Source organism: Rutidosis leptorrhynchoides, chromosome 3 (assembly GCF_046630445.1).
Source record: "Rutidosis leptorrhynchoides isolate AG116_Rl617_1_P2 chromosome 3, CSIRO_AGI_Rlap_v1, whole genome shotgun sequence".
In the NCBI taxonomy this organism is placed as follows: domain Eukaryota; kingdom Viridiplantae; phylum Streptophyta; class Magnoliopsida; order Asterales; family Asteraceae; genus Rutidosis; species Rutidosis leptorrhynchoides.
The window spans coordinates 353,716,531-353,788,619 of record NC_092335.1 but is presented as its reverse complement, the minus strand read 5'-3'; positions in this window follow the sequence as shown (position 1 = coordinate 353,788,619).

Here is a 72,089-nt window from a genome sequence, read left to right as displayed (position 1 = left end):
CTCGGTACAAATCACATGACCCAAAAACTGCACTTCACGTAACCAAAATTCACACTTTGAAAATTTTGCAAATAGTTGCTCACGTTTTAACAAGTTCAAAACCAACCTCAGATGTTCAGCATGTTCACTCTCTGTTTTCGAATACACCAATATGTCATCAATAAACACAATCACAAACTTATCTAAGAATGGACGACACACTCTATTCATTATATCCATGAAGACTGCTGGCGCATTCGTCAACCCAAAAGGCATGACAAGAAATTCATAATGACCATACCTAGTTCTAAACGCTGTTTTCGATATATCTGATTCAGCAACACGAACCTGATGATATCCGGATCGTAAGTATATCTTAGAAAAGAATGAAGCACCCTGTAACTGATCGAACAAATCATCTATTCGAGGTAACGGATATTTATTCTTCACAGTTCTTTTGTTCAATTCACGATAATCAATACACATACGCATTGACCCATCTTTCTTTTTAACAAACAATACCGGAGCACCCCACGGTGAAGAACTCGGCCGGATAAACCCACGATCTAATAGTTCTTGAATCTGTGACATCATTTCACGGATTTCAGACGGCGCTAATCGGTATGGAGCTTTTGCAACTGGAGTTGTTCCAGGAACCAATTCAATCTTATATTCAACTTCCCTTACCGGCGGCAGACCTGGTAACTCATCTGGGAACACATCGGGAAATTCTGATACTATCGGAATATCGGTCACTGTTTTCTTTTCTTTCTTCACATCAATCACATATGCAAGAAATGATTCTCAACACTTTGCCATCGACTTTTTCGCTTTCATCATGGTTATCAACAGAAAATTATACCCTCCCCGCTCCCCTCGGGCCACAACACGGGTTCCATCGGTCGAACGAAAGGTAATCATTTTCCTATTACACTTAATATTAGCCCTAAGCGAGCTCAACCAATCCATTCCTAGTACTACATCAAAGCTAGGAATAGGTAACACTAAACAAGTCACCGGGAACGACTTCCCTTCGATCTCTATACAAACCCCAGTCACATAGGTTGTGACGGGTGTGATCTTACCATCAGCTACTTCTACACTAACCGGCTTGGGTAACACAGTAGCTGGTAAATTCAACTTAGCACAGAAATCTAGGGACATAAAACACCTATTGGCACCACAATCAAACAATACGCGAGCAGGTATTGAGTTGATTAGAAACATACCGGTGATTACTTCGTCGGTTGCCACAGCATTTTCCACCGACATCTGAAAAGCTCTAGCCTCTGCTGTTGGAGGGTTCTTCCTCTTCTGCCCACTCAAGGCAGTTGACCCTCCAGCTGATGCTGAACGCGCCCCTGACCCTGACCCTGCCCCAGAACTACCACTCTTCGACGGACAACTAATTGCACGATGCCCTGGTTTGTAACAACTCCAACATACACTATTCAGATACGGACATGCTGAAGACTCATGCCCAACAACACCACACTTTAAGCATCTTCTTGTAGCCTCAGAACACTGACCACTGTGAGAAGATCGACACGTGTGACACCAATTCCCTTTACCTGATTCAGATCCAGAACTATTCTGACCACTTTTACCCTTCGATTTAAACCCACTAGACTTCTTGGATTTAGATCCTGATTGACCAGATACTTGCCCACCTTGTTGTAGCACATTACCAAACATTCTATTTCTGGCGGCCTGAACATCACTTTCTACCATCTTAGCCATCACAACCGCTTGAGACAACGACGTAGCCGTTCTAACAAAAGTTCGGTACTCTGGCAAAATGATATTAACAAAATGTTGTATACGAGACGCTTCGTCTGGAACCCACTGTTGTACAAACCTCAGTTTATCCATAAACTTCTCTACTACCTCATCGATCGTCATTTGAGGTGCCATCTTCATTTCAAGAAACTCAGTCTTGATTCGGTTCATATCAAATAGATTACAATATTGTTCACACACCTTCCCATGAAACTGCTCCCATGTGATCATACTCACTTGCTCTTTTGGTATACTAGAAATCAAAGAATCCCACCAAATCATAGCCCTACCTTTCAACAGTCTACTAGCATATGTTACCTTCAGCTCGGGTTCACACTGACACGCTTCAAATACCCTTTCAACTTCTCGCAACCAATTGAGAGTTACAGTCGGATCAGTACTTCCAGAGAACTCAGAGGGTTTGCAATCACGAAAGTTCTTATAAGTACACTTTTTGGGTGGTTGCATGTAAGGTTGTTGAAACATTTGCATTTGGTACGGGTTCATCATCATGGGATTTTGGTAAGTAAAAGTGTTTTGCGGTGGCATATAATATTGGTTAGGTACTTGATTCTGAAACTGGTTCTGGTGCACATTAGGTATCGTTTAGGATTGCGCGGTTGGGAATCCAGGTGGTGTATCATCATTTCCAGAATGCCTTGCCAATTCAAGCTCATTAATTTTGTCCTCAGCCTCTTTTAGCTTACTTTCTAATTGAAGGATGTAAGTACTCTGATCATCATCAGACTCAACACCCTCTTCTGGTGCTCTGAATGTTCCGGGGTTAGATGGGCCAGTTGCGTTTCTATCAGCCATACCTGTGCTACAAAACAGCTTACACAAAAGCTTAGTGGATAACAGTTAGTTCAATCACAACTAACACACGTATATCCTATTTTCACTTAGCCCCCACTCCCACAGACATGTTTGACTTGCCTCAGGGTTTGGGAACAAAATACACGCACGTATTTGCCGCCAAACCATGCTCTGATACCAACTTGTAACACCGGCCATTTTTTTTTTTATACACAGCGGAAGACTTTAATAATAAACACAATATAAGTCACGTCATTACGTTTAAGTTTACACAACGGTGTTACGTTATCACAAAACATTATTTATACAAAAGTCCACATCAGAGTTGGGTTGTCAAACATGTCTTCTGCAATAGCACCCATCCCGACTAGCAGTACCTAAACCTGCAAGGGGGAAAACATGTGGGGGATTAGCGCACTGCTAAGTGAATGGAATCTATCTAACAGATATAGCTTAAGTCACACACAAGCTATATACATCAACAATACCTGCTAACTACCAACTAGCATACAAAAGACAATACGAGGATCGGCGGCTTGTACTAGCACACGACTCCCAGCTGATCGGGCCTGAGTCTACCGATAGTCCCTGCTACTCAATTCACAGTATAGTTATCCAGATGCAGGGGATGCATCATTCACACTATACTCTACAATCAGTAGCCTATGGACCCAACCTCCCCTAGGCACGGTTGACCTCATACGGACTCTAACCTCTCCTAAGCACGGTTTCGAGTCCCCAGTCTCCCTAGGCCCGACTGGTGCCATTCACACAGTGTACACATAATTCACATACAACATCAGGCAAACGATATTATTCTATCATGGCAATTCCTACACTATGCATGGTAAAAGAGTCAACCACAGTAGCATGATATGCTACTTAAACTCTATCCGTAGATAGACCCACTCACCAATTACCAGCAACTGCTCAGTTATTATTTCTGAGCTTCCTCCTTGTCCTTATCTCCTGAGAATAGCAAAAACCAAGTTAGAATAGTGTTCCCATCAAGGTTAGACACACGGACAGCGAATTATAGCAAATTAGTAAAAATTTGCGTCCGCTAAAATTTTCATGTTTAACACTTATGCATTTTCAGAATTTACATCCTGAAAATCATAAAAACACACGGACAGCATAACGGCTAAAAATCAACACTTAGTAAAAATTTCACTGCCTAAGACCATCGGTCGATGGTCCCATCCATCGGCCGATCGTCAACACACCATCGGTCGATGGTCTCCCCCAATCGGTCGATCGTCAAAATTACATCAGTTGGTCAGAAGTCATACACCATCGGTCGATGGTCCTATCCACCGGCTGATCGTCCCTCACCATCGGTCGATGGTCAACGACCATCGGTCGAAGGTAGTTCATCAGCTGCAACAGCAGCAAAGTGACGGGTTTCAACCCAAAATCACCAAATCTCGACTTTAGACACGTTTTTGACCTCAAAACTGAACACAACTCGTACACTAAACTTTTTGGAACATAAACCCACAACATTCAAACACAAACAACATCAATTTCTACCAATTTGACACAAAACCCCATTTTCATAAAACTTGACTAAAACACCCATTTTGACACTGATTTGATCACGAAATTAAACAAACTTTACCTTGTTAGAATCACAACAACACAAGGAACGATTTGACACTAAAATCAAGCTTCAATTCGAGATCAAATGATTTAGGGTTGAGATGAAGATGGTGAAGTTTAGGTTAGGTGAATGTGTGAGTGAGAGGAAAGTTCAGGAAACCTCAAGAAAAGAGCTGGTCACTAGCTTATATTTGTGTTAAAACACAATACCCCATCACACACGGGTATTTACCAGTTATCTGATATCTTTCGCACAAGATTAGGTAACCCAAACGAGGTCCAATTAAAATAAACAAACATGTTCTGGGACTCTTGTCACAAACTGGTCACAACAAAATTATAATAAAACACTAATAAAATAATTAAAAAAAAGCACTTAAGACTAAGCACAAACCCTCAGGGCAAAATAGGCAACTTACAACTAGCCCGGGTTTCAGTCTGTTACAACATTTGTTCAGTTCTGTCGTATGCATATTTTTACTACAAAATATCGTATCGTGAGTTCATTTACTCCCTTTTACTCATTACATTTTTGGACTGTGAATTCATGCAAAGTTTTAATAACTGTTTTACAATATTTATATGCGTGAGCTTCATTTGATCCCTTTTTATTAAATGCTTTTGCAATATATATTTTTGGGACTGAGAATACATGAAATGCTTTTATAAATGTTTGACGAGATAGACACAAGCAAAACATTCCTCTAATGAATTATTATACAGACAGAAGTTCTGTTGAATTAGTTGGACGTTATAATTGCCACTAATTGATGTAAATATTTCCCCCTGATTATTATAGCTTGGTAACCTAAGAATTAGTTTGGACGTTATAATTGCCTACTAATTGACGCGAATCCTAAAGGTAGCTACCGGGTTTAACACCCCCACCCAGAATGTTCACTAGACAGTAGAGCTAGCGGGCGTGGTGTTTAGTACTTTGAGGTTTATATATTTAGACAGACGAGAGGTTCTGTTTTGGGGATATTATTTATGCACATTAAATGTTAAGGTCGGTTACCAAGCAAAGGTTATATATAGAGAGAATGATTTTATACACATGTTATGTGTATGATATTTTGTCCACCAGATATGTGTACGGTTATTAAGAATTGTTGAAAAATAGTTTCGTACACGAGATATGTGTACTGTATTTAAAAGAAATCGCATGTACATTACAGGTGGGTATAGGATTCGGGCCCATTTGTACCATGCACATTTAAATCTTGTGGTCTATCAAAATTATGAATTTTATTGTTTATGATAAACCTATGAATTCACCAACTTTTTGGTTGACACTTTTAAGCATGTTTATTCCTAGGTATGAAAGAAATCTTTCGCTGTTCATTTGCTCATTTAGAGATATTACTTGGAGTCATTCATGGCATATTTCAAAAGATGTTGCATTCGAGTCGTTGAGTTCAACAAGATTATTATTAAGTCATTTATAGTTTGGATATATTATGAAATGGTATGCATGCCTATTAACTTTCGTTGAAATGAAAGTTTGTCTTGTAAAACGAATGCAATGTTTGTAAAATGTATCATATAGAGTTTAAATACCTCGCAATGTAATCAATTATTATGTAACATTTATAATCGATATGAACGGGTCATTTCAGTTGGTATCAGAGCGGTGGTCTTAGCGAACCAGGTCTTGCATTAGTGTGTCTAACTGATAGTTGTTTAGATGCATTAGTGGGTCTGGACTTCGACCGTGTCTGCATGTCAAAAGTTTTAATTATCATTTCATGTCGAAAATTACTTGCTTATCATCTTTAAAGTCTAGACACGTCTTACTGCCTCTATTGCATAGATAGTGTATAGATAAATTCGTATCTTAGCGTATCTATTACTGTAAACTTTTCTTGACAGCTTTCGAAAATTCCTCCGTAATCTACGGGAACTCCTGTACTATGTATAGGTATTCTATATAATTAGAATATCATCCAATATCTGAAAATCATTTCATATCGAAAAACTCTTTATCTAACCGTAGAAGACGGAACTTGCAACTATTTAAAATTCCTTGAAAATTCTGACAGCTATTCTGATATGGATTTCCACTCAAACTCCGAAAGCAGTGTAACCGGAATGGATCAACCAATTAGCCATCATTAATTCTGGATGAATTGGGATGAGTTCGTAGTCAACTTAATCAATGGAGACGAGAAGAAGGTGATCAGTGGTGGATCCCGAAAATTTATTCACTGGGGGCGCAAATTTTCATCGTAAACATTGTCATATTATTATAGTGGTTCAAAGGAACGTCGATGAAAATAAAACCTGAAAATTTACTTAAAAATGAATTATTGAAATCATAAAATATTAGTAACGTTGTAAAATAATGTGAAAGTTATCTTTTTTTAAGTTATATATCAAAATATGCACAATTTGTCAAGAAATTTTAACACTAAAGCAAAACACAAAATAATACGTTTATTATGTAACACACCGAGTAATATTTTGTGTTTAAATTTATAACCGGAGGATCTTAACATTTAAGAGTCTACTGAAAATTAGGTATGTAACCTTGTCGTTCAAACATAAAATCTTAAAATGAAAATACAAATTATTAAATGAAGATACAAATTTAGGGACTTAAAATGGCAAAATGGATATTAACATGGACATTTTGGAAAAAAGGTACCGTACCTTTTTTTTTAACTTATTTTCTTTGTTGACTTTTATACTCCCTCCCTATACATACAGTGTCATCTTCTTCTATATTATCTTCTTCAGTATTGTCTTCTTCCTCTGTTCTCCATTAAAACTTTTACACTCCATTAAAAAGCACACTCACAACTCAACTGATTTTTTTATTATCTCTTAGTTCAAAATTTATACACATTTAAGGATTGTAGACAGAAACAAGTTTCTTAACCGGGGTCATACTCAAAAAGTGTAAAAATTTACCTGTAAGTTCTTGGTCACCGGGGTCATCTGACCCCCTTGCCCCATCATAAATCCGCCCCTGAAGGTGATCCCTTCCACCCATAAATTTGCTCACTTGACGAAGAACCTGAAGCACTCACCGGCGAACCTGTTCGAAATACCATTTTCACCCTCATTTCCCGAATATCTCGTCATGATTATATACTATCTCAAATTCAAAACCTTATTCATCCGCTCGTTCCAACCGCCAACCATCCCGGGGTAATAGAAGAAGTCAATGAACTTCGTGCTCGAGTAATGGCATTAGAGAATATGGTGCAAACTTTACAAGCACCAACAGCACCACCAACATCAGCACCAACAGTACCAGTACCACCAACAACAATATCCGCATCACACGTCTCGACATCACAATCTATACCTCGAGCATAATCTTCGTTCTACATATCGTTCTACATCGATTATCTTCGTTCAACATGGCGATTTTGTAATCTCTAATGTTTTAGAGATTATGTATCATAATTCTAATCGTAAACCAGATGAGTTTAATATCACATTGACTCATTAAATCCATGATTACATCTGAAGAAAATATATATGTAAGTATATTTTCTCAAAAATTGTAATTAAAAATTCTTTTGTACAAAGTGTTAATGGTGAAAATGTTTTAACGGGTAGGTAATACCTGAGGAATATTTAGATTTCACATTAATAAGTTACATTGTACATTCTTCAATTCAGATTCAATAGTCATTAATAATACTGTTCAAATCCACACATATACGTATCTGTTCACCGAAGAACAATTATTTTCATTCAAATTCAATTTCCTATTCGGATTTTGACCGATCAGAATCCAAGTCAAGATTTGACAAGTGGCATAATGAAGAAAATAATGGACAAAATAAAATTGATTAGTAACCAATTAATTAACTACGTAAAATGTTAAAACTATACAAACCAAATCCTAGCTAACTGTTCCTAGCTAACTGTTCCTATAACCGTTATGACTATTTCTTCATTACATTTTATTTATTGTCATTTTAATTATCGCAATTTATTTATCACAATTTTAATTATCGCAATTTAATTATCGCAATTTATTCATCGCAATTTTAATACTCGCAATTTTATTTATCGTCATTTAATTACTGTTATTTATTTTACGCACTTTAAATATAGTCGGATAAATCGGGACACGTATACAATGTTTTGACATATCATATTGACATCATCTATATATATTATTTTGAATAACCCATAAGACACTATATGCAGTAATGCTCGAGTTAGCATATAATGGGTCGAGGTTGATTCTAAAATATTATATATACCATGGGTTGTGATTGAGTCTGAGACATGTATACAATGGGTCACGATACGTCTTAATTAATTAAATTATATATTGAACTCTTGGACTCTTGGACTACTAACCTTGAACAATTAAAAAGTATTAAAAGAGTAGGAAATATTAATTACAACATTTTGACTTAAAATATCATTAATAAGTTACATCTTCTACAGTTAAATAATTCCTCAAGTTTGCCACTTGATTTCATCTTAAACATCCTTCGTATCTTGACGATTACAATCTCTGTTCAAACCCTTCGAAATTCTTGAAAACATCTCGGATTGATAACCAATGATTCAGTTATGGTAACATTGAATGCTGATGAAGCAGCAAACACTATACATGGTCATAATGGCCAAAAGTTGATGATAAAGAATGGAGTGTTGAAAACGCTCAATAGAAAACCTGGTACTGAAAAATGAATTAAGCAAACTATGAGGAAGGCTGTGGACAAATCACAAAGACTAAATCTGCCTTCAAATAATCCAAATGATTCAATATCTTCCAAAGTCATTAACGAATACCTTGCTCCCGACTCTACACTTTACGAACAAATCTTCATCATCATCTATCGATATTAGAAATTGTAAGATATCATCGTATCTTTCATTATAAATATCCTCGATATTTCTGAAGATATTTTCATAAATATTATTATATGAAATCATTTATCTCTTCGCACTATCAGCATAATATCATAAAGGGAACTGCTTTAGTTTCTAAATTTTGAAAAGTTCGAATATTAAAATATAAATGTTTTGAAGTAGTATTGGGAACTGAAGCATGAGTTAGTATAATATAATGACACTTGATCAACGTGATTATATTACAGTAAGTCATGCTGAGTTTCTAATGGAACATGATGATTCACAGACCATAACGTCATCATGTGCCATGCTACACGACTCTTACATCCTATCTAATCTATAAACATATCAAGAACATATTTTCTTGATAGACCTATCTTTTCTCTTCAATTCTGGTAATTTAACCAATCAAGATCGTGCTATTACAATCTCTCTCTTAGAACATTAATCATATTCATTCTAAACTTCATACCTACGAATTCTGGACCATTATTCGCTTGACTTAAAGTCGGAAAGAGAAAACAAAGGTATGGAACTCCAAAATATAAAGGAAAATATAAAGCCTGACTACAATTACAAACCGGGTATATCAATACGTATTGAAACGTAAAGACACGGGAGAATTAAAAACACTATAACCCCAAGGTAATAATAGAAGAAAATAAATTCCTCCGGTGGTAGATGAAAAAGAAGAATGACAGATACAAAGGTCAGGAATATATCTAGAATTAGAACCGGACGGAGCATATTGATGAATGTTTTAGATGTATGAATTGAGAAAGAAAGAATAAAAGGTGTGAGCTGTAGAAATAAGGAAATGAAGGGGGTGGATTTATAGTGAAATATCAGACAGAACAATCGTGACAGATTATTGCATTTAATCAAAGAGGACCCTAATTTCTTTAATTACCGAAGAACCAAATCTTATTACGAAGATTTCCTCTAAAATCCCTTAAATTCCGAAAATCAACTGTGACTACGTCACCGGTTAAGACGAACCTTCACTTACTCATTTCACCCTTTTGTGATAACTTCACTCGTACTCTTCACATAAATAAATTGTTTTATCCATATACTCATTAATGATAAAACTTTAATTTCCAACTTATATGAGTCATGAAAACATACTTATTGTCAGTCTTGACGATTCCAATCAAATTTTGAGACGAAATTTATTCAACGGGTAGGTACTGTGACGACCCGAAAATTTTCGACCAAATTTAAACTTAGTCTAAATATGATTACGACACGATAAGCAAAGTCTGTAATGTTGAGTCTCAAAATTTTTTAACTGTTTCAATATATTCATTTAACCTCAGACTATTCCCGACGATTCACGAACAATTGTTTGTAAATAAATACGTATATATATATATATATATATATATATATATATATATATATAAATGTAAGTATATATAATAATTTGAAATTATGAAATATAATTTAAATATTAGAATTAAAAATGTAAAATAATATACAGAATAATTAAGCTGCTATTTAAAATATATATATATATATATATATATATATATATATATATATATATATATATATATATATATATATATATATATATATGAATTCTATACATAAGTAATACTATAAATATTATAATATACATATATAATTATTAAATATTAAAGATTCAATATATTATGTAATAAGTAAATATGATACAATTAATAAATTTTAAAAGTAATTACAAGTTAAAATATAGTTATTAATATTTTTTTTTGAAAGGCAGTAAATAAGTATTATTATTAACTTGATTACTAAAATTATCATTTATTTAAAATTGTTATTATCATTATTCTTATTAGTATTGTTATGATATTAATATCATTAATATTATTATTATCTCTATTATTATTATTATTATTATTATTATTATTATTATTATTATTATTATTATTATTATTATTATTATTATTATTATTATTATTATTATTATTATTATTATTATTATTATTATTATTATTATAATAATTACAATTATTATTATTATTAATTATTATTACTAGTTTTATTATTATTATTAATATTAATGTTAAATATTAATGTTTGTATTATTAATGATATTATGTTTCCTTAATATGTAAAATACAGATATAATTAGATAAACAGATATACAGATATATTATACAGGTATATACAGATTACATATATACAGATATATATATAAATATATAAATACATTATATACATATATAAATACAAGAAAGGACATATTCTATTTCCAATCGTTTTCAAACTGTAAGTAATTTGTTTCATGTCTCAAAATCGTACAAATCAAATATTCAATCCCAGGAACACAACAAATTCAGTTAACAATCGATATCCTTTTTATATTTTTATTATTTTTCTTTTATGTCTGCTTTAAAAAAATTGTCGATCAATGGTACTATAAATCAATCACATTGTTCTGTGTTATTAGTAACTCACTCAGTTTTCTCTTTATCATTATCAATTATCAATTAAAACTCTTTGTAATGATTTAATTTTAAACAGAAAAAGGCAAGGACAGTCGTATGCCCCGTTCTTGATACATTTTCATAAAAGCTCAATTTCGAAATTTATTTCAAAATCTAGAATTGCAGTCTTGTTAGGAATCTTATATTCAATCTATCTTGAAAGTTTCAGTCTTCAATTCATCGAATTGAAATCGAATTTTTGAGTCAAAGTTTAAAATTAAAAAGTCAATCGATTTATTCATGAAGAAATTCGTAACTGTTTTGAGGTTTCTGGTAAAATTGATGATTCATAAAGTTTATAGAAACGATTTACAACCTATTTCATGTTGAAAACAATATCTAAAACGGTCCAGATTTTAAAATTAGTGTTTGAGTTCATCATCATCATCATCGTGTTCTCCTGTAACAGCTTTTATTTTTTTCTTCTTCTTTTCTTTTTCTATTTTGATAAACCAATCCACTCTCAATCAGGTCGTTTTCGTTTCAATTCTTAGCCTCAGTTCAAATCTGTAACTTATTGTTGTTATTGAATATTACTCGGTTGTTTGAATCTTGTGAAATTAAAGAAGAAGGAGAAACAGAAATAAAACGGGTTAAATAGAATTGGAGTGATAATAATTTTAGAAAAACAAGCTAGACCAGATGGTTAGGAGTGGTGTCGGGTGAACGGGAGGTCGCGGGTTCGAGCCCGGCTTGGGGCATTAATTTTTAGAAAGGCTTTTGGAAGGTAGTTTTCATTACAAAAATTATTATTATTATTGTTATTATTATTATTATTATAATTATTATCATTATTATTATCATTATTTTGATTATTATTATTAGTATTATAATTATTAGTATTATTAAGTAACACTTATTATTATGATTATAGAAAGTAAATTATTAATAATATTATTATTACTAATATTATTATCATTACAAAGTATTATTATTATTATTATTATTATTATTATTATTATTATTATTATTATTATTATTATTATTATTATTATTATTACTAAGATTAATATAAGTATTGCTATCATTATTATGATTATTATGATTATTATTATTATTATTATTATTATTATTATTATTATTATTATTATTATTATTATTATTAATGTTATTATAAAAATAATATAATTTATTATGGTTAATATTAGTATTATCATTTTATGAATTATTAGTATTAGTATTAGTATTAATAATAAAGTATTAATAATAAAGTATTAATAATAAAGTAAGTATTATTATTAATACAAGTATTATTATTAACATTATCATTATTATTATGAGTATCATTTAATGAACTATTACTAAAATTATTATCATTAGTAATAAAATGGTTATTTTCATAGTTATTATTAATATCAGTATTATTACTGTTATCATTAATACTAGAAGTATCATTAATTTTTTAATCTAACATTTTATTAAAACTATATTATTATTAAGAATATTATTAGTAGTATCATTATTATCACCATTATAAGTATTATTAAAATTATCATCTTATATAAAATTTTCATTATTATTATTATTATTATTATTATTATTATTATTATTATTATTATTATTATTATTATTATTATTATTATTATTATTATTATTAAATCTAATAGTATTATTATCCTTATCTTAATATTTTTATAACTAACTAATGATATTCATATAACAATATACTTAATACACATAAGTAAACTATATTAATATCTTATTTATTAAAATATATAAAATGAATATATTTAATAAAGTAATGAAATATATATAAAAACTATATCATTATATATATATATATATATATATATATATATATATATATATATATATATATATATATATATATATATATATATATATATATATATTTGCTCAATTAAAAGTATATGTTTTAATATATATATATATGAATGATATAGGTTCGTGAATCTGAGGTCAACCCTACATTTGTTCAGTTCTGTCGTATGCATATTTTTACTACAAAATATCGTATCGTGAGTTCATTTGCTCCCTTTTTACTCATTACATTTTTGGACTGTGAATTTATGCAAAGTTTTAATAACTGTTTTACAATATTTATATGCGTGAGTTTCATTTGATCTCTTTTTATTAAATGCTTTTGCAATATATATTTTTGGGACTGAGAATACATGAAATGCTTTTATAAATATTTGACGAGATAGACACAAGCAAAACATTTCTCTAATGAATTATTATACAGACAGAAGTTCTGTTGAATTAGTTGGACGTTATAATTGCCACTAATTGATGTGAATATTTCCCCCTGATTATTATAGCTTGGTAACCTAAGAATTAGTTTGGACGTTATAATTGCCTACTAATTGACGCGAATCCTAAAGGTAGCTACTGGGTTTAACACCCCCACCCAGAATGTTTACTAGACAGTAGAACTAGTGGGCGTGGTGTTTAGTACTTTGAGGTTTATATATTTATACAGACGAGAGGTTCTGTTTTTGGGATATTATTTATGCGCATTAAATGTTAAGGTCGGTTACCAAGCAAAGGTTATATATAGAGAGAATGATTTTATACACAGGTTATGTGTATGATATTTTGTACACGAGATATGTGTACGGTTATTAAGAATTGTTGAAAAATGGTTTCGTACACGAGATATGCGTACTGTATTTAAAAGAAATTGCATGTACATTACAGGTGGGTATAGGATTCGGGCCCATTTGTACCATGCACATTTAAATCTTGTGGTCAATTAAAATTATGAATTATATTATTTATGATAAACCTATGAACTCACCAACCTTTTGGTTGACACTTTTAAGCATGTTTATTCTCAGGTATGAAAGAAATCTTCCGCTGTGCATTTGCTCATTTAGAGATATTACTTGAAGTCATTCATGGCATATTTCAAAAGATGTTGCATTCGAGTCGTTGAGTTCAACAAGATTATTATTAAGTCATTTATAGTTTGGATATATTATGAAATGGTATGCATGCCTGTCAACTTTCGTTGAAATGAAAGTTTGTCTTGTAAAAACGAATGCAATATTTGTAAAATGTATCATATATAGGTCAAATACCTCGCAATGTAACCAATTATTATGTAACGTTTATAATCGATATGAACGGGGCATTTCACAAACCACAAAAAATGATATGTAATACAATTGCCCTAACTGTTGTTAATGTCTTATTATACATTCTGAATATGCAAACAACAAAATCATTAATAAAAGTAAAAATGTATTTGACACAGTAGTTGAATAAAGAATATTTAAGCAATGTGTGTAATTAGGTAAAAAAAATCCCTAATCTGTATTGCTAGTACATAATAGCAACGTATCTCTTGTTGGTTTCATTACGTAGCATTAGACAACGAATGATGTCTCTGCCTTTTAGAGTCACAATATTATATAAATTACTTAAACAAAATTAATTTCTTATGTATTTTCATGAAAACGAAATGGTAGTGGGTCGTCAGCCATATATTAAAATGATAATTATCTCAACCCACACAGTTTGTCACCTACATTAAGTGAATTAATCAAGAACAAAGGAAGTAATTACCTCAACTTGTTAATATGTGATAATTTAATATAGAAGATTCATTACTACGATTACCTTTGGGATCACTGTAGGCATCATTTGGTGGCTTAAGTTCTTGGTGACAACTTCTTAGATCCACAGTACGCCATACATGAAATCATAACAGATTAGGGCTGCACGAATAGAGATATAATGAGTATTAACAGTTTAGACTATTATAAATATAAATAAAAATCAATAAACATTAACAATCAATTTTTGAAAGAATTTTTGTAGATACATAACATATAAATGATTCTCAAACAATTTCACAATTCACAATTGAAGATGAATTTGACAAAGAATCGATATTGAGTAAATTGATTGAATGAAATTACAAACCTGGATGAGAAGTGGATTCGAATGCCCTAGTCTGGCTTCATCGAATTGGTGCTTTTGAATCCATACCAATAACGTTTATACCTGACAATTGTAATTATTTGATGACTAAATCGAAAGAGTTTTTTGTTTATGAAAGATATCAATTTGTATATATGAAGACAATTGTGTAATCAGAAAATATTGATGATCTGTAGAGGAATTAGAGGTTGTTTGTGGGTGGATTATAATGGAGTTTGGAACCTTAGAAAAATTGATGATCCGTGCTTAATTTCCCATCCTCCAATTTTGTGGAAGACTATAAAAGTGATTTGAAATGGCTTAGGTTTTCAATCGTAATTCTACAGGACAATGTATGATCGATGATGTAAAAAAAATTGTGAATCGATTTGATCATGAATTAGGTTTTTAGAAGCGAAAAGGAGCGTGGGAAGGGTTTTTAACAACCGCAATTAAAGAACGATTGAACTGATAACTGCTCCGTGATGGATGGATACTATAACATGGATGATAACTACTCCATGAAGTATTGGGGAGAATGAACCCGTCGATGTTGTTAACCCTAATTCCAGTCGCTAATTACGGATGATTGAGGGGACACATGTCATTTTGATAGAATTAATGAAAATAATTCGGATTAATTAGAAAAATGTATTTGGCAGGATGGATTTTGGAGCTGACACGTGTGATTTAATGTTGTGATTTCTGTATGTTGATGATATTTGATCACAAAACTGAGTCTTCCTTTTTTTCTCGCTCGTAGACTCCAAGGAATAGCCAAAAACTAGTGAAATGACTCGCGAAACCACCGGTTTGTTTAAACGAAACAGTTTAATGATATATTTTAGGTATTAAGTGAACGTAGATGCTAAAGTTATTTAATTTAATGACCCGTGGAACCACGGAGTCCGACTAAGAAACTCGTCAGCTGAACATTTCATCAAACACCTAAAATGCATATTAAACAATCCACATCCAATCATAAGAGATAATATTAGTTGTAATTTTATTTTAAATGTGTAAATTAAAAAATAAATTTAGAATTGGTTCCCTTCTGCCTAACTTTTATACCTTCTCGTACTCAATTCAAAATAATTAATTAAAATAATTCAAAATTTTTTAATTTTAATAATAAAATAATTATTAATAAGATTTAATAATAATAAATTAATTAATAAGATTTAATTTTAATTCAAAATTATTTAGATTAATGACATCACTCACCATGCTTAGATTTTTTTTTATTTTTTTATTTTTTTTTAACAAATGAGTTAGCCTAATAATAACATTATCATTATAAGATTTTAATATTAAATGTAGATAGATAAATAATAGGGAGTAAACTACCAACCTTATTTAATCAACTATTGAAAACTATATCATGAATAAGGTTGCTGGAGTTTTAACATCACGTGGGCCTAGAGTCTTCACAATATAAGCACCGACATTGCTTTATAATTTGGCCCAATCTTCATTCTTGACTGCTTTAATTTTGCAACCACCATATCAAATATCGCGACCACGAGTCATGTATTCCGAGCACGAAAATGATCAAAAACATCAGCTCAATTTGTTTCTTTGTTGCACGATTGGGAACTTTACTTTAACGATCTTTTGAGCTATATCCTTTCCAAATTCTTCATCAAAGTACCATTCACCATCTCTCGGACATAAACCTTAACTTTAATCATAAAAGAACTCAAGTCTTCATAATATATCAAGAATAATAAAAATGAGAACCAATAACGCTAATAAAAATATATATAAATGAGGCGTTATCATTGTGATTGCTAAAATTCGATGAAGAAAAAATTTGGAAACCACGTGTAAAGATTACGGTGGAGAGAGCTGAAACAACCGTGGACGATGGGCAACAACTAGTGCACATAAGATATTGCTACAATAATAAGTATTGGGAGGCCTTTCCAGACCAAACTACAGGACTAATTAGTGCATCTGGAGAAAAACCAGAGGAAGACCGATCAAAAGTCTCATGCACCTTGTTCGAGATTGAACCCGTCGTAGGAAACACAAGAGCTCTCCATTTAAGTTTCGTTCAGAACGGGAGGATGTATGCAGGCCGCTTATTGCCCTACAGTACTTCCAATGTGGCCATCCATGATGGTGTTACAGTATCCGCCTTTATGTCGGAGATCTACTGGTGGCCAAAGAGCTCTTCCCCACTTCTAATGGAAACTATCGTGTATATGACTTGCACTTTGGCAAGTTCTGGATACATACCGAAACTGACTAGGTAAGGGCTGATGCCAAAGAAGATGATGGCTCTAATAATGACACCTTTTTTGAAGTTGTGAAAATAATGACACTGTCATCAGTCTTCGCAATTTGGGAAACAAAAAATTCTCCGTAGTATTAAAAAATTGAAGAACATGACAAAAGTTATAAGCTTAGCCATGAAAGTTTAAGGGTTCAATGTGAAATGTTAACTTAACACAAGGGATATTTTATGTACAATGGATTAAATAACAAAACCTTTTTTTTACAATACGTAGGCCCCATCTCTTTTTATTGTCTTCTTCACGCCTCTACTTTTTTTTTTTCTTCTAAAAAATGTAAATTTATATAAATTAAAAGAAGAAGATGATTCATTAAAAAGATAAAAAAAATTCTTTGAAACAAACAAACCGAGTAACTAAGCAAACTAAACAAACATCAAATCTAAGCTCGCAAAGAAAGATAACTATAAAGAAAAAACGACAAATAAACAACTAAATAACACTAAAGATCATGAATGAAGAATTAAAACTTGCCTTTTCCGTATTTTAGCTTGAAAATTAGCCCAATATTTTTGTAAAGCATAATATATTCACTATAATAGGCGTTACTCGTTACGTCTCATATTAATAGTTCACAGACAAAAAAGACACAGTTTAAGAAATCTCATTATTACATAGTACTTTTTTATTACTTTAGAGTTTTACCCAATATTTTTTATCTAACATTTTGTTAAGTTAAGAGTATAAAGGAAATCTATCTTATTATTCTTATCTATTTATAAGTGGACTATTAGTTTAGAACAATTAAAAAAAATGGACTATTAAGATGTGACGGTGGAAGTATAAATTATCAGAAATTCAAAATATCTAATTTAAAATAGCATGAAGAAAATAAAAACAAATAAATGGGTGAGTGTGTGAGAGAGAAAGTGATGAGAGAGAGAGAGTTTGAGAGGTTCAATGGCGGAGCACCTAGGACGCGAGTTCAGCACAATGAACGACTTCAAGATCAGGTTACTAGACTATTCGGAATCCATTTGACATCGTTCATGTTTTTTAACTTCTCGGAAATCTGGACGGTGGAAGACTTATGGAAGATTTTCAAACAATACGGGGATTTAAGAGATGTGTATATTGCTCCAAGAAGACTACGGAATGGACAACGATTTGCATTTGCTCGATTTGCAAGTGTTAGATGTGCAGACCAACTGCTATCTTCGTTGGAGAAAATCAAATTCAAGGACCTACCCATTTGTATATTCAAGGCGAAGGTTAGGAAAGAAGATTAACCAAATGGCAGGAACAACACAACAATGTTTTCGAATATGAATCGACACTTCCCAGAATTAAGAAGAACTTTTGACAACACCTTCAGAGATGGACGAAGATTCAGCGAGGTCATTAATAACCAAGGCAAAGATCTCAGAGAGCAACTCAATAAAAAGAAACAGGGTGAAGATCTTCGAAACAAGATCAATAGGAAGAAAGATGAAGTCAATCCTAAGGAGGATATGTCGAAACAAAGATACAAGTCAGATAATATTTTCTTTATGGATGAGAGAAAGATAAAGGTGGATAAACATAACTGCTCTCTTTTCGATAGATCTATGGTTTGTGAACTTAAAAGCATCGACCTCTTCATGAAATTTGAGGATTTATGTAAGATGGAGGGTCTATGCAACTTCTCAATAAAATACATTGGTGGAATGGATATCCTACTTGTCCTTGATACTGCAGAGATTGCAAGAAATATCGCCGGAACAAAAGAACATGCAATTTTTAAATGGTGTAACACGGTTGAAATCTTCGGGAAGAAAAGATGTGTCTCGGGTAAGTTAGTGTGGGTGGACATCTCTGGAGTTCCGGTATATTGCTGGGAAGAGGAAACGTTCTTGAAAATAGCCAATTGGTGGGGAAAAGTCCTTGCCATGGAGAACTGCAGTATCGATAAAGGGAACCAGAACCTATGCTATGGTAGTGTGTTGGTGCATATACGGAACAACACTACTCACTTAAATGGTTGGGTGATGCTAGACGATGGAACTACAACACACTATGTCAGCGTCAAAGAAGATACTTCAAGACCTGTCCAATTCGAATTTGAAGAATGTGAAGTTGAAGATAACAAGGATTTAGAGTCCAGTAGTTCAGAATCGGATGATGAATGCGTTGATGATACTTTTGATATATCTGATGACGACGAGCCTATTATTGATTTGGATATGGCAGACGACAACATGGAGGATATGGATCTAGATGCACAAGTAAATCAAGTAAATCAGGAGGCTCAATTTTCCGGCAATGGAGATGACCGGAATTTTCACCGGCGTCAAGAGGAAGATGAGAAGTCGACTTTTGGTTCCCAAGGCAATAATGATGACAACAGCTGTAATCGTGATTTTGGTTCTCCTTTTCCCAATCCCCAAGAAACTAACCCCACACCTATAATCGTGACCCCACAAAGCCATAATTCCGTTAACCATAACCACATTAATAACAGTTCAATGAATTGCAAGCCCAAAAACCAAACCCAACAATCCTGTCCTGTTTTTCCTGTGAGCCCAACACCCATAGCCCAATTTAACCCTATTAAATCATTTGAACTTCCTATTGAACCCAATCCTATTGATGTATCACCCACTATGACAATTCGTTCCCCAGCAAAAATCATTACTCCAACCCCATCCTCACCCTGTAACCTCCAACCTGACCCGAACCCGATTAATTCAACCACCGACCCGATTCCCCCCTCACCTACCAATAGTAACAACCCTACCCCCACTGCGAAAAAGAAACAAAACCATAAAAATAAACTCCCAAACCAAATTCCAATTGGAAACCAGTGCAAACCTAGAAAGATTAAAACCGATTCAAAGAAAAAGTCTGAAACCAAGAAATATTGATGTTGGTCATCGATACACAAATGGAAGACCTCATCAAGGATGTTAAACATAAAGAATAGAGCTAGGAAAGGAAGCTCGAATTTACCTCCAATTAAATCTACTTGTACGGAGTGTAAGGAGAAAGAACATATTCTGAGCAAAAGATGTGACAACTCCAAATCCATTAATCCGAGATCGAGAAGTGTTAGTGTCAGAGAAGATGGATCAACCTCCTTCTGCTCTGTCAATAACATTGGAGTATACGAATACGGATGCAAATTAGGGTTGAAGTGGCAGAAGAAGCCACTCAATCTATAGAGGTATTTATGACTTCGTTTTGTTCTTGTATTATGAAGATTATTTCATATAATATCAGAGGTTTCGGGGTAGGTATTGACAGTAAATTGAGACCAATGAAACAATTAATTCGGGCGGAAAAACCTAACTTTTTGGCAATTCAAGAGACGAAACTACATGTAGTGGACCGTAATTGGATTGAAGAGTTATGAGGAAATGCTGAGTGTGATTTTATTCAAAGAGAGATGGTTGGAAAATCTGGTGGGCAATTATTAATTTGGGATTCGCAAGTTTTTGAGGCAACTGAGTGCATTACCTTCGATAGGGTCATAGGCGTAAGAGGCACTTGGAAATCAGATGGGTCGAATTTGAACATCCTCAATGTTTACGGACCTCATGAGGATGTTAAGAAGCAACTCCTTTGGGCCTCTCTTAGCAAAATCATTGTGAATCGAGATGAGGCTTGGGTAGTATGCGGTGATTGTAATGAAGTGAGAAACGCATCCGAAAGATTTAATTGTGAGTATAAGGAATTTCGAGCAAAGAGGTTTAACGAATTCATTAATGATTGTAACTTGTTGGATATTCCCTTGGGAGGCCGACTATTTACAAGAATTAGTGATGACGGTACCAAATATAGCAAAATTGATCGTTTCTTGGTTTCCGAAAAATTCTATAACTTGTGGGAAAACCTCTCGGCATTGGTTATGGAAAGAACAAAATCCGATCATTGTCCTATTGTTTTAAGAGACGAAGAAAAGAACTTTGGACCTAAACCGTTCAAGATCTTCGACGTTTGGCTCAAAGATACTATGGTATACAAATTGATAGAGGAAACATGGAAGAAGTGTGAATTCAAGGGTTCAAGAATTGATTACAAATTCATGTTTAAACTCAAGAAGGTAAAAGAAGCATTGAGAATTTGGAGTAAAGAGAAGTTTGGCAAGCTAGATGGAGATATAGAGATGCAAAAAAATATTGCACTCAGTCTTGAATTAAAAGGTGAAACTGTAGCATTAGATGATGCCGAATTGGGGAGATGGAAAGAAGCAAGAGTCAAATGGTTTGAAAAGGAAAGGATCAAGGCAAATATGTTAAGACAAAAGTCAAGGGTTAAGTGGGCTTTAGAAGGAGACGAAAACACGAGATTTTTTCATTCCATGATCCGGAACAAATACAACAAATCGAACATTCGTGGTCTCATTATTAATGAATCCTGGACCAAAAACCCTTCTGATATAAAAACTGCAGCCCATGATGTAGTGACCCGAACTTTTCCATGTTTATATATATTAATTGAGATTGATGTTTACATGATTAAATGTTTCCAACATGTTAAGCAATCAAACTTGTTAAGACTTGATTAATTGAAATAGGTTTCATATAGACAATTGACCACCCAAGTTGACCGGTGATTCACGAACGTTAAAACTTGTAAAAAAACTATATGATGACATATATATGGTTATATATATAGTTAACATGATATTATGATAAGTAAACATATCATTAATTATATTAACAATGAACTACATATGTAAAAACAAGACTACTAACTTAATGATTTTGAAACGAGACATATATGTAACGTTTATCGTTGTAACGACATTTAATGTATATATATCATATTAAGAGATATTCGTACATCATAATATCATGATAATATAATAATTTAAAATCTCTTTTGTTATTATAAACATTGGGTTAACAACATTTAACAAGATCGTTAACCTAAAGGTTTCAAAACAACACTTACATGTAACGACTAACGATGACTTAACGACTCAGTTAAAATGTATATACATGTAGTGTTTTAATATGTATTTATACACTTTTGAAAGACTTCAATACACTTATCAAAATACTTCTACTTAACAAAAATGCTTACAATTACATTCTCGTTCAGTTTCATCAACAATTCTACTCGTATACACCCGTATTCGTACTCGTACAATACACAGCTTTTAGATGTATGTACTATTGGTATATACACTCCAATGATCAGCTCTTAGCAGCCCATGTGAGTCACCTAACACATGTGGGAACCATCATTTGGCAACTAGCATGAAATATCTCATAAGATTACAAAAATATGAGTAATCATTCATGACTTATTTACATGAAAACAAAATTACATATCCTTTATATCTAATCCATACACCAACGACCAAAAACACCTACAAACACTTTCATTCTTCAATTTTCTTCATCTAATTGAACTCTCTCAAGTTCTATCTTCAAGTTCTAAGTGTTCTTCATAAATTCCAAAAGTTCTAGTTTCATAAAATCAAGAATACTTTCAAGTTTGCTAGCTCACTTCCAATCTTGTAAGGTGATCATCCAACCTCAAGAAATCTTTGTTTCTTACAGTAGGTTATCATTCTAATACAAGGTAATAATCATATTCAAACTTTGGTTCAATTTCTATAACTATAACAATCTTATTTCAAGTGATGATCTTACTTGAACTTGTTTTCGTGTCATGATTTTGCTTCAAGAACTTTGAGCCATCCAAGGATCCATTGAAGCTAGATCCATTTTTCTCTTTTCCAGTAGGTTCATCCAAGGAACTTAAGGTAGTAATGATGTTCATAACATCATTCGATTCATACATATAAAGCTATCTTATTCGAAGGTTTAAACTTGTAATCACTAGAACATAGTTTAGTTAATTCTAAACTTGTTCGCAAACAAAAGTTAATCCTTCTAACTTGACTTTTAAAATCAACTAAACACATGTTCTATATCTATATGATATGCTAACTTAATGATTTAAAACCTGGAAACATGAAAAACACCGTAAAACCGGATTTACGCCGTCGTAGTAACACCGCGGGCTGTTTTGGGTTAGTTAATTAAAAACTATGATAAACTTTGATTTAAAAGTTGTTATTCTGAGAAAATGATTTTTATTATGAACATGAAACTAAATCCAAAAATTATGATTAAACTCAAAGTGGAAGTATGTTTTCTAAAATGGTCATCTAGACGTCGTTCTTTCGACTGAAATGACTACCTTTACAAAAACGACTTGTAACTTATTTTTCCGACTAGAAACCTATACTTTTTTTGTTTAGATTCATAAAATAGAGTTCAATATGAAACCATAGCAATTTGATTCACTCAAAACGGATTTAAAATGAAGAAGTTATGGGTAAAACAAGATTGGATAATTTTTCTCATTTTAGCTACGTGAAAATTGGTAACAAATCTATTCCAACCATAACTTAATCAACTTGTATTATATATTATGTAATCTTGAGATACCATAGACACGTATACAATGTTTCGACCTATCATGTCGACACATCTATATATATTTCGGAACAACCATAGACACTCTATATGTGAATGTTGGAGTTAGCTATACAGGGTTGAGGTTGATTCCAAAATATATATAGTTTGAGTTGTGATCAATACTGAGATACGTATACACTGGGTCGTGGATTGATTCAAGATAATATTTATCGATTTATTTCTGTACATCTAACTGTGGACAACTAGTTGTAGGTTACTAACGAGGACAGCTGACTTAATAAACTTAAAACATCAAAATATATTAAAAGTGTTGTAAATATATTTTGAACATACTTTGATATATATGTATATATTGTTATAGGTTCGTGAATCAACCAGTGGCCAAGTCTTACTTCCCGACGAAGTAAAAATCTGTGAAAGTGAGTTATAGTCCCACTTTTAAAATCTAATATTTTTGGGATGAGAATACATGCAGGTTTTATAAATGATTTACAAAATAGACACAAGTACGTGAAACTACATTCTATGGTTGAATTATCGAAATCGAATATGCCCCTTTTTATTAAGTCTGGTAATCTAAGAATTAGGGAACAGACACCCTAATTGACGCGAATCCTAAAGATAGATCTATTGGGCCTAACAAACCCCATCCAAAGTACCGGATGCTTTAGTACTTCGAAATTTATATCATATCCGAAGGGTGTCCCGGAATGATGGGGATATTCTTATATATGCATCTTGTTATTGTCGGTTACCAGGTGTTCACCATATGAATGATTTTTATCTCTATGTATGGGATGTGTATTGAAATATGAAATCTTGTGGTCTATTGTTACGATTTGATATATATAGGTTAAACCTATAACTCACCAACATTTTTGTTGACGTTTTAAGCATGTTTATTCTCAGGTGATTATTAAGAGCTTCCGCTGTCGCATACTTAAATAAGGACAAGATTTGGAGTCCATGCTTGTATGATATTGTGTAAAAACTGCATTCAAGAAACTTATTTTGTTGTAACATATTTGTATTGTAAACCATTATGTAATGGTCGTGTGTAAACAGGATATTTTAGATTATCATTATTTGATAATCTACGTAAAGCTTTTTAAACCTTTATTGATGAAATAAAGGTTATGGTTTGTTTAAAAATGAATGCAGTCTTTGAAAAACGTCTCATATAGAGGTCAAAACCTCGCAACGAAATCAATTAATATGGAACGTTTTTAATCAATAAGAACGGGACATTTCAGTTGGTATCCGAGCGTTGGTCTTAGAGAACCAGACAATTTGCATTAGTGTGTCTTATCGAGTTTGTTAGGATGCATTAGTGAGTCTGGACTTCGACCGTGTTTTCTTTAAAAATGATTGCTTAACATTTTTGTTGGAAACTATATATTTTTAACATATGAATATTATGTGATATATTAATCTCTTAACGTGTTTGATATTATGTGATAGATGTCTACCTCTAGAACAAGTCCCATTGACTCACCTAATAATAATGAAGAGTCAAATGTAAATTGGAATGATTTGTGGACTGATTCACAAGTTCCCGAAGAGGAACCGGAAGAAGAGTCGGAACCGGAAGAAGAATCGGAACCGGAAGAAGAATCGGAACCGGATGAAGAAATAGAACCGGTGGGGGAAATAATAAAACGGTTAAGTAAAAGAAAATCCTCAACCAACCGACCAAAGTTAATTATGGTCAATGGTGTTTCCGCCAAGGAAGCAAAATATTGGGAGGATTACCAATTCTCCAATGAATCGGATTCCGACGAGAATTCCGATGATGTTATAGAAATTACCCCAACTGAATTTAAAAAGGCAAAAGAAAATAATAAGGGAAAGTGCATAAAAATAGAGAAATCTAATTCCAACCCCGATGAACTTTATATGTATCGTCAACCCCCGAAGTCCTTAAGTTGTAACAATGACCCGGGAACCTCTAAACCACCTGGTTTTTCTAAACCAATGTGGACAACGACGGCTCGTATTAGGGGAACATCATATATCCCTAGAAACTTGGCAAAACGAACCAAAACCGAAGAAGAAGAAACGAGCGAGTCGGAATAAGATAGTTGTATTCGTGTGGTGTAATATATGGAATATAGTGTTCTTATGCTTTATGATATATGTAAAAATTGCTTGTATTAATAAGTATTTTTTTTATGAATCTAACTCTTGTCTATTTTACAGTTTAAAAACACAAAATGGATAGACAACCCAATATTTTAAGAGACCTACCCGGAGACATGATTGATGAAATCTTGTCTAGAGTCGGCCAGAATTCTTCGGCACAACTATTTAAGGCGAGATCAGTTTGTAAGACATTCGAAGAACGTTCCAAGAATGTCTTGGTTTATAAGAGACTTTCGTTTGAAAGATGGGGGATATCACATTGGGAAACCCATAAGTTACGATGTGTTTACTTTGACGCATATATTGCGGGGAACCCAAATGCTATTTTACGCAACGGGTTAAGAAATTATTTTGACTCAATATATCCGAATATTGGACTTCGTGATTTAGAAAAAGCGGCTAACATGCAACATAAAGAAGCATGTTATGCTTACGGATTAGTAATGTTCGCTTCTCACCAAAGTGAGAACAAGAACATCGGGCTACAACTATTAAACAAAACGTTTCCACAAGTGACGGAGTCGGTAATTGGGGTAAGAAATGAGGTTTTTAGATTATTACGGGACTGTTGGACATTACGTAACCCTCGTCCCTTTGACGACGTTACAACACGCTGTCTTATCAACGGCCATAACGGTTATGTTGCACAAGATCAAGGATGGGAAGTAGTCCTAGTAAAACCAGAATGCATGACTTGTTTCTGGACGTATGAATTACGTGTCTTTATTGCCTTTGCTGAACGACTTGTGTACTAGCTAGAATTATCTTCACAACTATCTTGTATCAAAGTTATTGTGTGCTATATTTCATGCTTTATGTAAAATAAGCGGTATTGTAAGTTTGTAAAATATTGTATAAAAGTTCGAACGCGAAATATTATTATAATCAGTTTTTCATATAGAATTGTAGTAGTTGAATTGTATATTAGCTACTAAGTATGAACTTAACGGGTAGGTACTACCCGAATTTAAACTTATAAAACGCTAATATGAAGAAAAAGCTTTTATAAATGAGTTCATATTATGCTACGAAATACTATTAACTACTCTTAATATTCTGTATGATTAACTTATTCCATTTGACTATTTTGAAGGAAATGGCACCGACTACTCGACACACCGTGAATATGAATGAAGAGGAATTCCGTACTTTTCTAGCTTCAAACATAGCCGCAGTACAGGCTGCGCTACATACCAACAATAACCTTGGATCTACCAGTACAGGAAATCGTGTAGGATGCACCTACAAAGAATTCACTGCCTGCAAACCTTTGGAATTTGATGGAACCGAAGGACCGATCGGATTGAAACGGTGGACCGAGAAGGTCGAATCGGTGTTTGCCATAAGTAAGTGTACTAAAGAGGACAAAGTGAAGTACGCTACGCATACCTTCACAGGTTCTGCGTTAACATGGTGGAATACCTATCTAGAGCAAGTGGGACAAGACGATGCGTACGCACTACCGTGGTCAGTATTCAAGCACTTGATGAATGAGAAGTACCGTCCCAGAACCGAGGTCAATAAGCTCAAGACAGAACTTAGAGGGTTACGAACCCAAGGATTTGATATTACCACGTACGAAAGACGATTCACAGAATTGTGCCTATTGTGTCCGGGAGCATTCGAAGATGAGGAAGAGAAGATCGACGCGTTTGTGAAAGGATTACCGGAAAGAATCCAAGAAGATATAAGTTCACACGAGCCCGCCTCCATACAACAGGCATGTAGAATGGCTCACAAACTCGTGAACCAGATTGAAGAAAGAATTAAAGAACAGACTGCTGAAGAGGCCAATGTGAAGCAAGTCAAAAGAAAGTGGGAGGAAAACGGTGATAAGAATCACCAATACAACAACAACAGCAATTACAACAATAATCGTAACAATTATCCCAACAATCGCAACATCAATCGCAACTACAACAAACGGCCCAACAACAACAACAACAACAACAGCAACTACAACAATCATCCCAACAACAATAATAACCGCAACAACAACAACAATCAGAAGCAGCTATGCCAAAGGTGTGAAAAGAATCACTCGGGGTTCTGCACCAAATTTTGCAACAAGTGTAAAAGAAATGGTCATAGCGCGGCGAAGTGTGAGGTCTACGGACCAGGGTTTAATAGAACGAAAGGAACAAATGGTGTCGGAACGAGTAATGGCGGAGCAAGTAGTGTCGGAGCAAGTTATGCCAATGTAGTTTGTTATAAATGTGGAAAACCGGGCCACATTATTAGAAATTGCCCGAACCAGGAGAACACGAATGGACAAGGCCGTGGAAGAGTTTTCAATATTAATGCGGCAGAGGCACAGGAAGACCCGGAGCTTGTTACGGGTACGTTTCTTATTGACAATAAATCTGCTTACGTTTTATTTGATTCGGGTGCGGATAGAAGCTATATGAGTAGAGATTTTTGTGCTAAATTAAGTTGTCCATTGACGCCTTTGGATAGTAAATTTTTACTCGAATTAGCAAATGGTAAATTAATTTCAGCAGATAATATATGTCTGAATCGAGAAATTAAACTGGTTAGCGAAACATTTAAGATTGATTTGATACCAGTAGAGTTAGGGAGTTTTGATGTGATAATCGGTATGGACTGGTTGAAAGAAGTGAAAGCGGAGATCGTTTGTTACAAAAATGCAATTCGCATTATACGAGAAAAAGGAAAACCCTTAATGGTGTACGGAGAAAAGGGCAACACGAAGCTACATCTTATTAGTAATTTGAAGGCACAAAAACTAATAAGAAAAGGTTGCTATGCTGTTCTAGCACACGTCGAGAAAGTACAAACTGAAGAAAAGAGCATCAATGATGTTCCCATTGCAAAAGAATTTCCCGATGTATTTCCGAAAGAATTACCGGGATTACCCCAACATCGATCCGTTGAATTTCAAATAGATCTTGTACCAGGAGCTGCACCAATAGCTCGTGCTCCTTACAGACTCGCACCCAGCGAGATGAAAGAACTGCAAAGCCAATTACAAGAACTTTTAGAGCGTGGTTTCATTCGACCAAGCACATCACCGTGGGGAGCTCCTGTTTTGTTTGTCAAGAAGAAAGATGGTACATTCAGGTTATGTATCGACTACCGAGAGTTGAACAAACTTACCATCAAGAACCGCTACCCACTACCGAGAATCGACGACTTATTTGATCAACTACAAGGCTCGTCTGTTTATTCAAAGATTGACTTACGTTCCGGGTATCATCAAATGCGGGTGAAAGAAGATGATATTCCAAAGACTGCTTTCAGAACACGTTACGGTCATTACGAGTTTATGGTCATGCCGTTTGGTTTAACTAATGCACCAGCTGTGTTCATGGACCTTATGAACCGAGTGTGTGGACCATACCTTGACAAGTTTGTCATTGTTTTCATTGATGACATACTTATTTACTCAAAGAATGACCAAGAACACGGTGAACATTTGAGAAAGGTGTTAGAAGTATTGAGGAAGGAAGAATTGTACGCTAAGTTTTCAAAGTGTGCATTTTGGTTGGAAGAAGTTCAATTCCTCGGTCACATAGTGAACAAAGAAGGTATTAAGGTGGATCCGGCAAAGATAGAAACTGTTGAAAAGTGGGAAACCCCGAAAACTCCGAAACACATACGCCAGTTTTTAGGACTAGCTGGTTACTACAGAAGGTTCATCCAAGACTTTTCCAGAATAGCAAAACCCTTGACTGCATTAACGCATAAAGGGAAGAAATTTGAATGGAATGATGAACAAGAGAAAGCGTTTCAGTTATTGAAGAAAAAGCTAACTACGGCACCTATATTGTCATTGCCTGAAGGGAATGATGATTTTGTGATTTATTGTGACGCATCAAAGCAAGGTCTCGGTTGTGTATTAATGCAACGAACGAAGGTGATTGCTTATGCGTCTAGACAATTGAAGATTCACGAACAAAATTATACGACGCATGATTTGGAATTAGGCGCGGTTGTTTTTGCATTAAAGACTTGGAGGCACTACTTATATGGGGTCAAAAGTATTATATATACCGACCACAAAAGTCTTCAACACATATTTAATCAGAAACAACTGAATATGAGGCAGCGTAGGTGGATTGAATTATTGAATGATTACGATTTTGAGATTCGTTACCACCCGGGGAAGGCAAATGTGGTAGCCGATGCCTTGAGCAGGAAGGATAGAGAACCCATTCGAGTAAAATCTATGAATATAATGATTCATAATAACATTACTACTCAAATAAAGGAGGCGCAACAAGGAGTTTTAAAAGAGGGAAATTTAAAGGATGAAATACCCAAAGGATCGGAGAAGCATCTTAATATTCGGGAAGACGGAACCCGGTATAGGGCTGAAAGGATTTGGGTACCAAAATTTGGAGATATGAGAGAAATGGTACTTAGAGAAGCTCATAAAACCAGATACTCAATACATCCTGGAACGGGGAAGATGTACAAGGATCTCAAGAAACATTTTTGGTGGCCGGGTATGAAAGCCGATGTTGCTAAATACGTAGGAGAATGTTTGACGTGTTCTAAGGTCAAAGCTGAGCATCAGAAACCATCAGGTCTACTTCAACAACCCGAAATCCCGGAATGGAAATGGGAAAACATTACCATGGATTTCATCACTAAATTGCCAAGGACTGCAAGTGGTTTTGATACTATTTGGGTAATAGTTGATCGTCTCACCAAATCAGCACACTTCCTACCAATAAGAGAAGATGACAAGATGGAGAAGTTAGCACGACTGTATTTGAAAGAAGTCGTCTCCAGACATGGAATACCAATCTCTATTATCTCTGATAGGGATGGCAGATTTATTTCAAGATTCTGGCAGACATTACAGCAAGCATTAGGAACTCGTCTAGACATGAGTACTGCCTATCATCCACAAACTGATGGGCAGAGCGAAAGGACGATACAAACGCTTGAAGACATGCTACGAGCATGTGTTATTGATTTCGGAAACAGTTGGGATCGACATCTACCGTTAGCAGAATTTTCCTACAACAACAGCTACCATTCAAGCATTGAGATGGCGCCGTTTGAAGCACTTTATGGTAGAAAGTGCAGGTCTCCGATTTGTTGGAGTGAGGTGGGGGATAGACAGATTACGGGTCCGGAGATTATACAAGAAACTACCGAGAAGATCATCCAAATTCAACAACGGTTGAAAACCGCCCAAAGTCGACAAAAGAGCTACGCTGACATTAAAAGAAAAGATATAGAATTTGAAATTGGAGAGATGGTCATGCTTAAAGTTTCACCTTGGAAAGGCGTTGTTCGATTTGGTAAACGAGGGAAATTAAATCCAAGGTATATTGGACCATTCAAGATTATTGATCGTGTCGGACCAGTAGCTTACCGACTTGAGTTACCTCAACAACTCGCGGCTGTACATAACACTTTCCACGTCTCGAATTTGAAGAAATGTTTTGCTAAAGAAGATCTCACTCTTCCGTTAGATGAAATCCAAATCAACGAAAAACTCCAATTCATCGAAGAACCCGTCGAAATAATGGATCGTGAGGTTAAAAGACTTAAGCAAAACAAGATACCAATTGTTAATGTTCGATGGAATGCTCGTAGAGGACCCGAGTTCACCTGGGAGCGTGAAGATCAGATGAAGGAGAAATACCCGCATCTATTTCCAGAAGATTCGTCAACACCTTCAACAGCTTAAAATTTCGGGACGAAATTTATTTAACGGGTAGGTACTGTAGTGACCCGAACTTTTCCATGTTTATATATATTAATTGAGATTGATGTTTACATGATTAAATGTTTCCAACATGTTAAGCAATCAAACTTGTTAAGACTTGATTAATTGAAATAGGTTTCATATAGACAATTGACTACCCAAGTTGACCGGTGATTCACGAACGTTAAAACTTGTAAAAAAACTATATGATGACATATATATGGTTATATATATAGTTAACATGATATTATGATAAGTAAACATATCATTAATTATATTAACAATGAACTACATATGTAAAAACAAGACTACTAACTTAATGATTTTGAAACGAGACATATATGTAACGTTTATCGTTGTAACGACATTTAATGTATATATATCATATTAAGAGATATTCGTACATCATAATATCATGATAATATAATAATTTAAAATCTCTTTTGTTATTATAAACATTGGGTTAACAACATTTAACAAGATCGTTAACCTAAAGGTTTCAAAACAACACTTACATGTAACGACTAACGATGACTTAACGACTCAGTTAAAATGTATATACATGTAGTGTTTTAATATGTATTTATACACTTTTGAAAGACTTCAATACACTTATCAAAATACTTCTACTTAACAAAAATGCTTACAATTACATTCTCGTTCAGTTTCATCAACAATTCTACTCGTATACACCCGTATTCGTACTCGTACAATACACAGCTTTTAGATGTATGTACTATTGGTATATACACTCCAATGATCAGCTCTTAGCAGCCCATGTGAGTCACCTAACACATGTGGGAACCATCATTTGGCAACTAGCATGAAATATCTCATAAGATTACAAAAATATGAGTAATCATTCATGACTTATTTACATGAAAACAAAATTACATATCCTTTATATCTAATCCATACACCAACGACCAAAAACACCTACAAACACTTTCATTCTTCAATTTTCTTCATCTAATTGAACTCTCTCAAGTTCTATCTTCAAGTTCTAAGTGTTCTTCATAAATTCCAAAAGTTCTAGTTTCATAAAATCAAGAATACTTTCAAGTTTGCTAGCTCACTTCCAATCTTGTAAGGTGATCATCCAACCTCAAGAAATCTTTGTTTCTTACAGTAGGTTATCATTCTAATACAAGGTAATAATCATATTCAAACTTTGGTTCAATTTCTATAACTATAACAATCTTATTTCAAGTGATGATCTTACTTGAACTTGTTTTCGTGTCATGATTTTGCTTCAAGAACTTTGAGCCATCCAAGGATCCATTGAAGCTAGATCCATTTTTCTCTTTTCCAGTAGGTTCATCCAAGGAACTTAAGGTAGTAATGATGTTCATAACATCATTCGATTCATACATATAAAGCTATCTTATTCGAAGGTTTAAACTTGTAATCACTAGAACATAGTTTAGTTAATTCTAAACTTGTTCGCAAACAAAAGTTAATCCTTCTAACTTGACTTTTAAAATCAACTAAACACATGTTCTATATCTATATGATATGCTAACTTAATGATTTAAAACCTGGAAACATGAAAAACACCGTAAAACCGGATTTACGCCGTCGTAGTAACACCGCGGGCTGTTTTGGGTTAGTTAATTAAAAACTATGATAAACTTTGATTTAAAAGTTGTTATTCTGAGAAAATGATTTTTATTATGAACATGAAACTAAATCCAAAAATTATGATTAAACTCAAAGTGGAAGTATGTTTTCTAAAATGGTCATCTAGACGTCGTTCTTTCGACTGAAATGACTACCTTTACAAAAAAGACTTGTAACTTATTTTTCCGACTAGAAACCTATACTTTTTTTGTTTAGATTCATAAAATAGAGTTCAATATGAAACCATAGCAATTTGATTCACTCAAAACGGATTTAAAATGAAGAAGTTATGGGTAAAACAAGATTGGATAATTTTTCTCATTTTAGCTACGTGAAAATTGGTAACAAATCTATTCCAATCATAACTTAATCAACTTGTATTATATATTATGTAATCTTGAGATACCATAGACACGTATACAATGTTTCGACCTATCATGTCGACACATCTATATATATTTCGGAACAACCATAGACACTCTATATGTGAATGTTGGAGTTAGCTATACAGGGTTGAGGTTGATTCCAAAATATATATAGTTTGAGTTGTGATCAATACTGAGATACGTATACACTGGGTCGTGGATTGATTCAAGATAATATTTATCGATTTATTTCTGTACATCTAACTGTGGACAACTAGTTGTAGGTTACTAACGAGGACAGCTGACTTAATAAACTTAAAACATCAAAATATATTAAAAGTGTTGTAAATATATTTTGAACATACTTTGATATATATGTATATATTGTTATAGGTTCGTGAATCAACCAGTGGCCAAGTCTTACTTCCCGACGAAGTAAAAATCTGTGAAAGTGAGTTATAGTCCCACTTTTAAAATCTAATATTTTTGGGATGAGAATACATGCAGGTTTTATAAATGATTTACAAAATAGACACAAGTACGTGAAACTACATTCTATGGTTGAATTATCGAAATCGAATATGCCCCTTTTTATTAAGTCTGGTAATCTAAGAATTAGGGAACAGACACCCTAATTGACGCGAATCCTAAAGATAGATCTATTGGGCCTAACAAACCCCATCCAAAGTACCGGATGCTTTAGTACTTCGAAATTTATATCATATCCGAAGGGTGTCCCGGAATGATGGGGATATTCTTATATATGCATCTTGTTATTGTCGGTTACCAGGTGTTCACCATATGAATGATTTTTATCTCTATGTATGGGATGTGTATTGAAATATGAAATCTTGTGGTCTATTGTTACGATTTGATATATATAGGTTAAACCTATAACTCACCAACATTTTTGTTGACGTTTTAAGCATGTTTATTCTCAGGTGATTATTAAGAGCTTCCGCTGTCGCATACTTAAATAAGGACAAGATTTGGAGTCCATGCTTGTATGATATTGTGTAAAAACTGCATTCAAGAAACTTATTTTGTTGTAACATATTTGTATTGTAAACCATTATGTAATGGTCGTGTGTAAACAGGATATTTTAGATTATCATTATTTGATAATCTACGTAAAGCTTTTTAAACCTTTATTGATGAAATAAAGGTTATGGTTTGTTTAAAAATGAATGCAGTCTTTGAAAAACGTCTCATATAGAGGTCAAAACCTCGCAACGAAATCAATTAATATGGAACGTTTTTAATCAATAAGAACGGGACATTTCAGTTGGTATCCGAGCGTTGGTCTTAGAGAACCAGACAATTTGCATTAGTGTGTCTTATCGAGTTTGTTAGGATGCATTAGTGAGTCTGGACTTCGACCGTGTTTTCTTTAAAAATGATTGCTTAACATTTTTGTTGGAAACTATATATTTTTAACATATGAATATTATGTGATATATTAATCTCTTAACGTGTTTGATATTATGTGATAGATGTCTACCTCTAGAACAAGTCCCATTGACTCACCTAATAATAATGAAGAGTCAAATGTAAATTGGAATGATTTGTGGACTGATTCACAAGTTCCCGAAGAGGAACCGGAAGAAGAGTCGGAACCGGAAGAAGAATCGGAACCGGAAGAAGAATCGGAACCGGATGAAGAAATAGAACCGGTGGGGGAAATAATAAAACGGTTAAGTAAAAGAAAATCCTCAACCAACCGACCAAAGTTAATTATGGTCAATGGTGTTTCCGCCAAGGAAGCAAAATATTGGGAGGATTACCAATTCTCCGATGAATCGGATTCCGACGAGAATTCCGATGATGTTATAGAAATTACCCCAACTGAATTTAAAAAGGCAAAAGAAAATAATAAGGGAAAGTGCATAAAAATAGAGAAATCTAATTCCAACCCCGATGAACTTTATATGTATCGTCAACCCCCGAAGTCCTTAAGTTGTAACAATGACCCGGGAACCTCTAAACCACCTGGTTTTTCTAAACCAATGTGGACAACGACGGCTCGTATTAGGGGAACATCATATATCCCTAGAAACTTGGCAAAACGAACCAAAACCGAAGAAGAAGAAACGAGCGAGTCGGAATAAGATAGTTGTATTCGTGTGGTGTAATATATGGAATATAGTGTTCTTATGCTTTATGATATATGTAAAAATTGCTTGTATTAATAAGTATTTTTTTTATGAATCTAACTCTTGTCTATTTTACAGTTTAAAAACACAAAATGGATAGACAACCCAATATTTTAAGAGACCTACCCGGAGACATGATTGATGAAATCTTGTCTAGAGTCGGCCAGAATTCTTCGGCACAACTATTTAAGGCGAGATCAGTTTGTAAGACATTCGAAGAACGTTCCAAGAATGTCTTGGTTTATAAGAGACTTTCGTTTGAAAGATGGGGGATATCACATTGGGAAACCCATAAGTTACGATGTGTTTACTTTGACGCATATATTGCGGGGAACCCAAATGCTATTTTACGCAACGGGTTAAGAAATTATTTTGACTCAATATATCCGAATATTGGACTTCGTGATTTAGAAAAAGCGGCTAACATGCAACATAAAGAAGCATGTTATGCTTACGGATTAGTAATGTTCGCTTCTCACCAAAGTGAGAACAAGAACATCGGGCTACAACTATTAAACAAAACGTTTCCACAAGTGACGGAGTCGGTAATTGGGGTAAGAAATGAGGTTTTTAGATTATTACGGGACTGTTGGACATTACGTAACCCTCGTCCCTTTGACGACGTTACAACACGCTGTCTTATCAACGGCCATAACGGTTATGTTGCACAAGATCAAGGATGGGAAGTAGTCCTAGTAAAACCAGAATGCATGACTTGTTTCTGGACGTATGAATTACGTGTCTTTATTGCCTTTGCTGAACGACTTGTGTACTAGCTAGAATTATCTTCACAACTATCTTGTATCAAAGTTATTGTGTGCTATATTTCATGCTTTATGTAAAATAAGCGGTATTGTAAGTTTGTAAAATATTGTATAAAAGTTCGAACGCGAAATATTATTATAATCAGTTTTTCATATAGAATTGTAGTAGTTGAATTGTATATTAGCTACTAAGTATGAACTTAACGGGTAGGTACTACCCGAATTTAAACTTATAAAACGCTAATATGAAGAAAAAGCTTTTATAAATGAGTTCATATTATGCTACGAAATACTATTAACTACTCTTAATATTCTGTATGATTAACTTATTCCATTTGACTATTTTGAAGGAAATGGCACCGACTACTCGACACACCGTGAATATGAATGAAGAGGAATTCCGTACTTTTCTAGCTTCAAACATAGCCGCAGTACAGGCTGCGCTACATACCAACAATAACCTTGGATCTACCAGTACAGGAAATCGTGTAGGATGCACCTACAAAGAATTCACTGCCTGCAAACCTTTGGAATTTGATGGAACCGAAGGACCGATCGGATTGAAACGGTGGACCGAGAAGGTCGAATCGGTGTTTGCCATAAGTAAGTGTACTGAAGAGGACAAAGTGAAGTACGCTACGCATACCTTCACAGGTTCTGCGTTAACATGGTGGAATACCTATCTAGAGCAAGTGGGACAAGACGATGCGTACGCACTACCGTGGTCAGCATTCAAGCACTTGATGAATGAGAAGTACCGTCCCAGAACCGAGGTCAATAAGCTCAAGACAGAACTTAGAGGGTTACGAACCCAAGGATTTGATATTACCACGTACGAAAGACGATTCACAGAATTGTGCCTATTGTGTCCGGGAGCATTCGAAGATGAGGAAGAGAAGATCGACGCGTTTGTGAAAGGATTACCGGAAAGAATCCAAGAAGATATAAGTTCACACGAGCCCGCCTCCATACAACAGGCATGTAGAATGGCTCACAAACTCGTGAACCAGATTGAAGAAAGAATTAAAGAACAGACTGCTGAAGAGGCCAATGTGAAGCAAGTCAAAAGAAAGTGGGAGGAAAACGGTGATAAGAATCACCAATACAACAACAACAGCAATTACAACAATAATCGTAACAATTATCCCAACAATCGCAACATCAATCGCAACTACAACAAACGGCCCAACAACAACAACAACAACAACAGCAACTACAACAATCATCCCAACAACAATAATAACCGCAACAACAACAACAATCAGAAGCAGCTATGCCAAAGGTGTGAAAAGAATCACTCGGGGTTCTGCACCAAATTTTGCAACAAGTGTAAAAGAAATGGTCATAGCGCGGCGAAGTGTGAGGTCTACGGACCAGGGTTTAATAGAACGAAAGGAACAAATGGTGTCGGAACGAGTAATGGCGGAGCAAGTAGTGTCGGAGCAAGTTATGCCAATGTAGTTTGTTATAAATGTGGAAAACCGGGCCACATTATTAGAAATTGCCCGAACCAGGAGAACACGAATGGACAAGGCCGTGGAAGAGTTTTCAATATTAATGCGGCAGAGGCACAGGAAGACCCAGAGCTTGTTACGGGTACGTTTCTTATTGACAATAAATCTGCTTACGTTTTATTTGATTCGGGTGCGGATAGAAGCTATATGAGTAGAGATTTTTGTGCTAAATTAAGTTGTCCATTGACGCCTTTGGATAGTAAATTTTTACTCGAATTAGCAAATGGTAAATTAATTTCAGCAGATAATATATGTCTGAATCGAGAAATTAAACTGGTTAGCGAAACATTTAAGATTGATTTGATACCAGTAGAGTTAGGGAGTTTTGATGTGATAATCGGTATGGACTGGTTGAAAGAAGTGAAAGCGGAGATCGTTTGTTACAAAAATGCAATTCGCATTATACGAGAAAAAGGAAAACCCTTAATGGTGTACGGAGAAAAGGGCAACACGAAGCTACATCTTATTAGTAATTTGAAGGCACAAAAACTAATAAGAAAAGGTTGCTATGCTGTTCTAGCACACGTCGAGAAAGTACAAACTGAAGAAAAGAGCATCAATGATGTTCCCATTGCAAAAGAATTTCCCGATGTATTTCCGAAAGAATTACCGGGATTACCCCCACATCGATCCGTTGAATTTCAAATAGATCTTGTACCAGGAGCTGCACCAATAGCTCGTGCTCCTTACAGACTCGCACCCAGCGAGATGAAAGAACTGCAAAGCCAATTACAAGAACTTTTAGAGCGTGGTTTCATTCGACCAAGCACATCACCGTGGGGAGCTCCTGTTTTGTTTGTCAAGAAGAAAGATGGTACATTCAGGTTATGTATCGACTACCGAGAGTTGAACAAACTTACCATCAAGAACCGCTACCCACTACCGAGAATCGACGACTTATTTGATCAACTACAAGGCTCGTCTGTTTATTCAAAGATTGACTTACGTTCCGGGTATCATCAAATGCGGGTGAAAGAAGATGATATTCCAAAGACTGCTTTCAGAACACGTTACGGTCATTACGAGTTTATGGTCATGCCGTTTGGTTTAACTAATGCACCAGCTGTGTTCATGGACCTTATGAACCGAGTGTGTGGACCATACCTTGACAAGTTTGTCATTGTTTTCATTGATGACATACTTATTTACTCAAAGAATGACCAAGAACACGGTGAACATTTGAGAAAGGTGTTAGAAGTATTGAGGAAGGAAGAATTGTACGCTAAGTTTTCAAAGTGTGCATTTTGGTTGGAAGAAGTTCAATTCCTCGGTCACATAGTGAACAAAGAAGGTATTAAGGTGGATCCGGCAAAGATAGAAACTGTTGAAAAGTGGGAAACCCCGAAAACTCCGAAACACATACGCCAGTTTTTAGGACTAGCTGGTTACTACAGAAGGTTCATCCAAGACTTTTCCAGAATAGCAAAACCCTTGACTGCATTAACGCATAAAGGGAAGAAATTTGAATGGAATGATGAACAAGAGAAAGCGTTTCAGTTATTGAAGAAAAAGCTAACTACGGCACCTATATTGTCATTGCCTGAAGGGAATGATGATTTTGTGATTTATTGTGACGCATCAAAGCAAGGTCTCGGTTGTGTATTAATGCAACGAACGAAGGTGATTGCTTATGCGTCTAGACAATTGAAGATTCACGAACAAAATTATACGACGCATGATTTGGAATTAGGCGCGGTTGTTTTTGCATTAAAGACTTGGAGGCACTACTTATATGGGGTCAAAAGTATTATATATACCGACCACAAAAGTCTTCAACACATATTTAATCAGAAACAACTGAATATGAGGCAGCGTAGGTGGATTGAATTATTGAATGATTACGATTTTGAGATTCGTTACCACCCGGGGAAGGCAAATGTGGTAGCCGATGCCTTGAGCAGGAAGGATAGAGAACCCATTCGAGTAAAATCTATGAATATAATGATTCATAATAACATTACTACTCAAATAAAGGAGGCGCAACAAGGAGTTTTAAAAGAGGGAAATTTAAAGGATGAAATACCCAAAGGATCGGAGAAGCATCTTAATATTCGGGAAGACGGAACCCGGTATAGGGCTGAAAGGATTTGGGTACCAAAATTTGGAGATATGAGAGAAATGGTACTTAGAGAAGCTCATAAAACCAGATACTCAATACATCCTGGAACGGGGAAGATGTACAAGGATCTCAAGAAACATTTTTGGTGGCCGGGTATGAAAGCCGATGTTGCTAAATACGTAGGAGAATGTTTGACGTGTTCTAAGGTCAAAGCTGAGCATCAGAAACCATCAGGTCTACTTCAACAACCCGAAATCCCGGAATGGAAATGGGAAAACATTACCATGGATTTCATCACTAAATTGCCAAGGACTGCAAGTGGTTTTGATACTATTTGGGTAATAGTTGATCGTCTCACCAAATCAGCACACTTCCTACCAATAAGAGAAGATGACAAGATGGAGAAGTTAGCACGACTGTATTTGAAAGAAGGAGTCTCCAGACATGGAATACCAATCTCTATTATCTCTGATAGGGATGGCAGATTTATTTCAAGATTCTGGCAGACATTACAGCAAGCATTAGGAACTCGTCTAGACATGAGTACTGCCTATCATCCACAAACTGATGGGCAGAGCGAAAGGACGATACAAACGCTTGAAGACATGCTACGAGCATGTGTTATTGATTTCGGAAACAGTTGGGATCGACATCTACCGTTAGCAGAATTTTCCTACAACAACAGCTACCATTCAAGCATTGAGATGGCGCCGTTTGAAGCACTTTATGGTAGAAAGTGCAGGTCTCCGATTTGTTGGAGTGAGGTGGGGGATAGACAGATTACGGGTCCGGAGATTATACAAGAAACTACCGAGAAGATCATCCAAATTCAACAACGGTTGAAAACCGCCCAAAGTCGACAAAAGAGCTACGCTGACATTAAAAGAAAAGATATAGAATTTGAAATTGGAGAGATGGTCATGCTTAAAGTTTCACCTTGGAAAGGCGTTGTTCGATTTGGTAAACGAGGGAAATTAAATCCAAGGTATATTGGACCATTCAAGATTATTGATCGTGTCGGACCAGTAGCTTACCGACTTGAGTTACCTCAACAACTCGCGGCTGTACATAACACTTTCCACGTCTCGAATTTGAAGAAATGTTTTGCTAAAGAAGATCTCACTCTTCCGTTAGATGAAATCCAAATCAACGAAAAACTCCAATTCATCGAAGAACCCGTCGAAATAATGGATCGTGAGGTTAAAAGACTTAAGCAAAACAAGATACCAATTGTTAAGGTTCGATGGAATGCTCGTAGAGGACCCGAGTTCACCTGGGAGCGTGAAGATCAGATGAAGGAGAAATACCCGCATCTATTTCCAGAAGATTCGTCAACACCTTCAACAGCTTAAAATTTCGGGACGAAATTTATTTAACGGGTAGGTACTGTAGTGACCCGAACTTTTCCATGTTTATATATATTAATTGAGATTGATGTTTACATGATTAAATGTTTCCAACATGTTAAGCAATCAAACTTGTTAAGACTTGATTAATTGAAATAGGTTTCATATAGACAATTGACTACCCAAGTTGACCGGTGATTCACGAACGTTAAAACTTGTAAAAAAACTATATGATGACATATATATGGTTATATATATAGTTAACATGATATTATGATAAGTAAACATATCATTAATTATATTAACAATGAACTACATATGTAAAAACAAGACTACTAACTTAATGATTTTGAAACGAGACATATATGTAACGTTTATCGTTGTAACGACATTTAATGTATATATATCATATTAAGAGATATTCGTACATCATAATATCATGATAATATAATAATTTAAAATCTCTTTTGTTATTATAAACATTGGGTTAACAACATTTAACAAGATCGTTAACCTAAAGGTTTCAAAACAACACTTACATGTAACGACTAACGATGACTTAACGACTCAGTTAAAATGTATATACATGTAGTGTTTTAATATGTATTTATACACTTTTGAAAGACTTCAATACACTTATCAAAATACTTCTACTTAACAAAAATGCTTACAATTACATTCTCGTTCAGTTTCATCAACAATTCTACTCGTATACACCCGTATTCGTACTCGTACAATACACAGCTTTTAGATGTATGTACTATTGGTATATACACTCCAATGATCAGCTCTTAGCAGCCCATGTGAGTCACCTAACACATGTGGGAACCATCATTTGGCAACTAGCATGAAATATCTCATAAGATTACAAAAATATGAGTAATCATTCATGACTTATTTACATGAAAACAAAATTACATATCCTTTATATCTAATCCATACACCAACGACCAAAAACACCTACAAACACTTTCATTCTTCAATTTTCTTCATCTAATTGAACTCTCTCAAGTTCTATCTTCAAGTTCTAAGTGTTCTTCATAAATTCCAAAAGTTCTAGTTTCATAAAATCAAGAATACTTTCAAGTTTGCTAGCTCACTTCCAATCTTGTAAGGTGATCATCCAACCTCAAGAAATCTTTGTTTCTTACAGTAGGTTATCATTCTAATACAAGGTAATAATCATATTCAAACTTTGGTTCAATTTCTATAACTATAACAATCTTATTTCAAGTGATGATCTTACTTGAACTTGTTTTCGTGTCATGATTTTGCTTCAAGAACTTTGAGCCATCCAAGGATCCATTGAAGCTAGATCCATTTTTCTCTTTTCCAGTAGGTTCATCCAAGGAACTTAAGGTAGTAATGATGTTCATAACATCATTCGATTCATACATATAAAGCTATCTTATTCGAAGGTTTAAACTTGTAATCACTAGAACATAGTTTAGTTAATTCTAAACTTGTTCGCAAACAAAAGTTAATCCTTCTAACTTGACTTTTAAAATCAACTAAACACATGTTCTATATCTATATGATATGCTAACTTAATGATTTAAAACCTGGAAACATGAAAAACACCGTAAAACCGGATTTACGCCGTCGTAGTAACACCGCGGGCTGTTTTGGGTTAGTTAATTAAAAACTATGATAAACTTTGATTTAAAAGTTGTTATTCTGAGAAAATGATTTTTATTATGAACATGAAACTAAATCCAAAAATTATGATTAAACTCAAAGTGGAAGTATGTTTTCTAAAATGGTCATCTAGACGTCGTTCTTTCGACTGAAATGACTACCTTTACAAAAACGACTTGTAACTTATTTTTCCGACTAGAAACCTATACTTTTTTTGTTTAGATTCATAAAATAGAGTTCAATATGAAACCATAGCAATTTGATTCACTCAAAACGGATTTAAAATGAAGAAGTTATGGGTAAAACAAGATTGGATAATTTTTCTCATTTTAGCTACGTGAAAATTGGTAACAAATCTATTCCAACCATAACTTAATCAACTTGTATTATATATTATGTAATCTTGAGATACCATAGACACGTATACAATGTTTCGACCTATCATGTCGACACATCTATATATATTTCGGAACAACCATAGACACTCTATATGTGAATGTTGGAGTTAGCTATACAGGGTTGAGGTTGATTCCAAAATATATATAGTTTGAGTTGTGATCAATACTGAGATACGTATACACTGGGTCGTGGATTGATTCAAGATAATATTTATCGATTTATTTCTGTACATCTAACTGTGGACAACTAGTTGTAGGTTACTAACGAGGACAGCTGACTTAATAAACTTAAAACATCAAAATATATTAAAAGTGTTGTAAATATATTTTGAACATACTTTGATATATATGTATATATTGTTATAGGTTCGTGAATCAACCAGTGGCCAAGTCTTACTTTCCGACGAAGTAAAAATCTGTGAAAGTGAGTTATAGTCCCACTTTTAAAATCTAATATTTTTGGGATGAGAATACATGCAGGTTTTATAAATGATTTACAAAATAGACACAAGTACGTGAAACTACATTCTATGGTTGAATTATCGAAATCGAATATGCCCCTTTTTATTAAGTCTGGTAATCTAAGAATTAGGGAACAGACACCCTAATTGACGCGAATCCTAAAGATAGATCTATTGGGCCTAACAAACCCCATCCAAAGTACCGGATGCTTTAGTACTTCGAAATTTATATCATATCCGAAGGGTGTCCCGGAATGATGGGGATATTCTTATATATGCATCTTGTTATTGTCGGTTACCAGGTGTTCACCATATGAATGATTTTTATCTCTATGTATGGGATGTGTATTGAAATATGAAATCTTGTGGTCTATTGTTACGATTTGATATATATAGGTTAAACCTATAACTCACCAACATTTTTGTTGACGTTTTAAGCATGTTTATTCTCAGGTGATTATTAAGAGCTTCCGCTGTCGCATACTTAAATAAGGACAAGATTTGGAGTCCATGCTTGTATGATATTGTGTAAAAACTGCATTCAAGAAACTTATTTTGTTGTAACATATTTGTATTGTAAACCATTATGTAATGGTCGTGTGTAAACAGGATATTTTAGATTATCATTATTTGATAATCTACGTAAAGCTTTTTAAACCTTTATTGATGAAATAAAGGTTATGGTTTGTTTAAAAATGAATGCAGTCTTTGAAAAACGTCTCATATAGAGGTCAAAACCTCGCAACGAAATCAATTAATATGGAACGTTTTTAATCAATAAGAACGGGACATTTCAGTTGGTATCCGAGCGTTGGTCTTAGAGAACCAGACAATTTGCATTAGTGTGTCTTATCGAGTTTGTTAGGATGCATTAGTGAGTCTGGACTTCGACCGTGTTTTCTTTAAAAATGATTGCTTAACATTTTTGTTGGAAACTATATATTTTTAACATATGAATATTATGTGATATATTAATCTCTTAACGTGTTTGATATTATGTGATAGATGTCTACCTCTAGAACAAGTCCCATTGACTCACCTAATAATAATGAAGAGTCAAATGTAAATTGGAATGATTTGTGGACTGATTCACAAGTTCCCGAAGAGGAACCGGAAGAAGAGTCGGAACCGGAAGAAGAATCGGAACCGGAAGAAGAATCGGAACCGGATGAAGAAATAGAACCGGTGGGGGAAATAATAAAACGGTTAAGTAAAAGAAAATCCTCAACCAACCGACCAAAGTTAATTATGGTCAATGGTGTTTCCGCCAAGGAAGCAAAATATTGGGAGGATTACCAATTCTCCGATGAATCGGATTCCGACGAGAATTCCGATGATGTTATAGAAATTACCCCAACTGAATTTAAAAAGGCAAAAGAAAATAATAAGGGAAAGTGCATAAAAATAGAGAAATCTAATTCCAACCCCGATGAACTTTATATGTATCGTCAACCCCCGAAGTCCTTAAGTTGTAACAATGACCCGGGAACCTCTAAACCACCTGGTTTTTCTAAACCAATGTGGACAACGACGGCTCGTATTAGGGGAACATCATATATCCCTAGAAACTTGGCAAAACGAACCAAAACCGAAGAAGAAGAAACGAGCGAGTCGGAATAAGATAGTTGTATTCGTGTGGTGTAATATATGGAATATAGTGTTCTTATGCTTTATGATATATGTAAAAATTGCTTGTATTAATAAGTATTTTTTTTATGAATCTAACTCTTGTCTATTTTACAGTTTAAAAACACAAAATGGATAGACAACCCAATATTTTAAGAGACCTACCCGGAGACATGATTGATGAAATCTTGTCTAGAGTCGGCCAGAATTCTTCGGCACAACTATTTAAGGCGAGATCAGTTTGTAAGACATTCGAAGAACGTTCCAAGAATGTCTTGGTTTATAAGAGACTTTCGTTTGAAAGATGGGGGATATCACATTGGGAAACCCATAAGTTACGATGTGTTTACTTTGACGCATATATTGCGGGGAACCCAAATGCTATTTTACGCAACGGGTTAAGAAATTATTTTGACTCAATATATCCGAATATTGGACTTCGTGATTTAGAAAAAGCGGCTAACATGCAACATAAAGAAGCATGTTATGCTTACGGATTAGTAATGTTCGCTTCTCACCAAAGTGAGAACAAGAACATCGGGCTACAACTATTAAACAAAACGTTTCCACAAGTGACGGAGTCGGTAATTGGGGTAAGAAATGAGGTTTTTAGATTATTACGGGACTGTTGGACATTACGTAACCCTCGTCCCTTTGACGACGTTACAACACGCTGTCTTATCAACGGCCATAACGGTTATGTTGCACAAGATCAAGGATGGGAAGTAGTCCTAGTAAAACCAGAATGCATGACTTGTTTCTGGACGTATGAATTACGTGTCTTTATTGCCTTTGCTGAACGACTTGTGTACTAGCTAGAATTATCTTCACAACTATCTTGTATCAAAGTTATTGTGTGCTATATTTCATGCTTTATGTAAAATAAGCGGTATTGTAAGTTTGTAAAATATTGTATAAAAGTTCGAACGCGAAATATTATTATAATCAGTTTTTCATATAGAATTGTAGTAGTTGAATTGTATATTAGCTACTAAGTATGAACTTAACGGGTAGGTACTACCCGAATTTAAACTTATAAAACGCTAATATGAAGAAAAAGCTTTTATAAATGAGTTCATATTATGCTACGAAATACTATTAACTACTCTTAATATTCTGTATGATTAACTTATTCCATTTGACTATTTTGAAGGAAATGGCACCGACTACTCGACACACCGTGAATATGAATGAAGAGGAATTCCGTACTTTTCTAGCTTCAAACATAGCCGCAGTACAGGCTGCGCTACATACCAACAATAACCTTGGATCTACCAGTACAGGAAATCGTGTAGGATGCACCTACAAAGAATTCACTGCCTGCAAACCTTTGGAATTTGATGGAACCGAAGGACCGATCGGATTGAAACGGTGGACCGAGAAGGTCGAATCGGTGTTTGCCATAAGTAAGTGTACTGAAGAGGACAAAGTGAAGTACGCTACGCATACCTTCACAGGTTCTGCGTTAACATGGTGGAATACCTATCTAGAGCAAGTGGGACAAGACGATGCGTACGCACTACCGTGGTCAGCATTCAAGCACTTGATGAATGAGAAGTACCGTCCCAGAACCGAGGTCAATAAGCTCAAGACAGAACTTAGAGGGTTACGAACCCAAGGATTTGATATTACCACGTACGAAAGACGATTCACAGAATTGTGCCTATTGTGTCCGGGAGCATTCGAAGATGAGGAAGAGAAGATCGACGCGTTTGTGAAAGGATTACCGGAAAGAATCCAAGAAGATATAAGTTCACACGAGCCCGCCTCCATACAACAGGCATGTAGAATGGCTCACAAACTCGTGAACCAGATTGAAGAAAGAATTAAAGAACAGACTGCTGAAGAGGCCAATGTGAAGCAAGTCAAAAGAAAGTGGGAGGAAAACGGTGATAAGAATCACCAATACAACAACAACAGCAATTACAACAATAATCGTAACAATTATCCCAACAATCGCAACATCAATCGCAACTACAACAAACGGCCCAACAACAACAACAACAACAACAGCAACTACAACAATCATCCCAACAACAATAATAACCGCAACAACAACAACAATCAGAAGCAGCTATGCCAAAGGTGTGAAAAGAATCACTCGGGGTTCTGCACCAAATTTTGCAACAAGTGTAAAAGAAATGGTCATAGCGCGGCGAAGTGTGAGGTCTACGGACCAGGGTTTAATAGAACGAAAGGAACAAATGGTGTCGGAACGAGTAATGGCGGAGCAAGTAGTGTCGGAGCAAGTTATGCCAATGTAGTTTGTTATAAATGTGGAAAACCGGGCCACATTATTAGAAATTGCCCGAACCAGGAGAACACGAATGGACAAGGCCGTGGAAGAGTTTTCAATATTAATGCGGCAGAGGCACAGGAAGACCCGGAGCTTGTTACGGGTACGTTTCTTATTGACAATAAATCTGCTTACGTTTTATTTGATTCGGGTGCGGATAGAAGCTATATGAGTAGAGATTTTTGTGCTAAATTAAGTTGTCCATTGACGCCTTTGGATAGTAAATTTTTACTCGAATTAGCAAATGGTAAATTAATTTCAGCAGATAATATATGTCTGAATCGAGAAATTAAACTGGTTAGCGAAACATTTAAGATTGATTTGATACCAGTAGAGTTAGGGAGTTTTGATGTGATAATCGGTATGGACTGGTTGAAAGAAGTGAAAGCGGAGATCGTTTGTTACAAAAATGCAATTCGCATTATACGAGAAAAAGGAAAACCCTTAATGGTGTACGGAGAAAAGGGCAACACGAAGCTACATCTTATTAGTAATTTGAAGGCACAAAAACTAATAAGAAAAGGTTGCTATGCTGTTCTAGCACACGTCGAGAAAGTACAAACTGAAGAAAAGAGCATCAATGATGTTCCCATTGCAAAAGAATTTCCCGATGTATTTCCGAAAGAATTACCGGGATTACCCCCACATCGATCCGTTGAATTTCAAATAGATCTTGTACCAGGAGCTGCACCAATAGCTCGTGCTCCTTACAGACTCGCACCCAGCGAGATGAAAGAACTGCAAAGCCAATTACAAGAACTTTTAGAGCGTGGTTTCATTCGACCAAGCACATCACCGTGGGGAGCTCCTGTTTTGTTTGTCAAGAAGAAAGATGGTACATTCAGGTTATGTATCGACTACCGAGAGTTGAACAAACTTACCATCAAGAACCGCTACCCACTACCGAGAATCGACGACTTATTTGATCAACTACAAGGCTCGTCTGTTTATTCAAAGATTGACTTACGTTCCGGGTATCATCAAATGCGGGTGAAAGAAGATGATATTCCAAAGACTGCTTTCAGAACACGTTACGGTCATTACGAGTTTATGGTCATGCCGTTTGGTTTAACTAATGCACCAGCTGTGTTCATGGACCTTATGAACCGAGTGTGTGGACCATACCTTGACAAGTTTGTCATTGTTTTCATTGATGACATACTTATTTACTCAAAGAATGACCAAGAACACGGTGAACATTTGAGAAAGGTGTTAGAAGTATTGAGGAAGGAAGAATTGTACGCTAAGTTTTCAAAGTGTGCATTTTGGTTGGAAGAAGTTCAATTCCTCGGTCACATAGTGAACAAAGAAGGTATTAAGGTGGATCCGGCAAAGATAGAAACTGTTGAAAAGTGGGAAACCCCGAAAACTCCGAAACACATACGCCAGTTTTTAGGACTAGCTGGTTACTACAGAAGGTTCATCCAAGACTTTTCCAGAATAGCAAAACCCTTGACTGCATTAACGCATAAAGGGAAGAAATTTGAATGGAATGATGAACAAGAGAAAGCGTTTCAGTTATTGAAGAAAAAGCTAACTACGGCACCTATATTGTCATTGCCTGAAGGGAATGATGATTTTGTGATTTATTGTGACGCATCAAAGCAAGGTCTCGGTTGTGTATTAATGCAACGAACGAAGGTGATTGCTTATGCGTCTAGACAATTGAAGATTCACGAACAAAATTATACGACGCATGATTTGGAATTAGGCGCGGTTGTTTTTGCATTAAAGACTTGGAGGCACTACTTATATGGGGTCAAAAGTATTATATATACCGACCACAAAAGTCTTCAACACATATTTAATCAGAAACAACTGAATATGAGGCAGCGTAGGTGGATTGAATTATTGAATGATTACGATTTTGAGATTCGTTACCACCCGGGGAAGGCAAATGTGGTAGCCGATGCCTTGAGCAGGAAGGATAGAGAACCCATTCGAGTAAAATCTATGAATATAATGATTCATAATAACATTACTACTCAAATAAAGGAGGCGCAACAAGGAGTTTTAAAAGAGGGAAATTTAAAGGATGAAATACCCAAAGGATCGGAGAAGCATCTTAATATTCGGGAAGACGGAACCCGGTATAGGGCTGAAAGGATTTGGGTACCAAAATTTGGAGATATGAGAGAAATGGTACTTAGAGAAGCTCATAAAACCAGATACTCAATACATCCTGGAACGGGGAAGATGTACAAGGATCTCAAGAAACATTTTTGGTGGCCGGGTATGAAAGCCGATGTTGCTAAATACGTAGGAGAATGTTTGACGTGTTCTAAGGTCAAAGCTGAGCATCAGAAACCATCAGGTCTACTTCAACAACCCGAAATCCCGGAATGGAAATGGGAAAACATTACCATGGATTTCATCACTAAATTGCCAAGGACTGCAAGTGGTTTTGATACTATTTGGGTAATAGTTGATCGTCTCACCAAATCAGCACACTTCCTACCAATAAGAGAAGATGACAAGATGGAGAAGTTAGCACGACTGTATTTGAAAGAAGTCGTCTCCAGACATGGAATACCAATCTCTATTATCTCTGATAGGGATGGCAGATTTATTTCAAGATTCTGGCAGACATTACAGCAAGCATTAGGAACTCGTCTAGACATGAGTACTGCCTATCATCCACAAACTGATGGGCAGAGCGAAAGGACGATACAAACGCTTGAAGACATGCTACGAGCATGTGTTATTGATTTCGGAAACAGTTGGGATCGACATCTACCGTTAGCAGAATTTTCCTACAACAACAGCTACCATTCAAGCATTGAGATGGCGCCGTTTGAAGCACTTTATGGTAGAAAGTGCAGGTCTCCGATTTGTTGGAGTGAGGTGGGGGATAGACAGATTACGGGTCCGGAGATTATACAAGAAACTACCGAGAAGATCATCCAAATTCAACAACGGTTGAAAACCGCCCAAAGTCGACAAAAGAGCTACGCTGACATTAAAAGAAAAGATATAGAATTTGAAATTGGAGAGATGGTCATGCTTAAAGTTTCACCTTGGAAAGGCGTTGTTCGATTTGGTAAACGAGGGAAATTAAATCCAAGGTATATTGGACCATTCAAGATTATTGATCGTGTCGGACCAGTAGCTTACCGACTTGAGTTACCTCAACAACTCGCGGCTGTACATAACACTTTCCACGTCTCGAATTTGAAGAAATGTTTTGCTAAAGAAGATCTCACTCTTCCGTTAGATGAAATCCAAATCAACGAAAAACTCCAATTCATCGAAGAACCCGTCGAAATAATGGATCGTGAGGTTAAAAGACTTAAGCAAAACAAGATACCAATTGTTAAGGTTCGATGGAATGCTCGTAGAGGACCCGAGTTCACCTGGGAGCGTGAAGATCAGATGAAGGAGAAATACCCGCATCTATTTCCAGAAGATTCGTCAACACCTTCAACAGCTTAAAATTTCGGGACGAAATTTATTTAACGGGTAGGTACTGTAGTGACCCGAACTTTTCCATGTTTATATATATTAATTGAGATTGATGTTTACATGATTAAATGTTTCCAACATGTTAAGCAATCAAACTTGTTAAGACTTGATTAATTGAAATAGGTTTCATATAGACAATTGACTACCCAAGTTGACCGGTGATTCACGAACGTTAAAACTTGTAAAAAAACTATATGATGACATATATATGGTTATATATATAGTTAACATGATATTATGATAAGTAAACATATCATTAATTATATTAACAATGAACTACATATGTAAAAACAAGACTACTAACTTAATGATTTTGAAACGAGACATATATGTAACGTTTATCGTTGTAACGACATTTAATGTATATATATCATATTAAGAGATATTCGTACATCATAATATCATGATAATATAATAATTTAAAATCTCTTTTGTTATTATAAACATTGGGTTAACAACATTTAACAAGATCGTTAACCTAAAGGTTTCAAAACAACACTTACATGTAACGACTAACGATGACTTAACGACTCAGTTAAAATGTATATACATGTAGTGTTTTAATATGTATTTATACACTTTTGAAAGACTTCAATACACTTATCAAAATACTTCTACTTAACAAAAATGCTTACAATTACATTCTCGTTCAGTTTCATCAACAATTCTACTCGTATACACCCGTATTCGTACTCGTACAATACACAGCTTTTAGATGTATGTACTATTGGTATATACACTCCAATGATCAGCTCTTAGCAGCCCATGTGAGTCACCTAACACATGTGGGAACCATCATTTGGCAACTAGCATGAAATATCTCATAAGATTACAAAAATATGAGTAATCATTCATGACTTATTTACATGAAAACAAAATTACATATCCTTTATATCTAATCCATACACCAACGACCAAAAACACCTACAAACACTTTCATTCTTCAATTTTCTTCATCTAATTGAACTCTCTCAAGTTCTATCTTCAAGTTCTAAGTGTTCTTCATAAATTCCAAAAGTTCTAGTTTCATAAAATCAAGAATACTTTCAAGTTTGCTAGCTCACTTCCAATCTTGTAAGGTGATCATCCAACCTCAAGAAATCTTTGTTTCTTACAGTAGGTTATCATTCTAATACAAGGTAATAATCATATTCAAACTTTGGTTCAATTTCTATAACTATAACAATCTTATTTCAAGTGATGATCTTACTTGAACTTGTTTTCGTGTCATGATTTTGCTTCAAGAACTTTGAGCCATCCAAGGATCCATTGAAGCTAGATCCATTTTTCTCTTTTCCAGTAGGTTCATCCAAGGAACTTAAGGTAGTAATGATGTTCATAACATCATTCGATTCATACATATAAAGCTATCTTATTCGAAGGTTTAAACTTGTAATCACTAGAACATAGTTTAGTTAATTCTAAACTTGTTCGCAAACAAAAGTTAATCCTTCTAACTTGACTTTTAAAATCAACTAAACACATGTTCTATATCTATATGATATGCTAACTTAATGATTTAAAACCTGGAAACATGAAAAACACCGTAAAACCGGATTTACGCCGTCGTAGTAACACCGCGGGCTGTTTTGGGTTAGTTAATTAAAAACTATGATAAACTTTGATTTAAAAGTTGTTATTCTGAGAAAATGATTTTTATTATGAACATGAAACTATATCCAAAAATTATGATTAAACTCAAAGTGGAAGTATGTTTTCTAAAATGGTCATCTAGACGTCGTTCTTTCGACTGAAATGACTACCTTTACAAAAATGACTTGTAACTTATTTTTCCGACTAGAAACCTATACTTTTTTTGTTTAGATTCATAAAATAGAGTTCAATATGAAACCATAGCAATTTGATTCACTCAAAACGGATTTAAAATGAAGAAGTTATGGGTAAAACAAGATTGGATAATTTTTCTCATTTTAGCTACGTGAAAATTGGTAACAAATCTATTCCAACCATAACTTAATCAACTTGTATTATATATTATGTAATCTTGAGATACCATAGACACGTATACAATGTTTCGACCTATCATGTCGACACATCTATATATATTTCGGAACAACCATAGACACTCTATATGTGAATGTTGGAGTTAGCTATACAGGGTTGAGGTTGATTCCAAAATATATATAGTTTGAGTTGTGATCAATACTGAGATACGTATACACTGGGTCGTGGATTGATTCAAGATAATATTTATCGATTTATTTCTGTACATCTAACTGTGGACAACTAGTTGTAGGTTACTAACGAGGACAGCTGACTTAATAAACTTAAAACATCAAAATATATTAAAAGTGTTGTAAATATATTTTGAACATACTTTGATATATATGTATATATTGTTATAGGTTCGTGAATCAACCAGTGGCCAAGTCTTACTTCCCGACGAAGTAAAAATCTGTGAAAGTGAGTTATAGTCCCACTTTTAAAATCTAATATTTTTGGGATGAGAATACATGCAGGTTTTATAAATGATTTACAAAATAGACACAAGTACGTGAAACTACATTCTATGGTTGAATTATCGAAATCGAATATGCCCCTTTTTATTAAGTCTGGTAATCTAAGAATTAGGGAACAGACACCCTAATTGACGCGAATCCTAAAGATAGATCTATTGGGCCTAACAAACCCCATCCAAAGTACCGGATGCTTTAGTACTTCGAAATTTATATCATATCCGAAGGGTGTCCCGGAATGATGGGGATATTCTTATATATGCATCTTGTTATTGTCGGTTACCAGGTGTTCACCATATGAATGATTTTTATCTCTATGTATGGGATGTGTATTGAAATATGAAATCTTGTGGTCTATTGTTACGATTTGATATATATAGGTTAAACCTATAACTCACCAACATTTTTGTTGACGTTTTAAGCATGTTTATTCTCAGGTGATTATTAAGAGCTTCCGCTGTCGCATACTTAAATAAGGACAAGATTTGGAGTCCATGCTTGTATGATATTGTGTAAAAACTGCATTCAAGAAACTTATTTTGTTGTAACATATTTGTATTGTAAACCATTATGTAATGGTCGTGTGTAAACAGGATATTTTAGATTATCATTATTTGATAATCTACGTAAAGCTTTTTAAACCTTTATTGATGAAATAAAGGTTATGGTTTGTTTAAAAATGAATGCAGTCTTTGAAAAACGTCTCATATAGAGGTCAAAACCTCGCAACGAAATCAATTAATATGGAACGTTTTTAATCAATAAGAACGGGACATTTCACATGATCATTTTCAGGCCCAATTTGTTGAACCTGATGACAACAGACCCTCGTTGAATGATCTGAAATACCCCTCGATTTCTACAGCAGAGGCTACGGCACTTGAAGCTTACTTCCTGGAAGATGAAATACGAGACGCATTACATGATTGTTGTAGTTCTAAGGCACCAGGGCCGGATGGATTTAACTTCCATTTTTATAAAAAGTATTGGGTCTTAATCAAACAGGATTTAATGGAAGCCTTGAGTTGGTTTTGGGATCGAGGGGAAATCTCAAAAGGTTGTAATGCATCATTTGTGACCTTAGTGCCGAAAAAGAAAGACCCATTGAGGCTTAGCGATTATCGACCTATTAGTTTAATCGGTGGGTACTACAAAATAATTGCCAAAGTTCTCTCTAATCGTTTGAGGAAAATTCTCCCATCATTAGTTGGTCCGAAACAAAGCGCGTTTCTTAAAGGTCGCTATATCCTAGATGGGGCATTAATCACCAATGAAACTATTGAGTTCCTTAAATCTACAAATAAAAAAGGAATAATCTTCAAGGTAGATTTTGAGAAGGCGTTCGATAGTCTAAATTGGAATTTCTTATTCGAGGTGATGCGAAGTATGGGGTTCGGGGAAAAATGGATCAAATGGATCAATTCATGTTTATCTTCAGCTTCTATCTCTGTTTTAATCAATGGTTCCCCTACAAATGAATTTAATCTAGGTAGAGGCGTGAGGCAAGGTGACCCTCTTTCACCGTTTCTCTTCATAATAGCGGCGGAAGGTCTAAATATCTTAGCAAAAGCGGCTATAGATCGAAACTTATTTAAAGGGGTTGAAATTGGATCCGTTAAGGTATTAATCTCGCTCCTTCAATATGCAGACGATACCATCTTTTTTGGTGAGTGGAGTAGATCGAATGCTTTGAGTTTGAGTAATCTTCTAAAATGTTTTGAGCTCGCATCGGGCCTAAGAATAAATTTCAAGAAGAGTTGCTTATACGGATTAAATGTGGAAACCTCGGAAATCAATCTTATTGCACACCACATCGGGTGTTGTGCTGGTAAATTCCCTTTCACCTATTTGGGGTTACCTATAGGAGCAAAAAATGTCTAAGGTTAAAGATTGGGCTCCGGTGATAGAGAAATTCAAATCGATACTTTCCGGTTGGAAAATGCGTTCCTTGTCTTTTGGAGGAAGAGTTGTTCTAGTAAAATCGGTTCTAAATAGTCTACCATTGTACTATTTCTCGCTATTTCGTGCTCCGTCGAGTGTTTTAAAAATCCTTGAGAGTGTGAGAAGAAATTTCTGTTGGGGCGGGTCGGGTTCGGGTTCAAAAATTGCATGGGTAAAATGGGAGAATGTCATGAATTCTTATGATCGGAGTGGATTAAACTTTGGTTCGTTGAAATGCAAAAATTTAGCTTTACTTGAAAAGTGGTGGTGGAGGTTCAAAACCGAAACCGATTCACTTTGGGTAAAACTAATAAAAAGCATATATGGTAACTGTGGTGGTTTGGTGCCGAGGAGTGAGTCTAATTGCTCCTTGTCATCAACCACTTGGTCTAAAATTATAAGTGCAGGTAACGCCATGGAAGATTTGCAAGTTTCCTTCAAGCATTCCTTCGTCAAGTCAATTGGTAGAGGTGACTCGACTTCCTTTTGGACGGAGCATTGGATTGGGATGGACAAATTGTGCAATATGTTTCCAAGAATTTTCCGGCTAGAAGCAGCAAAGACGGCAAAAATCACGGACCGAGTAAAAGTTAGTGATAATGGAGTAATGTTCGAGTGGTGTTGGACTAGAGAACCAAATGGCAGAACTAAAAGTGAACTGCAGGTGTTGTCCGATCTTGTTGATGGCTTCCCTTTTGGCAATTGCACATCGGACAGATGGACGTGGAGCTTGGCCTCAAATGGTTCGTTCACGGTTAAAAAGCTATCCTCTCTTCTTGATTCGAATATGTTGTCGCAATTTTCTGCTCAAGAGTGTACGCTGAAAAATTCATTTGTTCCCAAAAAAGTGGAAATTTTTATTTGGTGAGTTCGAAAAGGAAGAATACCGGTACGACTTGAACTTGACAAACGAGGTATAGAACTCCATAGCGTGAGATGTCCCTTGTGTAATGACGATTTAGAATCTGTTGAACATTGTTTGCTCACTTGTAAATGGGTCCGAGAGCTCTGGAGTCGAATTTCTAAGTGGTGGGGGATTAATAATTTTAACTCTTCCAACCTTAAAGAGCTTGTAGAAGAGGAGAATTCAAATTCGATGACATTTCGAGGCAAAAAGGTATGGCAGGCGATTATTTGGATCGGACTTTATCACATTTGGAGTCTAAGGAACGAAATCGTCTTCCAAAACAAAGCTTGGAACATTCCGATGGCCTTTAGTGTCTTCCAATCCAAAGCCTTCGAGTGGATATCTTCTCGCGATAGTAAGCATTCAAATGATTGGTTAGAGTGGATTTCGAACCCGAATGTATTTTTAGTCTCCTTGTAATGGTTTGGTGTTTGTAGTTGTTTCGTTTGTTAGTTGTACATGTTTTAGCTTGTTTCTGGTTGCCCTCTCGCAACCTTAAGACTTTGTATCTTGTAATCGTTTCCTGTTCTATATATTTGTTGCTTTTTAAAAAAAAAAAATAGCATGAAGAAATTTTGATGCCTCAAATCTTTTGATGCCTACTACGGTTGCACACTTCACCCACCACGAGGTCCGGGGCAAACCTACCTTTATAGCCGTGGGGTCACATGATAACATTAGTTATGGAATTTTTTTTTTTTTTTTTTTTTTTTTTTTTTTTTTTTCAAATGATCATTACATTTTTTACAAGACACCGGTAAATATAATTGTAAAACCTCATATATTTATAAGTTTATAATTTTAAAGTATATACCACTAAAACTATTAATATTAGTTCATCTATAGTTTTGTAGTGTGGATCACTAATATATAAATAATTATATCTTAATAATAAGAATATATTTTTTACAGCAGTTTGGGATCACCATGGGGGACTAAACCACTCACCATTCATCTCCTGCAGTTGCATAACCCGCTCTCAATTGCTGCCCAGGAGGAAATCCGACTCAATCCGAGAGCATGGGCGGTAAAACCCCTCCCCCACTTCTTTGTAACGCGATGTGCGGAAGCCAGCTTTTATCAATACATGTCATCAAATCGTCGGCTAAACATTCACAATTATGATCCAAGTTTGACTTTAGCCTTCTCCGTCTTTATATGACTAATATTTTAAGGAATACCTTTATCCATATTTTATGTTCGTATTATATACTCCGTTTTATATGATAGAAATAGAATTGATTCATCTTTCTAGGTGTGTACTTCAACATTTTTACACCAAATCCTCAACACTTTTGTATTATTAATAGGTTATCCTGTGTTTACACAATACTTTTATTTTATTAAAATTACTAAGATTATTTTATTATAGTTTGATGATATTAAATATTGTTTGGAGTATAGTATAAAGTAGGAAGATGTATTTTATTTATGTTATTATTATTTCAATCTTAGATAAAAATCTAAGTTGGAGCAGACAAACAAAGTTGATGGTTGAAACAAACAAAAGTATAATATACCTAAAGGTATATCTTCTTTTAAAACTTGCCTTGATTTTCCTCCGTTGTAACATTTATGGTGGAGACATGCCTTTTTAGCTATAAATTTGATAAAAAATGATTTGCTAAACAAATTGGGAGATCGGTTTATGAATGATTGTCTAATTTTGTATACTGAGAAAATATGTTAATGGTATTTGTAATGATACAATTGTAGACGAATTTTATCGTATAAAATCACGTAGACAAAAGAAAATAGTGCATTTTGTAGATTAAATATATATTATTTTTGAATTAATAATATGTGGGATTTATGAAGTACTTAGCAAAAAAGGTTTGGGCCTTTTGAAATTAGATTAGGAAACTAATTTGGTAACCACAATATGGTTAGATTTTGTTCATTCATTATAAATAAACCGCTAGCGTCACTGTAACCGTGTGCTCGAAATTAATAGTGAAAAATCTCTGGTTTGCGCCCGTAGATCAAATTTTTCTCCATGTATGGAGTTGTGATATAATCACGTTAAATCCTTGTGTCGTTTATGTTTAAGTTTATCGTTTAATTTATGCTTTAATTATTCGTTTGTTGCTGTGGGTTTGCGATTTGTTTAGTCACATCTCTTATTTATTTTGGGGTACGTATTCAAATTCCTATCACGTACAATATGCTTTTGTTTGATGTTGTTTGTAATGATCTGATCCGACCCGACACATTTAATTTTCCGTTTAAGTAAGTTAAGGGATAAACTTTTTAATACCCCTGTGGAAGTCACCTCTTGACAAGTGTTGTGACTAGGGCATGATGATCAATTTTGTGAAAGCCAGTTTTGAATATACCATCAAAACCAGCATTTGCTATGCGATGGAAAACTGGATAAGGGATATTATGATGATAAATTATATGATACTAATGTTGGTTTATGTGCACGTCATAAGACAAATCTATACTACCGCTTATATACAGGCCTATGGGGTCATACACTTTAGCATTTAGACACCAATTAATTATATATTGTTGATATATAATTATAACCTATAGTTCGAAAAAAATATAATTCAATTAAATATGATTTAATTAAATATAAAAGTCTCAATGGACCGTTGGATTACAAATTATTAGATGGCCTTATTTTAGTTAGGGCTAAAATTAAATATTACAATCGGGCCTCTTTTATTTTAGCGGTACACGGCATATTAAAAGGATCAACATATAATGCTTTGGTTTTTACTTTTTTTTTCCGACAACACACAATAATAAAAAAAGGGTTACTGTTATAATTCAGTAGGCTTATAACTACCTTTAGTGGTTTGATTCTTGATTAAGAATGCTAATAATGAAGTGTAAGAACAAAGATGATAATGGAGAGAAAGAAAGAAACACTTTATAAGTGTGAGAAAATGGTGCAAGTTTAATGCTTGCATTCATGGCTATTTATAGCAAAAATATCACAAGTTTAGGTAATACAATAATATTACTTTTGTGTATCAATAATTGACTATCCATATATATATATATATATATATATATATATATATATATATATATATATATATATATATATATATATATATATATATATATATTTATATATTATAACACTCCCCCTTGAATAGCAATTTTATTTGTTGAAGATCAACTGTAAGTTACTGCCTCGTTAAAAACCTTGCTAAAGAAAACCCAATGGGAAAAAAACTTTAGCTAAGGGAAAAAGAGTGCAACATGGAGTTGACTCCCCCTCAAGTAGACATCGCTTCAGTTGTTACATCTTTTGAACATGTCTCATGCCAATGTTATGAACGTGTGTTCTGAAAATAGCAGTTGGAAGTGCTTTCGTGAAAAGATCAGCAGAGTTTTTGCTGGATTGAACATATCTCATTTCAATCTCGTTGTCCTTAATGAGATTTTGAGTGTATGAGAAGAATCTAGGAGGTATGTGTTTGGTTCGGTCACTTTTGATATACCCTTCTTTCATCTGTGCTATGCAAGCTGCATTATCTTCATAGATAATTGTTGGACTTTTATCGCGTTCTAGTCCACAAGAATCAGTAATGATTTGTGTCATTGATCTCAACCAAAAATATTCCCGAGTAGCTTCATGTAATGCAATCACTTCAGCATGATTTGATGATGTAGCAACAAGTGTTTGTTTTTGAGAACGCCATGATATTGCAGTACCTCCATTTAGGAATACATATCCAGTTTGAGATTTAGCTTTATGTGGATCAGATAAATAACCTGCATCAGCATAACCAATCAAATCTTGTTTTGATTCGTTAGAATAAAATAATCCTAAATCAGTAGTTCCTCGAAGGTATCGAAATATGTGTTTGATCCCATTCCAGTGTCTTTTGGTAGGAGCAGAGCTGAACCTTGCCAACAAATTAACTGCAAAAGAAATGTCAGGTCTTGTACAATTTGTAAGATACATAAGAGCTCCAATTGCACTAAGATATGGTACTTCTGGTCCAAGAATATCTTCATGATCTTCACATGGACGAAATGGATCAGTTTCAATATTGAGGGATCTAACAACCATAGGAGTACTTAATGGTTTTGCCTTGTCCTTATTGAAATGTTTCAGAATCTTTTCAGTATATGTTGTTTGATGTACAAGTAAACCATTAGGCATATGCTCAATTTGTAAACTAAGGCAATACTTGGTTTTAGATCTTTCATTTCAAATTCTTTCTTTAGAAGTTGAATGGCTTCATGGATCTCTTTATTTGTACCTATGATGTTTAGATCATCAACATAAACAGCTATGATCACATATCCGGATGTTGTTTTCTTAATGAAAACACAAGGACAAGTAAGGTTATTTGTATACCCTTTGCTTATCAAGTAATCACTTAATCGGTTATACCACATACGTCCCGATTGTTTTAACCCATATAAAGATGTTTGTAATTTAATCGAATACATTTCTTTGGGTTTTGCATTTGATGCTTCTGGTACCTTAAATCCTTCAGATATCTTCATATAAATATATCACTATCAAGTGATCCATATAGATAAGCAGTCACAACATTCATGAGATGCATTTCAAAATTTTTAGAAACTGCCAGGCTGATTAAGTATATAAAAGTAATTGCATCCATAACAGGGGAATAAGTTTCTTTATAATCAATTCCCGGTCTTTGAGAAAAACCTTGAGCTACAAGTCTAGCTTTATACCTTGTAACTTTATTTTTCTCATTTCTTTTTCGGACAAAAATCCATCTGTATCCTACAGGTTTCACATCTTTAGGAGTGAGAATGATGGATCCGAAAACTTTTCTTTTATTGAGTGATTCTAATTCAGCTCGTATTGCTTCTTTCCATTGAGCCCAATCATGTCTATTTTGACATTCAACCATAGATGTTGGTTCTGGATCATCATCATTATTCATGATGTCATATGCAACATTAAATGAAAATTTCTCATCAAGATTTTTCATTTCATTTCGGTTCCATAATATTTTTGAATGTGCATAATTGATTGCAATTTCTGTATTGACATCATCAATCTCCTCTGCAGTAGGAGTACTGATTTGTGGTTCTTCTTGAACACTTTCTTTTACCTTATTATCAGCTGATTTTCTTTTTCGAGGATTTTTATCTTTGGAACCAACTGGTCTCCCACGTTTCAGACGTGGCATAGATTCTTGAGTGACTACATTATCAGTTTTCCGATTTTGAATCTCAACTCGAGCTGGAGTATTAACTGCTGGTATATATGATTTAGTCACCTTTTTTGTATCTGTGAATGCATCAGGCATTTGATTTGCAAGTTCTTGTATATGTATTATCTTTTGAACTTCTGTCTCGCATTCTTTTGTGCGAGGATCAAGATACTTTAATTGAGGTTCACACCATGAAACATCATTTTCTTTATTTTTTATTTCTCCCCCTAATCTAGGAAACAATGTTTCATTAAAATGACAATCAGCAAAATGTGCTGTAAAAACATCACCTGTCATAGGTTCAATATACCTTATGATTGAAGATGTTTCATATCCAACATATATTCCCAACCTCCTTTGAGGACCCATTTTTGTACGTTGTGGTGGCGCAATTGAAACATATACTGCACAACCAAATGTTCTAAGGTGGGAAATATTTGGCTCTTGACCAAAAGCAAGTTGTAGGGGGAATATTTATGCCTTGCACTTGGTCTGATGCGAATCAATGCTGCAGTATGTAAAATTGCATGACCCCATATAGATACAGGGAGTTTTGTTCTCATTATCAATGGTCTAGCGATTAACTGTAAACGTTTAATCAGTGACTCGGCTAAACCATTTTGTGTATGCACATGAGCAACAGAATGTTCAACAACAATTCCTATAGACATGCAAGAGTCATTAAATGCTTGAGATGTAAACTCACCAGCATTATCAAGTCTCACCTTTTTAATGATGTAATCAGAAAAATGTGCTCTCAATTTAATAATTTCGGCAAGAAATTTTGCAAATGCCACATTACGGCTTGATAATAGACAAACATGAGACCATCTACTAGATGCATCTATTAGGACCATGAAATATCTAAATGGTCCATATGGTGGATGAATTGGTCCACAAATATCACCTTGAATTCTTTCAAGAAACATTGGTGATTCTTTCTCAACCTTAAGTGGTGAGGGTCTAGTTATCAATTTTCCAAGAGAGCAAGATATACATGGAACCATTGTATCATGAAGGATTTTTCTATCCTTCAGTGGATGTCCATGTGTACATTCAATAATTCTTTTCATCATTGTTGATCCTGGATGGCCCAATCTGTTATGCCATAAATTAAATACACCAGGATCAATATACTTTTCTTTAATCACCATATGTGCTTCTGGTACATTTATATGTGTATAATGTAATCCAGAATTAAGTCTTGACAGTTTTTCAATCACGTGATTCTTGTTAGTGATACTTAAATATTTCTCATTTTCTGCCGTTACTGACTGATAATCATATCCATTAAGGTATATGTCAGAAAAACTTAATAAATTTCTGCTTGACTTAGGAGAGAATAAGGCATTATTAATTAAAAATGTTGTACCATTTGGTAATATGAATTTTGCCTTTCCTATCCCTTCTATCAAGTTAACAGCACCTGATATTGTATGTATAGTTCCTTCCGTTGATTTCAAATCAATGAAATATTTTTTCGATTTAAGTATAGTGTGTGTAGTACCACTATCTGTTATACAGAGATCTCCACTACTTGATTGATGTTGTGTTCCAGCAGAATTCATATTAAACTTCATATATAAGAAACAAACAGTAAGTATATAAATGTTACACAAAATGTTTATTACACACAAATAGATAAAACTGAAACATTTGACATACATAGAATTGAAACATCAAACATAGAACTGGAACATTTGATAAAACATATAGAACTGAAACATTTGAGAAAACATGATGACAAAGGTTAAATCATTTTATTTATAAAAGAAACATATTAATTTAATTCAAGAAATCTTCATATAAATCAGATGGTTGCTCAGTGACTGTTGGATCAATATTATCCACAAAATTTACTTCCTTTTCTTTACCTTTCAGCGAATCCTGATACATCTTAACAAGATGTTTAGATGTTCGGAAAGTATTAGCCCAGTGGCCCATTCTACCACATCTGTAACAAGATTCTTCAGAATTTTTAGAAGAATTTTTTTCAACATCTTGTTTAGTGGGCTTGTTTTGTGGTTGATATTTATATTTTCGTGGATTATTATTTCTTTGACCACCACAGCCACGACCACGGCCACGTCCACGCCCATTCCCATTACCATAAGGATGGTTTCTACCATAGTTATGGCTTTTGGCATGATCATGGCGATGGTTATTATAACCACGACCTTGCCCGCGTCCTTGTCTCTGTTTATAATTATTTGCATTATTTGCTTCAGGGATTGCAAGTGTACCAGTAGGACGGGATTGCTAATTTTTCATTAATAGCTCATCATTTTGCTCTGCAACCAAGAGATATGAATTAAGTTCAGGATATGTGTTGAACTTTAGCATTCTCAAATTTCTTTGCACTGTGATGTTGGCAGCATTCATTGTGGAGAAAGTTTTCTCCAACATGTCTGCATCACTTATTTCATGTCCACAGAATTTAAGTTGTGAGACTGTATTATACAGAGCTGAGCTATATTCATTTACTTTCTTAAAGTCTTGGAACCTTAATGTTCTCCATTGATCCATAGCAGCTGGAAGTAAAATTTCTCTTTGATTATTGAATCTGCTTTTGAGACCTTCCCATAAAACATGGGGAACTTCTACAGTCACATAATTATTTTGTAAGCATTCATCAATATGTTGATGAATAAAGCAACATGCCGTTGCTTGTTCTTTTTCAGAACAAGTGTTGTTTTCATTTATGGTTTCAAGAATGCCCATTGATTTAAGATGCATTTTTACTTTTATAACCCATGGCATGTAGTTGTTTCCCGTTGATTCTAAAGGAGTAAATTTAAGCTTTTCCAGATTCGACATTTTCTATTATCAAAAATTAAAACAAACAACATGATAAATTAGAGTCAATTTATATTCATAAGTATATAAACATTAAACATAAATTTAATATAACATAAATGATAAGTAGGCGACAGTGTCGACCATATGTAAGCAATCATAAATAAATGTTATATAACATAAATGATAATTAGGTGACAGTGTCGACCATATAAATGTTAGATAATAGAAATATAAATGTTAGTAACATAAATGATAATTAGGCGACAGTGTCGACCATATATTATTCAGGTGGTATAACCGACCATATATCATTTAGGTGGCAGAGCCAACCATAATTAGTATTAAGATTATCGTGCTGATAACGTGTTATAATTCAGTAGGCTTATAACTACCTTTAGTGGTTTGATTCTTGCTAATAATGAAGTGTAAGAACAAAGATGATAATGGAGAGAAAGAAAGAAACACTTTGTAAGTGTGAGAAAATGGTGCAAGTTTAATGCTTGCATTCATGGCGATTTATAGCAAAAATATCACAAGTTTAGGTAATACAATAATATTACTTTTGTGTATCAATAATTGACTATCCATTTATATATATATTTATATATTATAACAGTTACATTGTTTTGCTGCGCCACCGAAAACAAAAGGAATATAGAATTAGTTGTGATTTAATTCATTTGTTTTCTTTATTTAAAAGAGAAAAATAAAACTAACTATGGGTTGTTCTTTGATCTAAATCTCCGATGAAGACAAATTAACAAGGGTGGTTGTTATAAAAGCCTAGAAGAAAAACATATAAACAATAAGGGTTGTTTGTTTTGAACGGTACCGAGACAGAAAGAAAGAACATGTATTTTGTTCATTCAAGTTTATTATATTAATTAATCAAAAGATGTTTGATTAATTTCTATTTTGGGTTATACGGACTAGCATCTGATTGGTGTTGCTCGACGTGCTGTGTGGATCAACCATAGAGATATTCATACACTTTGAATATATGTTTCATCCTAGACGTGGACAACTATTCGCGAAGGTATATCTAAACTCCACTTTATGTATTATTTTTTTTGACAATTATTATTGGTGTAATTGGATCTTGTTGGGAACTGTTAATCGTGTGAAAGTTTATAATAAAATAAATGATGTTTATTTTAATGTTACAAAAATGTTTATTTTCATGTTCCGCTGCTTTTATAAATTTAAAAGTACACACGATTTTCCATCAGTGGTAATCAGAGCCGCTTTTACACCGTTTTAATTGTTGTGTGACTATTCTTTAGATTTAGCTTTGTGGTGTATTGGTGAAAGTCAAAACCTTTTTGGTTTTTAAAGTCAACTCGATTGATTTAGACTTAACCTCATGCCGCACAAATAAGATTGAAAGAATATCACTATTTTAAATTGTAGATTTAATTGTTATGGCTTGAATAATTGTTATAATTGTTGATTGTTTTATTTCATGGTTGTACACATGCATTGTAACCATGGACAAGCCATATATAGGTTTTAATAATGTAGTTATTAAAATTGTGATTGCATACATAGCCCGTAATGCCCCGACCTATGTGTTTGGTTTTGTGTGAATGTTGTGATTATTGGTCTTGGCAATTTTAAGCCATATTGGTTATTGATTTATTCAGAGTCCATGAAGCCAAAGTTGTATTGATTTTATATTCAATTTCATAGTTTTGTAATTAGTTTTATCTAAAATTGTAAAAGTATTAGATTATTTTATATAAATGTAAAAAAATGAAGATTGAAGATTGAAATTAAAGATACGACACGAGGTTTTGGCTTAGAAGATGGCATTTAGATCAAGTTAACGGCAGTGGCGTTCAGCAAATGTTTTCACTTGGTACTTGTATCAAGTGGGAGCTATGGTATTGTCCTTAGTTTGACCTCTTGATCCCATGTCGGCTCATGAGATCAAGTATAGGATTTTTGGGCTAGGCTATGTATGTGTGTGATGCATGATTGTGTTTTTTTTTCGCATTTTTATATATAATTGTTGATTATAGTATATATGCTAAATGTTTTTGATGGAAACGTTAAATAAAACACGTAACGAGTTTAAAGGTTAAAATTGCTGATTTTAAAAGTTAAACTCTAACGAGTTTAAAATTGATGATTTTAAAATTCAAATAATATATATGGACGACATCTTTTAAAATTGTTTTAAAATGATACACATTTGTGTATTTGTTAGTTTATATGCTATAAATTAATAACAAATTAGACACACAAACATAATCGATATATACAATTGGTTAAAATATTTTTTTTAACTAATAGTGTAGCGAATCTTGTGTGCATGCATTATTCGTTGACACAAATTTTTTCTAAAATACCCGTCAAATTTAAGTCATGTCATCCAATGAGCTTGCAAACACTCCTCGTTATTTTTCTGATCTAGTGAGACTAGGCTGAATTATAGCCACGAGGTGGATTTTTCGATCTAGTGAGACTGGTGTGAATTTTCACTGTTTCCAAATTGGACGACTTAATCATATTCACGGTGAGACCTGAGTTTGAGGCAAGGATGGGACAAACATGCCAGTAGATAATAGTGGTTTGTTGGACTACATATATCTCTAGGTCTCATAAAGATCTAAGAGTTGTACTTGTAATGCAATTGGTACCCGCTACCAACCAATAGACTCCATAACTGCTAGCTGATCAACAGATGTGGCTATGGAATCTCTATGTAGATCTTAGGCTTTCGTAAATTAATTGTTTTTAAAAAAATATACATAAAAACTTGGGTAGTTAATTTATTAAAGCTCAATATCGAAAATACTAAAATGAATCTTATATATGTTGTAGATGTCAAATAATCAAAATGTAAACCAAAACACACTTCCTTCTTTGTTGGAGAAGGATAAACTCAATGTTCAAACTTCCTAGACTGGCAATGCAACCTGAGAACTGTTTCTCAAGCATAAATGGAAGTTGAACAAAATTTAGAACCCTTATCCGTTCTTCTTGCTATCGCAGTTGCTGCTACTCAGCAAAATGCTTATCGGAAGTTGTTCCATGAGTAGGAGAAGTAGGATAAAAAGGTGAAAAAGAATAAGCCGAACACTTTGTGGAAGGAAATGATAAATAATTTTCCAGGAAAATTATTCCACCTTCCAAGAAGGAAATCCCAACAAAAGACGCCGAATGTTTTCATCGTGGAAAGGTTGGCAATTGGAGAAGGAGGTTTTCCTATCTACCAATTTGAGCTGAGAAAAGGCGATGCTAGTAAGACTAGCAAACTCAGGTATATTTCATATATAGTTATATACTTCTTCTAGTGATTCTCGAATCTTTGTTAACCAGTTGTGGCCTTCACACCTGTAACAATATAAAGGGAATGAGAAGAAGTAATAGACTGAAGAGAGACACACTGGATTTGCGAGTGGGCAATGGAAATTAAGTCTCGGTTGAAGCCATTGGTCACTATGAGCTTACTCTTCCAAGTGGTCTTATTGTTTTGTTGGAACAATGTTATTATGCTCCTAGTATTAGGAGCAATATAGTTTGAAAGATGCTAGTTTTGAACTTGCATTTACACACTTTGGTTTTTCACTTTCTAAGGATAATAATTTTTTTTTTTTTTTTATCTTAATGCCTATCCATGTGATGGTGTTTTTGAAATTGATATACATTGTGTGATTTCAAATGATAAATTCTATATATATATCTGTTCCGCCAAGCGACTCAAGCAACACTTTAATAAGACCTATCTATGACATTGTCGTCTTGGTCATATAAACAACGCGTTTCAAAACTCCATTCTTATGAACTTTTGGAATCAAATGTCTTTGAGTCATTTGATGTATGTGAGTAATGTTTATGTGAAAGGATGACAAAGGCTCATTTCTCCGATTTAGGTGAAAGATCTATAGATCTTTTAGGACTAATGCATACCGATGTATGTGGCCTTTTTAGAACAATGTCTAGAAATGGTGAATCTTATGTCATTACAAGAACTGATGGTTATAGTAGATATGGTTATGTTTACTTGCTGAAACATAAACATGGAGTTTTTGAAAGGTTTGAAGTCTTTCAAAATGAAGTAAAGAATCAGCTTAGAGAGACCATTTGAAATGTCCCGTTCTTATTGATTAAAAACGTTCCATATTAATTGATTTCGTTGCGAGGTTTTGACCTCTATATGAGACGTTTTTCAAAGACTGCATTCATTTTTAAAACAAACCATAACCTTTATTTCATAAATAAAGGTTTAAAAAGCTTTACGTAGATTATCAAATAATGATAATCTAAAATATCCTGTTTACACACGACCATTACATAATGGTTTACAATACAAATATGTTACATCGAAATCAGTTTCTTGAATGCAGTTTTTACACAATATCATACAAACATGGACTCCAAATCTTGTCCTTATTTTAGTATGCAACAGCGGAAGCTCTTAGTATTCACCTGAGAATAAACATGCTTTAAACGTCAATAAAAATGTTGGTGAGTTATAGGTTTAACCTATATATATCAAATCGTAACAATAGACCACAAGATTTCATATTTCAATACACATCCCATACATAGAGATAAAAATTATTCATATGGTGAACACTTGGTAACCGACATTAACAAGATGCATATATAAGAATATCCCCATCATTCCGGGACACCCTTCAGATATGATATAAATTTCGAAGTACTAAAGCATCCGGTACTTTGGATGGGGTTTGTTAGGCCCAATAGATCTATCTTTAGGATTCGCGTCAATTAGGGTGTCTGTTCCCTAATTCTTAGATTACCAGACTTAATAAAAATGGGCATATTCGATTTCGATAATTCAACCATAGAATGTAGTTTCACGTACTTGTGTCTATTTTGTAAATCATTTATAAAACCTGCATGTATTCTCATCCCAAAAATATTAGATTTTAAAAGTGGGACTTTAACTTTCACAGATTTTTACTTCGTCGGGAAGTAAGACTTGGTCACTGGTTGATTCACGAACCTATAACAATATATACATATATATCAAAGTATGTTCAAAATATATTTACAACACTTTTAATATATTTTGATGTTTTAAGTTTATTAAGTCAGCTGTCCTCGTTAGTAACCTACAACTAGTTGTCCACAGTTAGATGTACAGAAATAAATCGATAAATATTATCTTGAATCAATCCACGACCCAGTGTATACGTATCTCAGTATTGATCACAACTCAAACTATATATATTTTGGAATCAACCTCAACCCTGTATAGCTAACTCCAACATTCACATATAGAGTGTCTATGGTTGTTCCGAAATATATATAGATGTGTCGACATGATAGGTCGAAACATTGTATACGTGTCTAAGGTATCTCAAGATTACATAATATACAATACAAGTTGATTAAGTTATGGTAGGAATAGATTTGTTACCAATTTTCACGTAGCTAAAATGAGAAAAATTATCCAATCTTGTTTTACCAATAACTTCTTCATTTTAAATCCGTTTTGAGTGAATCAAATTGCTATGGTTTCATATTGAACTCTATTTTATGAATCTAAGCAGAAAAAGTATAGGTTTATAGTCGGAAAAATAAGTTACAAGTCGTTTTTGTAAAGGTAGTCATTTCAGTCGAAAGAACGACGTCTAGATGACCATTTTAGAAAACATACTTCCACTTTGAGTTTAACCATAATTTTTGGATATAGTTTCATGTTCATAATAAAAATCATTTTCCCAAAATAAAATTTTTAAATCAAAGTTTATCATAGTTTTTAATTAACTAACCCAAAACAGCCCGCGGTGTTACTACGACGGCGTAAATCCGGTTTTACGGTATTTTTCGTGTTTTCAGGTTTTAAATCATTAAGTTAGCATATCATATAGATATAGAACATGTGTTTAGTTGATTTTAAAAGTCAAGTCAGAAGGATTAACTTTTATTTGCGAACAAGTTTAGAATTAACTAAACTATGTTCTAGTGATTACAAGTTTAAACCTTCGAATAAGATAGCTTTATATGTATGAATAGAATGATGTTATGAACATCATTACTACCTCAAGTTCCTTGGATAAACCTACTAGAAATGAGAAAAATAGATCTAGCTTCAAAGGATCCTTGGATGGCTTGAAAGTTCTGGAAGCAGAATCATGACACGAAAACAATTTCAAGTAAGATTTCCACTCGAAATAAGATTGTTATAGTTATAGAAATTGAATTAAAGTTTGAATATGATTATTACCTTGTATTAGAAAGATAACCTACTGTAATTAACAAAGGTTTCTTGATCTTGGATGATTACTTGGAATGGATTTAGAAAACTTGGAAGTAAACTTGCAATCTTGGAAGTATTCTTGATTTTATGAAACTAGAACTTTTGGAATTTATGAAGAACACTTAGAACTTGAAGATAGAACTTGAGAGAGATCAATTAGATGAAGAAAATTGAAGAATGAAAGTGTTTGTAGGTGTTTTTGGTCGTTGGTGTATGGATTAGATATAAAGGATATGTAATTTTGTTTTCATGTAAATAAGTCATGAATGATTACTCATATTTTTGTAATTTTATGAGATATTTCATGCTAGTTGCCAAATGATGGTTCCCACATGTGTTAGGTGACTCACATGGGCTGCTAAGAGCTGATCATTGGAGTGTATATACCAATAGTACATACATCTAAAAGCTGTGTATTTTACGAGTACGAATACGGGTGCATACGAGTAGAATTGTTGATGAAACTGAACGAGGATGTAATTGTAAGCATTTTTGTTAAGTAGAAGTATTTTGATAAGTGTCTTGAAGTCTTTCAAAAGTTTATGAATACATATTAAAACACTACATGTATATACATTTTAACTGAGTCGTTAAGTCATCGTTCGTCGTTACATGTAAATGTTGTTTTGAAACCTTTAGGTTAACGATCTTGTTGAATGTTGTTAACCCAAAGTTTATAACATCAAATGCGATTTTAAATTATTATATTATCATGATATTATGATATATTAATATATCTTAATATGATATATACATTTAAATGTCGTTACAACGATAATCGTTACATATATGTCTCGTTTCGAAATCATTAAGTTAGTAGTCTTATTTTTACATATGTATTTCATTGTTAATACACTTAATAATATATTTACTTATCATTTAACATAATTAACCAAGTGTATCAATATCTTAATATGATTCATATGTACCTAGTAAGACGTTGTTATAACGATAATCGTTATATATATCGTTTTCGAGTTTCTTAAATTAATA